This window comes from Gymnoscopelus braueri (assembly GCF_963280865.1).
Source record: "Gymnoscopelus braueri genome assembly, chromosome: 15".
NCBI lineage: Eukaryota > Metazoa > Chordata > Actinopteri > Myctophiformes > Myctophidae > Gymnoscopelus > Gymnoscopelus braueri.
The window spans coordinates 36,755,052-36,827,140 of NC_137620.1; the positions used below are offsets into that span (position 1 = coordinate 36,755,052).

At 42.7% G+C, this 72,089-nt stretch overlaps 3 protein-coding genes across 5 annotated transcripts in view; all 3 read left to right on the forward strand.

Annotated features, from left to right (window-relative positions):
* Positions 1 to 21,473, forward strand: part of LOC308102436 (serine/threonine-protein kinase DCLK2-like) — a 28,408-nt gene extending 6,935 nt beyond the window's left edge. Inside the window, exons 3-16 of the mRNA XM_080452149.1 lie at positions 1 to 300; positions 6,244 to 6,370; positions 6,578 to 6,691; positions 6,987 to 7,069; positions 8,659 to 8,728; positions 9,880 to 9,985; positions 10,112 to 10,169; positions 10,596 to 10,715; positions 12,267 to 12,413; positions 13,834 to 13,967; positions 16,028 to 16,105; positions 16,259 to 16,355; positions 17,342 to 17,422; positions 19,084 to 21,473. The exon at positions 1 to 300 is cut by the window's left edge and continues 113 nt beyond it. Coding sequence (XP_080308275.1) covers positions 1 to 300; positions 6,244 to 6,370; positions 6,578 to 6,691; positions 6,987 to 7,069; positions 8,659 to 8,728; positions 9,880 to 9,985; positions 10,112 to 10,169; positions 10,596 to 10,715; positions 12,267 to 12,413; positions 13,834 to 13,967; positions 16,028 to 16,105; positions 16,259 to 16,355; positions 17,342 to 17,422; positions 19,084 to 19,488 — 1,920 coding nt within the window. The 3' untranslated portion in view covers positions 19,489 to 21,473. The remainder of the gene's footprint in view (positions 301 to 6,243; positions 6,371 to 6,577; positions 6,692 to 6,986; positions 7,070 to 8,658; positions 8,729 to 9,879; positions 9,986 to 10,111; positions 10,170 to 10,595; positions 10,716 to 12,266; positions 12,414 to 13,833; positions 13,968 to 16,027; positions 16,106 to 16,258; positions 16,356 to 17,341; positions 17,423 to 19,083) is intronic.
* A 4,531-nt stretch (positions 21,474 to 26,004) lies between these two features.
* LOC308101783 (uncharacterized protein) lies at positions 26,005 to 52,064 on the forward strand. 3 transcript variants are annotated; one of them, XM_080451256.1, is made up of 18 exons: positions 26,005 to 26,277; positions 26,404 to 26,583; positions 32,713 to 32,749; positions 36,106 to 36,146; positions 37,950 to 38,001; positions 38,397 to 38,532; positions 38,915 to 39,068; positions 39,519 to 40,940; positions 42,745 to 42,816; positions 43,769 to 43,958; positions 44,653 to 45,058; positions 45,872 to 46,087; positions 47,775 to 47,833; positions 48,420 to 48,658; positions 48,987 to 49,018; positions 49,297 to 49,471; positions 50,428 to 50,522; positions 51,573 to 52,064. In XM_080451256.1, the coding sequence occupies exons 2-18, from the start codon at positions 26,496 to 26,498 to the stop codon at positions 51,678 to 51,680; spliced, it is 3,522 nt and encodes a 1,173-aa protein (XP_080307382.1). In that variant the 5' UTR covers positions 26,005 to 26,277; positions 26,404 to 26,495; the 3' UTR covers positions 51,681 to 52,064. The 3 variants fall into 3 exon arrangements, with proteins under 3 accessions (XP_080307382.1, XP_080307383.1, XP_080307384.1); XM_080451257.1 differs by having other exon boundaries at positions 26,408 to 26,583; XM_080451258.1 differs by having other exon boundaries at positions 26,005 to 26,583; positions 45,881 to 46,087.
* Positions 52,065 to 71,601: 19,537 nt separating this feature from the next.
* LOC308101500 (FHF complex subunit HOOK-interacting protein 1A-like) overlaps positions 71,602 to 72,089 on the forward strand; it is a gene marked incomplete at both ends in the record, with an annotated part of 18,458 nt that continues 17,970 nt past the window's right edge. The window contains one exon of the mRNA XM_080450919.1: positions 71,602 to 71,706. Coding sequence (XP_080307045.1) covers positions 71,602 to 71,706 — 105 coding nt within the window. The remainder of the gene's footprint in view (positions 71,707 to 72,089) is intronic.

Below are 72,089 nucleotides of genomic sequence, written 5' to 3' on the forward strand. Positions count from 1 at the left end.
ACCGGGACCAGTACCGCCGCCACGGCCGGCGCCGGCGCCGGCGTCACCGCCGCCGCCGCCGCCGCTCCCAGCGGCTCCGCGCACTCCAGGGAGCGCAGCGAGGCCAGGGAGAGCAAGGACTTCATCAAACCCAAGCTGGTGACGGTGATCCGCAGCGGCGTGAAGCCTCGCAAAGCCGTCAGGATCCTCCTCAACAGGAAGACGGCACACTCCTTCAACCAGGTCCTGGCTGACATCACACAGGCCATCAAGCTGGACAGCGGATCCGTCCGTCGACTGTACACGCTGGACGGAAAACAGGTCTCAAACCGGCTTATACATTAGTAGCTACTGTATACATAAACATCATTATCTAAAGGAAAACAGGTCTCACTCCGGCTTACACACTAGTAGCTACTGTATACATAAACATCATTATCTAAAGGAAAACAGGTCTCACACCGGCTTATACACTAGTAGCTACTGTATACATAAACATCATTATCTAAAGGAAAACAGGTCTCACACCGGCTTATACACTAGTAGCTACTGTATACATAAACATCATTATCTAAAGGAAAACCGGTCTCACACCGGCTTATACACTAGTAGCTACTGTATACATAAACATCATTTTCTAAAGGAAAACAGGTCTTACACCGGCTTATACACTAGTAGCTACTGTATACATAAACATCATTATCTAAAGGAAAACAGGTCTCACACCGGCTTATACACTAATAATAATAATAATGATAAGCGTTATTTGTATAGCACCTTTCTTGACATGAAATGCAGCTCAAAGTGCTTTATAGAGCAAGAATACAATTACAGAAAAGTACAACTAATTCAACGATAAAGCAAAAAAAGAAAAGCAAAAGCATAAAACAACATTAAAATAATATTTATTTTATCATCATTATTTAAAGAAAAACAGGTCTCACACCGGCTTATACACTAGTAGCTACTGTATACATAAACATCATTATCTAAAGGAAAACAGGTCTCACATTGGCTTATACACTAGTAGCCATACATAAACCTTATTTAGAGGTCCTCTGAGTGAAATGTTTTGGTTAAAAGAAAAGTTAAAATTCTATATTCCGGTGCGCTATGCGTTGTTTTTATTTTATTTATGACATTTCTTTTATTTCATTTTTAAATGTGATGAAGTTCTTAAGAAAAGAAATTGAAAAAAAAATTTTTTCCTGACAATTTGTGATTTATTTTTTAATTTACTCGCAACTCATAAAAATGGGTCCGCGACCCAAATATGGGTCCCGACCCACTGTTTGGGAAACACTGGAATAGATAACGCGGCATTCGCTGCTGCCCAAGGTCGGTTAGCAAGGACAACGAGGAATACCAGATTGCCAGGTGGTAATCACATACCCATATCCTTTATCAGACATGAGATTTAACCTCTCTGACCTCGTCCAGGGCAAATAGACGCTGGCTGTGTGATCAATATTCCATCTGAAAATATGGTGCTTATCGTTTAGTAACATGAAATGAAATCTAAACTTTTAAAACACACAGGAGGGTGTGTGTGTGTGTGTGTGTTCAGGAATGTTGATATTCTACAATGACAGGCATGCAGACAGAATGGCCTTTTTGTCTGTCTGTCTGTCTGTCTGTCTGTCTGTCTGTCTGTCTGTCTGTCTGTCTGTCTGTCTGTCTGTCTGTCTGTCTGTGTCTGTAGTATTGAGTACAGGGGTTGAATCTACAAACTCTGCCACCCACTCCACATACCTCCTCCTCTGCCTCTGCCTGTGTGTGTGTGTGTGTGTGTGTGTGTGTGTGTGTGTGTGTGTGTGTGTGTGTGTGTGTGTGTGTGTGTGTGTGTGTGTGTGTGTGTGTGTGTGTGTGTGTGTGTGTGTGTGTGTGTGTGTGTGCAAGCGTCCTCTCTCTGTCCTTTCAGTTTCTCACTTCAAGCAATGGGGCACCAGACAACCCCCCCCTCACACACACACACACACACACACACACACACACACACACACACACACACACACACACACACACACACACACACACACACTCAGCACTCTGGTTTCCATAGCAACCACTCCGGTTAACCCACAATCCCTCCCCATTCCCAACCTCCTTCATCTCACACACATGTACACAACACGCACACACACACACACAAACACAAACACACACACACACACACACACACACACACACACACACACACACACACACACACACACACACACACACACATGCTGTGCAGTTCCGGAGGCGTTGAGACATTGAGAAATGAGTGAATAGAGGGGGAATGGAGAGATTACAGGAAGAGAGGAGAGGAGGGTAAAAGAGAGGAGGAGAGAGGAGAAAGAATGGTAAAAGATAGGAGGAGAGAGGAGAGGAGAGGATGATAAAAGAGAGGAGGAGAGGAGATGAGAGAGGAGTGAAGGGTAAAAGAGAAGAGGAGAGAGGAGAGGAGAGGATGGTAAAAGATAGGAGGAGAGAGGAGAGGAGAGGATAGTAAAAGAGAGGAGGAGAGAGGGGGGTAAAAGAGAAGAGCAGAGGAGATGAGAGAGGAGTGGAGGGTAAAATGGAGGAGGATAAAAGAGGGGAGAGAAGAAGTGAGGAGGAGAAGGGGAGGTGTAGGTCATTGGTATGCTGCAGTGGTCCTCCTGCAGAGAGGAGAAAGTGAAACATTGAAATAAATAATGCTCATTACTGAACAGGAGAGGAGAGGAGGTACTGGAGGAGACGGGAGAGGAGTTACAGTAGAGAGACATACTGACTCAGTTTAGAGTAGAAACAGCTGATTGTTCTCTCTATTTCCTCTGTCTGTCTGTCTGTCTGTCTGTCTGTCTGTCTGTCTGTCTGTCTGTCTGTCTGTCTGTCTGTCTGTCTGTCTGTCTGTCTGTCTGTGAATCTGTTTTGATTCATGTGACCCCATTCCATTTCTGTCACTCCCTTCCTGTCTGATTTAAAATGATTTGACAAACAGAGTGAGAGAGAGAGAGAGAGAGAGAGAGTCAGAGACAGAGAGTAAAGGAGAGGAGGTAGAGAGACAGATAAACTGACAGAGAGAGGGAGAGAGCGAGATCCATGGAGAGGGGGATTGAGAGAGATCTGTGTTAGGTCATTGGGTTGTCTGCATAGCGCTACACATGCGTGGACACACGCACGCACGCACGCATGCACACGCAAACACACGCAAACACACACACGTACCCATTCACTCACAGTAAGGCTTAAGACCACACACCGTACAAGTGTCTTTTGTGTTTGTGAAGCATTATTGTGTGTGTGTGTGTGTGTGTGTGTGTGTGTGTGTGTGTGTGTGTGTGTGTGTGTGTGTGTGTGTGTGTGTGTGTGTGTGTGTGTGTGTGTGTGTGTGTGTGTGTGTGTGTGTGTGTGTGTGTGTGTGTGTGTGTGTGTTTTCTCATGGTTCTGTTGGTTCGATACAGAGGCGTTTGAATGCAGCAAAAAGTAGAAATGCCAGAGAAATGTATAAAAAACTAGTAACATCATGAACACATGAGATCTTTTGTTTTATGATGTTTTGTCATTTCTTTGAACAATACAGTAATAGAGCTATTACCTGACCCATGTTCTGGGGTTTCTTCTTAGCAGCATATAAAACAAAAACAGCTCTTAATTTATTTTAATTTTTAATGGGCTCGTGATGGAATAGAGTAAAGGGGCTTTACAAACATTAATCATGTTTGTAAAGCCTGCATCTAGCCTTACAGAATAGTGTGTCATATCTGGGGCAGTAACCACTGCTGTGGTGATTTATTTTGCCCTTCTTTAGATCAGGTGTGAATAGCTGCTGCTGCGGGGAAGCTTGTAGGCTGTGTTGTGTGTGTGTGTGTGTGTGTGTGTGTGTGTTTGTGTGTGTGTGTATTGCACACTGATGTAACACACTCTTGTGTAATAGGGTGGAAACCTTGTATGTCCAAAACCGTTCCTTTTTTATTATTGTTTTAAAAACACTCAAAAATAGTGAAAATAGCTGATCTACAAGCTCACAACGCATCGAGTGTGACTCTCTTGTCTGATGAAGGAGGGCATTAATTTACGGGGGAAAAAAACATATGAAATATGGAGAAAGAGGTTTCTGCCCGACAGCAACGAGATACGAGTGACATTTCATCCACCAACATCCTCCTCATAATTCACAGGGAAAGGCAGATCTAGTGTTCTTCTGTTTCTGCTCTCAGCCTTAGGCCTGTCACACAATTATTACATAATCGCCTAATCACAATTATTTGAGATAAAAGCAATTACTTATTGCATAATCGTCATAATCATCTCCATGTTGAAATATTTGCATATATTTTCATAAATAGTGGAAATAGCAGATCTACAAGCTCAAGATGTGACGCGTTTTGAGCTTGTAGAGCCGCTTTATGCACTATTAATGTTTTTTTGAAAGTATAAAGTTATTAAACACATACGTGGTTTGTTATATCTGCCCTGTGCAACTTTAGTTTACGAAGCCTGAAAGCCAAACGGAAAGGTGTTTTATTCATAATGTTCACATGTTCAACGACAGAAACACAACTAAGTCGTTAATCGCAATGATTTGAGCGACAATTAATCGTCAAGTAAAATGCCATAATGGCGACAGCCAGCTCAGCTCAGCGTGTCTCTCTGGGGCAGTGGTGGAAAAAGTACTCGAATGTTTTACTTAAGTAAAAGTATCAATACTGCAATGTAGAAGTACTCTGTTACAAGTAAAAGTCCAGAATTCAAAATTTACTTGAGTAAAAGTACAAAAGTATTGTTATCAAAATGTACTTAAAGTATCAAAAGTAAAAGTACAAATTGTTTTGAAAATAGACGATCTACAAGCTCACAACGTGTCGCATCGCGTCGCGTTGTGAGATCGGCTTGTCTCTATCGCGTTGTAGATCGGCTATTTTCAAATAGCGTGGGTATAGAATAGGGCTAAAGTGGTTAATGTATGTTTTATAATGTAATAATTTATATCTGCAAAGTAACTAGTAACTAAAGTTTTCAAATAATTGTAGCAGAGTAAAAGTACAATATTTGCCTCTGAGATGTAGTGGAGTAGAAGTAAAAGTATAGACAATTGGAAATACTCCAGTAAAGTAAAAGTACCTCAAAACTGTACTTAAGTACAGTACTTGAGTAAATGTACTTAGTTGCTTTACACCACTGCTCTGGGGTAGTGTATGTTTTTCTATGGGCAGGCAGCACTAGTCTGTTGGTGTTGTTTGGGCTGCATTGTTGAGCACAGTGCCACTGAGTGGCTCTCTTTCAATGGGTCTGGTTGAGTGCAGAGAAGTTGATCAAACAAAAAGAGAGAGAGAGAGAGAGAGAGAGAGAGAGAGTATCGTACACTGTTGGCAGAGCGTACCGAACCGAAAGCATCATACCAAACGGTTCAATATGAATAAGTGCATTGTTACACCCTTAGTGTGTGTTGTGTGTGTGTGTGTGTGTGTGTGTGTGTGTGTGTGTGTGTGTGTGTGTGTGTGTGTGTGTGTGTGTGTGTGTGTGTGTGTGTGTGTGTGTGTGTGTGTGTGTGTGTGTGTGTGTGTGTGTGTGTGTGTGTGTGTGTGTGTGTGTGTGTAGATACTGTCTGACATCAACGTTCTATGCTACAGACTCTCCTCTCTGTTCCCTGTCTCTCTCTCTCTTTTAATCCCTCTTTTTACACCCTACCTCATCCCTCTTTTCTTTTTTTTCAAAGATTGATTTTTATGCCTTTATTATTGATAGGACGGTAGGCTGACAGGAAATGGGGAGAGAGAGATGGGGAGTGACACGCAGCAAAGGCCGTCGGGATCGGGACTTGAACCTAGGCTACATTGTAGCCTAGGTTCAAGTCCCTGAGGCCCGGACCGCTGGCGTAGCGGTCCGGGCCTCATCCCTCTTTTCTTCTCCTCCATTTCCTTCATTCATGTATCATTCTTTTGTTCTTCATCTCCCATCCTTCTCTTTTTCTCTGTCATTTCTCTCTCTCTCTCTCTCTCTCTCTCTCTCTCTGTCATTATTTCTCTCTCAGTAAATCTGGGCCAGTTTGATGAATGACTTGCATTTCATCCTCAAGACATTCATTTCAGTGTGTGTGGTGTGTGCGTCTGGCTGCGGTGTTGTCAGCAAACTGGACAATATTCTGATATTGTAACACAGTGTAACACACGCTGTAATGTAAAACAACACATGTATGTTATTATAATTTTATAATCAATAATTAAGCCTCCTCAGGTTACAGTGGTTCTTTACAGTGCGTTAACGTGTATGTTTGTATGTGTGTTCATCTCCTAGATAACCTGTCTGCAGGATTTCTTCGGTGATGATGACGTGTTCATGGCGTGTGGACCCGAGAAGTTCCGTTATGCTCAGGATGACTTTAATCTCACACACAGCAGCAAGGCACCCGCCTTCGTTAACGGTATGTCACACCTGTGATTGGTGACTGCATTTAATGGCACTTCTAACAAGCACTGTGGGCTTTAAGACTCTTTCTCTTCTCTCTCTCTCTCTGCCTGTCTCTGTCTTCTCTCCCTGACTCTCACTCTCTCTCTCTCTCTCTCTCTCTCTCTCTCTCTCTCTCTCTCTCTCTCTCTCTCTCTCTCTCTCTCTCTCTCTCTCTCTCCAGAGGTGAAGTCCAAAGTGTCTCGCCCGTCAGCTCTCCAAAAGACTTCAACTCCCAGGATTCCTAGCACCAAGACTCCACCCAAAACGCCACCCAGAACCAAGTCACCTGGACCAGGTATGGACCAATCAGAATCCAGCATCTAAAGCGGTAGTAGCTAACCAAGACAAACAACACTAACAAAAAGTTGTTAGTTTATCATTTATAGAAGAATCATAGTTTTGATATGAAATCTAAACCTTAGACTTGATCTCTGACCTTTATTATTTATCCCTGTAGGACAGAACTGATGACTGAACACATTAATGTATATAAACAGGAAGTGAAACATTCATGTATGAACAGGAAGTGAAAGTAAATTGAAGAAAACTGTAATATGTAATATAGCATGGCTCCTCCCCCTGTATTTTAGCCAATGAGGGATCCCAGGCGACACAGAGGTCATCGCGGTCAAGCCCCTCCCCCACCAGTCCTGGAAGCCGACGCAGCCTCAAGGTGAGACAGACGGTTTCACAGGATAAGACAGACAGGTTAACAAGATGAGACAGACAGGTTAACAAGGGTGTGACCAGCCTGGTCTGGTCACACTCTGTGGGATCATGGCATTCCACTCCTCAACCATGAGTTGTCGCAAGTCAGCCAACATGGTTGTGTTGGTCACTCTAGCACATACATGGGCAACTGGAGGCCCGGGGGCCACATTCACTTAATCCGGCCCGCAGGTTAATATGGGAATACTGATATATTATTGATTTCAGCTGTTACAATTCCAAACATGCAAAACATGACCCGCTTTAATTACTTTGGTCTATATTAGTAGCTTAATGACTAGTATTAAAATTCTATTGTCTTTTTTATGTCCAATGTATTTGTATTTAAGTTCATGAAGTTAACATAAGTATTTTAAATGCATTTGAAATTAAATAAAAATGTTACTTTTCAGGATTCCAATTCAAAAATAACAAATAAAAAAATCAGGTTTCCAATTCAAGAGTAGCAAAAATAGCAGATCTACAAGCTCAAAACGCGTCGCAGTGCGACGCGTTTTGAGCTTGTAGATCTGCTATTTTTGCTACTTTTATGTGACATAGAATGGCGAAGTACGGCATTCATTTACGAAAAAAGTTAAAATACGGAGATAAGAGGTGTCTGCATGTGGCCCTCTGGAGTGAGTGTGGAAACATATAGTGGCCCTTTCCATCATCAAAGTTGCATCACCCCTGCTCTAGCACGAACAGCACGCCCAAGCTGATCCCACAAGAGTTCAATTGGGTTGAACACTTGTGGGATCAATTGGGTTCTCTCTGCTCCCAAAGTCTGGAGGTAGTCTCTGATCAACCCCGCTCTGTGTTCTTCCTTGTTACTGATAGACTTCAATCATCCAATCCACCAAAGGACACCAAAACAAGAGTGGATAGCAACAGCAGAATAAGCAGCTTGGGGGCAAATTCTGTTTCATGGGGCCACAGCCTACAGTATATTCTCAGCTGTGCTGTTTATCCCACATATTCCTTATAAATGGGGCACCAGGTAAAAGGGAAATAAACAGGTTTTACGTTTTGTTTTATGATTATATATATGTATATGTGTCTGTGAAACTGTGGAACTTTTTGAAATGCTCACTCAGAAACATTGTGGAACTGTGAGGAACAACACTGTACATTTGTTTTATTAGATTAGACTACCAAGACTGGCACTCTGCTCCTAATTAGCACATCACTCTATCTCTCCGTTTATTATCTTCCCTCTGCACTCCATCCTGACTCTCTCTCTCTCTCTCTCTCTCTCTCTCTCTCTCTCTCTCTCTCTCTCTCTCTCTCTCTCTCTCTCTCTCTCTCTCTCTCTCTCTCTCTCTCTCTCTCTCCCTCTCTCTCTCTCTCTCTCTCTATACTCTCATATTAACTTAAGCATGATATGTTGCTGCAACCAACTGAGAGTGATGTCAGTGAATTCACTGAGATAATATACATTAATATGTAGAGACCCCTCTCTCTCTCTCTCTCTCTCTCTCTCTCTCTCTCTCTCTCTCTCTCTCTCTCGCTCTCGCTCTCGCTCTCTCTCTCTCTCTCTCTCTCTCTCTCCAGATCTCAGCTCATCATGGCTCCTCTGATTTGAATGGATCTCTAAATCACACTGAAGACACCATCCCTGAAGGTACGCACACACGCACGCACACACGCACGCACACACGCACGCATATGCACACACACACACACACGTGTGTGTCTAAATTCAAACTGATCTGACATCAGAGTGCAATGTTAGCCTCATTAGGAGGTGAAATGAGAGGTCAACTTATTCGCTGACACCGAGGCTGTGCAAAACAATCCAAATGGCCGAGTATCAATACTGTATTGATTATACGGCCCCTCGTATTGAAATGTCGTTCAACTATTATCGTTCCCATAGCCTGCAGGGACAGTTCCCTCATGCCTTTCCACAGTCAGAGCGCTGAGGTCCAACATGACAAATCACAGCACTTGGAACACACTTTAGCGTCTAAAATAACACAATGCATTAAGGGTGAATTTCACTTACCTTTAGTTGCACGCTCCTACAGAAAATAGCTGATCTACAAGCTCACAACGCGTCGCAGCACGACTGCTATTTTCAGAGCACAACACCCGATCGCAACCAAACATAAAATTACTTGACTTTTAGTTCTACTGGATCTCTTCTCCACTAGTCCCTCCCTAACATTTTTGCCTAGTTTTTATTTGTTGACGAAATTGTCAATATATTTAGTCTCAGTTTTAGTCATAGCTTAATTTTTATCTAGTTTTTGTTTAGTTTTCGTCAGTGAAAAAAGGCAGTCGACAAACATTTTTCGTTATAGTTTTAGTCGACGAAATGAACACCTGAACAGACTTCATTCATGGTTCCTCACAAAACCTTTTCACTCGAATCGGGTCAACATCATGTTTTGGAAGAAGTTTGATTGTTTTTTAATCACATGAACCCTAGCATAATAGGCAAACATTCAGCAAACATAGGCGAACATTCAGCAAAAATAGCAGATGTACAAGCTCACAACCTGTTGCAACATGAGAGCTTATAGATCTGATACTTTTGCTGTTTGATGTACAATGACACAATATTTTTGTTGAGCAGCATTCATGGAAATGATTGTTCGCCACATCGCTGTACCATCCTTGATACAGTATTCATGACATCATTGTCCCATCCTTGGTACTGTATCTGTATTGTACACCGTGAACCATACAATGCCTGTCATACAACTGTTTATAACACTGTACTGTACTTTGTGTGTGTGCATCTGCGTGTGTGTGTGTGTGTCTCTCCAGTAAACGGTAACAGGTGTGTGTCGTCCTCAATGATCAATGACAAGTACAAGGTCGGCAAGGTCATCGGAGATGGAAACTTTGCTGTGGTCAAGGACTGTGTAGAGAGGTAGTTTTACCACACACACACACACACACACACACACACACACACATAATGCCTTGCATGTTTGCTTCAGTCACGCTATTTAACACACCTGAAGGTTTCATGTGTGTTAAATGTTTTGATTGACAGGTCGACAGGTCAGGAGTACGCTCTGAAGATCATAGACAAAGCTCGCTGCTGTGGAAAGGTACACAACTACGACTACTACTATCTCTACTACTCACAATATTACTGTCACACAGTGAATTTGGAAAACCAGGGAGTTGGTAAATTCCCTGCAGTTCCCTAGTTGTAGGGTTGTAGTTGTAGATTCAGGAATTTCCAAATGCTTTAAACTGCGAAATGCACTGTAACATTACTACCACTGTTACTACTACTACTACTGCTGCTGCAGCTACTGCTACTAATACTGCTACCTCTACTACTAACAATATGATGGCTACTTCTATCACTGTTGGGGTACACACTGTCCTCTGGCCTGTTGCAGAGTTTTAAGCTTTCAATTAATTGTAATCTATATTTGTGTGTGTGTGTGTGTGTGTGTGTGTGTGTGTGTGTGTGTGTGTGTGTGTGCGTGTGCGTGTGCGTGTGCGTGTGCGTGTGCGTGTGACAGGAGCATCTAATAGAGAACGAGGTAGCAGTGTTGCGGCGGGTCAGGCATCCCAGCATCATTCAGCTCATCGAGGTGGATGACACGCCCACTCAGCTGTTCCTGGTCATGGAGCTGGTCAAGGTACCATCATGTCTAGTTTAAACTCTTTTCTCCTGTTCAAGGTACCATCATGTCTGTAAAGTTCTTCAATAAATCCCACAATGGTTAAGTGATATTTCAACTCAGTAGACAGCTTTGTTAAACTTTCTCCACACACTTGTATATCACACTGACAACATAGCTGCATCCGGGGCTCTCTTCTGTGGTGCCTCTCGCCTGCCACCTCTGTGTACCAAATATGTTTCTAAGCGCCCCCTGCTGGATAAAACACGGTCAAGTCAGTGAAGCATAAGGAATATGACATGCAAGCTATGAACATTGCATTGTTTAAAGTCACTCATCGGGTTAAGGTACCATCATGTCTAGTCTAGTTCAGTAGTTCTTAAACTTTTTTAATTTCAAGGACTCACATAACCCTGAGAGTGTACAAATGGAAAACCAAACAGCTTTTGGTTCCATTTGTGCACTCTCCATTTGACCCTTACAGTCCTGTAAGGGTCCATTTGGAGTAGCTTATAATTGTACATTTTGTAGTATTTAACAAAAAGCAGTTGTTAAGAACATAAAAAATAAAAAAATCCAAACAAACAATAATTGCGTTTAGGTACAAGGTTATACAGTAAATGGTTGTTTTTACAACTTTACTAATTAGGTTAGAGATGGTTAAGTTTATGTAGTATGTTTAACAGAACGTTTTCATTCATCAGTGTGGATGCTCACATCATTCTCATAACAGTTCAGAATCCTTATTTATGTGATCGGCCCTTAAGACTGAAGAAATGTTTCCAATTGATTTTCTGTAATCCAGTAACGAGAATAATAATTGACCCGGCTTAAAGTCTATTGGAAGCCAGTAGCATGAGACATTTATTGGTGGTACTAGATCAGAATGAACATACTGTATTGCAGGGGTCTTCAACCTTTTCAGGCCAGGGACCCCCAAACTGATGGGGTGATGGAGCAGGGACCCCCTACCTCGTAGGGTAGGGGGTCACATATATCGTTCACATATATGATCACATATATCGTATATTTATGTATAAAATTGTGTTTTATATGTATAAACATGAACAAATGATTGCCTGGAGCCTGCTCCTACCCACAGGTTGTCCCAGTAGGTGTGCAAAAGACCTTGTCTTTCTCTACAAAATATGCATAAACATACCATGTTATTGTGCATTCAATACTAAGCTATTAAAATATGTCATGTTATGTTTAAAGACATATTGACATTTTTAAAGAAAAAAAAATATGAAAAGTTTTTATTTTTTATTTTAATTTATCAAACAACAATTTCGCGGACCCCCTGCAGTACCTCCGCGGACCCCCTAGGGGTCGCGGACCCCCTGTTGAAGACCTCTGCTGTATTGATTGATTTGAAAACGTTCAAAAACAGTATGTCAACTATATTGGAAAAGTGGTATTTGAAAGTTAATTTGAATATTTGATTGAACATGATGGAGGATACACAGAAAATGTAGAAATACCCTACATGAATATATAATATACTTTGAAATAACACTTTTACAGAAGTAATTTTATTTGACAAAGTCTCTCTCTCTCTCTCTCTAGGGTGGAGATTTGTTCGATGCCATCACCACGTCCACTAAGTACACAGAGCGAGATGCCAGTGCCATGGTGTACAACCTGGCAGGAGCCGTCAAGTACCTGCATCGCATGAAGATAGTACACAGAGACATCAAGCCAGAGAATCTACTGGTACAAACTACTAGTACAACTAATACTACTACACACACACACACAATATTGTATGTACTGTATAGTCACACATACACAGGATTGCATTGCTCATGGGACGGCCTTGCACGCCGTGCAGGAACCTACTTGACCAGGAGCATGCGCAGGCACACGCATAGATTTAAAACAACTTTAAATTCACACCTCAACAAGTTTACAAAGGCTCCCGACTCACACCAGGTGATTTAACACAGGAATGAGCCTAGAATCATATCAATTGTCCATTGTGTGACCTGTAGTGTAGGTGTTAAGCGACGTGCAACCACGTTCCAATTCAGCATTACAACACTGCACATACATACATTCTAGAGCAGTGGTTCTCAAGGTGTGGTTCTCATACACTCTCAGAGTTATGAGGGAACCTTGAAATTTAAAAAAGTTTGAGGACCATTGTTCTAGAGATGCGCTGATTGGCTTTCACATCCCCTGAACCTGCGTGCACACATAAATCATGCACCCATTTATTTATTTCTCAGATGTACAGATTTGCACCCGCATGGACATAACTTATTCATAATTTCGTACAGTGTATGGCTACAGTACTGCGAGAAGCCCAAATTAAATGGAATCATCAGTTTTTGCTGCATTACTGCTTTCCCGAAAATAGTCGTGAAACTAACCCACTCTTCATTTGCGAACGCATTGGACGCACCTGACAAACATACTCAAATCCCACAGAGACATGCTTTTTTTAAATTTATTTTTTAAAGCTCTGATGAAGCTTGGGATTTATCAGGAGGACAGCTGCTTTCTACTTCAAACAAATTCACTGTATGAACCTGTGTGTCAGCCGAACGGATGAGTAGAAGAGCACAGAACATTAATTAACATTAGATCATGTTCGATCCTGTCGGCAGGGTTGTAGAGTTAAATAATCGATGAAGTTACTCTGCTGTGCCTCCTGGGCATTACACACTGCCTTAATGAGCCTCTCCTGCTGTAGATGGACATGACAGCGGAGAAGCAAAAAAAGCTGGTGGACTTATGGACTTCACAGAATGAGAATAAGAGCCACCCAAATTAATATTTTCCTTATTAATTATTAATTATTTCACCAACCCACCACTGATTTAATCATAATGTAATGATTTATTACCGGAATCTGCCTGCTTCACAGAGAACTGCAGGGTCACCAGATATAACAGACCATAGCAGTCTGCACATCTCTAATGCTTACATACTGTTAGTCAAAACTAAGAACTTCCTCATAGCAAGTAGACACTCTCTCTGTCTCTCAGACATCAGCAGCAGTGTGTTTCGTGTGTTGTGTTGTGTTGTGTTGTGTTGTGTTGTGTTGTGTTGTGTTGTGTTGTGTTGTGTTGTGTTGTGTTGTGTTGTAGGTGTATGTTTATTACAGGTGTGTGTTGTATCGTGTTAACAGGTGTGCGAGTATCCAGATGGTACCAAGTCATTGAAGCTGGGAGACTTCGGTCTGGCCACCGTGGTTGAAGGTCCTCTCTACACCGTCTGTGGAACACCTACTTATGTAGCACCTGAGATCATAGCAGAGACTGGGTGAGTCTGTCGTGCGTGCGTGCGTGCGTGCGTGCGTGCGTGCGTGCGTGCGTGCGTGCGTGTGTGTGTGTGTGCGTGGAGAGAGAGGGAAAGGGAGAGGGAGAGAGACAGAGAAAAGGGCAGACAAAAGTATAGAAAGACAGAATGATAGAAAAGGGGAGAAACTGAAATTGGATAGACTGATATAGATGGACGCGTTTCTGCTAAGAGCCTTCATCATAGCGGCTCTTAGCCGAAACACGTAATCGTTCGTTTATTGGTGTGTGCCAATAAAAGAAGTGGAAATGTGAGTACTTTGTCCTCCATTGATTAGAAATTTAGTGTGTGCTACCTTTTTGGGGATTTTTTTGAATTCCTGTTTTTGTATACTGGATTTTGAGTCTAGCACTCCACTAAGAAATGATGCACAAGCTCTTTTTGTTCCATAGATAGACCTTTATTAGACAGACTTTATTAATCCTGTGAGGCAAATTCAGTCACCAGAGGTAGCACAGCAGTTAGAGTTACAGATATAGTGTAAGAAGAGTACTGTGAGAAAGTGGTTCTCAAACATTTTAATTTCAAGTACCCCCATAACTCTCAGAGCGTACAAATGGAACCAAATGGACCCGTACGGGGCCATTAGGTTCCATTTGTACGCTCTCAGAATTACAGACCCATAAGGGTCCATTTGGAACCCCCTCAAGGAACTGTGAGGGTCCCTGGACCCCACTTTGAGAAACACTGCTGTAAGATACAGCAAGGTTAGCGATACAAAGGGAACAATGCTAGCCTGTCAGGGTAAGAAATAACATCACAATATATATAGAGAAAGTAATGAGAGAGAGATAGTGAATAATGGAGACACAATGGTATGTCTCAATGGAGAGACTCTATGTATAGTAATGTTTAATACTTATCAATAGGAGATAGAAAGTGTGTAAAAAAAAGTGAGCCAACAGTTTGTGTGGAGTTACATTGCCCTCTACTGACAGCATTGGTATACTGCTGCTGTTGTATTTAGTTTGTGTATTATTATTATTGTTTGTCTTTTATAACTATTAGTAATGCTGCTACAATGTCTGAGGAGACAAAAAAAACACCAACTTTTACTCATATGTACCTACCTGTATACAAGCTGTAACAATAAAGAACATCTTGATCCTTGAATGCGCAATGACACTTTGGTAGAGGTTTGGGTTGTGTAGGTACCTTGCCATGACATAACTTGCTGACGGTACTCTCTGGTGGCAAGCTAGAAGACTTATCTAGGTGCTCTGTTAGGGTGGTTTTGAATGAGGGAATCACAAAGTTTGATGGCTGGTGGTAGTGCGTTCCACATTTTGGTCGCAGAATAGTACAATGCTATCAATCAGCATGTTTGTGCCGAATTTAGGTGGTACGAGATCAGTGGAGCTCCTTCTGGTGTTGCGCCGGTGGGCGTCTGTCACTCTAGTGAAGTTACTTCACGGCAAGGCAACTACTGTACACAACCCGAATCTCTACCAAAGTGTCATTGTGCTTCAAATGCTCAATCTTTACGTTATTATATTACAATAAATAACCAATAATTTGGAACAGCAGGCAATGACAAATCAGTATTTGTTCCGTTTTACAATTATTCTACTGGTACCAGTACAGTACACAGTAATGTTATGTGTCTCAGTATAGACCAATTATTTGTTTAACAATATTGAGACAGGTGATTGTTTCATGCAATCAATCTCAACATATTGTTTCGGGGTGCACTGGTTTCAGTTCATTCAACCTCCTATTGTGTGTTGGCTAGTGAGGCGCGTCCTAGCGAGACATGACAGAATGGGTTTCATTTGGTGCCGGCCTGCGCGCGCATACTGGTTCTTATCAGTGTGACGTTGTCTGTTAAGGGGTCTATTGTACTGTCTGGTACAAGTACAATCATCATTGTGAAACAGAAGCAGTACACACATGATGGAAGACTGGGGTGGGAGAATGCTAATGTCAAGGATATTAATCATAATACTGTGTGTGTGTGTGTGTGTGTGTGTGTGTGTGTGTGTGTGTGTGTGTGTGTGTGTGTGTGTGCGTGTGCGTGTGTACAGGTACGGTCTGAAGGTAGACATCTGGGCTGCAGGAATCATCACCTACATTCTGTTGTGTGGGTTCCCTCCATTCAGAAGGTCAGACATCACTCAATACTATGTTCTACACGGCTCTACAATGTTCTAAATCATTCTAGAATGTTGTAGAATGCTCTAAAAGCTTCTAGAATGTTCTAGAAGTTTGCATTTGACTACTGTAAGTAACTAACATGCATCCTCTAATGTCCTCAGTGAGAATAATGTCCAGGAGGAGTTGTTTGATCAGATCCTCAGAGGCAAGTTGGAGTTTCCTTCTCCAGACTGGGACACCGTCAGCCTGCCAGCCAAGGTACATAACTGACCTTTTGACCCTTTACCCTGCCCCAGTACACAAACTGACCTTTGAACCTTAACCCTGCCACAGTACACACCTGACCTCTGTCCCTGTGGATGGATCCAGTTGAGTTATTCGATTTAATCACAAGTTCTAATACTTTTCATTGGTCAAAGAGAGACGTAAAAGGGTGACCAATAGTACTGATGAAAAAGAAGAAAAAAGTGGAGGATATGAGGTTTACACCCGACAGCGAAGACAAAATGTATGGATTCGAACTTTATTGAGCTCTACTGAGACTTAGCTTCACAGGAATATGCTGGACTTGTTGTTTAAAACCAGTATGAGCGACAGGTGGTGGGGTTCCTGTGGGTTTGTAATAACCTCTAACATCAGATACCTCTACGACAGTGGTTTTCAACCGGTGGTCCGGGGACCACCAGTGGTCCTTGAGGGGGTTCCAGGTGGTCCCCAGCTAAATGATGGAGAGTTGGTAACCAAATGGACCCTTATAGATCTTTAACTCTTGAGAGCGTAAAATGAAACCAAATGGACCCTTTTGGGTCCATTTGGTTTCATTTTACGCTCTCAAGAGTTAAATTATTGTTAAACATCTGCATGACTTAATTAAAGAATTGTTATTTAGATCAACGTCTTGCCTGTTATCTCTCCTATTGTACCAACATCAATACAGCATGGAATTGTGGACAAAATCAAATCCAACGACAACAAAATATTCTAAGTTTTGGGTCTGAGAGGCTAAATCTCATCAAACGGTGGTCCGTGGCTCAAATGCCGAATAAATAATGCACCTTAATATGAAAAGGGTTGAAAACCGCTGACTCTAAGAGAAGCATCTGATGTCAGTCATGCAGCCATCTCTCCGACACACAGACCAACTTTAGGCATTACGTCACACTACTAGAGCAACTATTCTACTATCGGACTGTAAACCTGACCTCTGACCTACCATTACAACTAACCTCTGTACCGTTCCTCAGATGCTGATTGGTCAGATGCTGCAGGTGAACGTAGATGCTCGTTTCACTGCTGAGGAGGTCCTGTTACATGAATGGGTGACGGTGAGAATGCACGCACATTAAAGTATTTCCGTTTCTTGATACTTTATACAGGCAAATACTGTACTTTTTACCCCACTAGAGTTATTTGACAGATTTAGTTACTAGTTACTTACAGATTCTGATCATTAATAATGAATCAAATCATCATTAATGATCAATAATAAAGTCCAATAACATTATATAATGTGATTCTGAAATAGGACATTCTGCATAATGAGTACTTTTTCCACCACTGCTGAAATAGCATGTATTCAAAGGCCTTTTCACAATGCACATAAAGAACAGTCATGCGTTCCTTGTGAAGAGTGTTCTCGTCGGGTTAATTTGAGGAGAACATTCTCTGACGTTCATGAGACCAGAGAACACATCTTTTTAGTTAGAGACAGACTGTACTTGAGGTCATGTTATCACACACTGCAGCTCTCCGTTCTAATGAGCTGTGTGTGTTTCAGTCACAACAGCAGGAGCTCATATCTCCAAAAATGTTTGAGCAGATTTTCTAGCAGGCTCTGTGTTGATAAATCGAGTATTTTCACAACTAAATTCTCAGCTCAAAAAAAAGAAGAAGAAATTATAAAATCACATTCTGTGGAACAACAATAGCATTTAAAAAATGTGTTGTGAGTGTTCTCCTCCACCGTTGCCACTGGTTGGTGTGAAATGCATGATGGGATACTTGGCTGTCCCGGATCCACACACCTCTGATGCATCCCGGTTAAAGTGGGAAGATTCACAAGATCGCATCCAGGCAGTTGGACTGAACTTGGATGGATGAGAACTTGTCAATTGGGACCATACTTGGACTGTGTGTGATGATGACATTTCACAAGTTCATGAGAACACAAGTACAGACAAGTAGTTATTGATAAATGGCCAAAGTGAATGAAAGCATGTTGTTCTTGGTGAACACATTTTCAAGGTGATGATCGTTATTGTTATGTCTTGTGTCAGCCTGATCTCCAGAGATTACCGTAACATTGCACGGAACGAGTGCACTTCATTCCGTGGATAGTCGCCTCGGAACTCCCAAATTGCGTGCATATGTACGGCGAGTCCCACGGTGGGCGTAACCAGTCGCAACACGGAAAAACCCGGAAGCAGAGCAGTCCCCACAATAAAATTTACGATTCTGTGCCTATCGGTACATAACTCAAACGGCGCTGAGTAGGCACAGGCGAATGTCCCACCGTTCAGGACGGCAACTCGGTCGCCTTAGCTCCCTCGGTGGTCCTTCACGGGGTGACAATTCGCCTGTGACTGCGCGCCTCCGAAATGGTTTTGTCACAAGGCAGCGCCGTACCATATGCACGCAATTCGGGAGTTCCGAGGCGGCTATCCACGGAATGAAGTGCACTCGTTCCGTGCAATGTTACGGTAATCTCTGGAGATCGGGTTGCTTGTGTACGGGTACATACTGTAACTGTAATAAAAACAAATTGGCTCCTCTGACATTGCAGCAGCAGATGTCTATATACAGCAGCAGTACACAAATGTTTCCAGTAGATGGCAATGTCACTCCACACATAAACTGTTAGCTCACTGAGAGAAGACACTTTCTATAAAAGATAATCAGTGAAGAGCTTGAAGGTTCTGTGCGTGAACATAACAAACGTTACTTTGTGTAATCGTTATTAACGTTACGTTACTGTGTGTTGGTCCAGGACGAGAGCCCAGCGGAGAGCACCACTGTGACCAGTACAGATGACGAGCAGCCACCTGAACACCAGTCTCCCGGATTGACCACAGATGATGAACCCGAACACCACTATCCAGTACTGGTCACAGATGATGAACCTGAACGCCACTCTCCAGTTCTGGTTACAGACGACGAACAGCCACCTGAACACCGGTCTCCAGCACTGGTTAAAGATGAGGAACAACCTGAACACCGCTCTCCAGTACTATTCCCAGATGAAGAACATCCTGAACACCACTCTCCAGTACTATTCACAGATGAGGAACATCTTGAACGCCACTCTCCCGGACTGGTCGCTGAAGACGAACAGCCACCTGACTACCAGTCTCCAGTACTGCAAACCAAACCACTGCCCTCGCCACTGGTCTAACCCTGAACTCTGACCCCCCAATGCGTACCCTGACCTTGACCTTTGACCTTGGTCTAAGACAGTGGTTCTCAGACTTTTTAATTTCAATGACCCCTAGAACTCCCTTCTGTTCCGTTCGTACACTCTCACAGTTACAGTGACCTGTGAGGGTCCCCGGACCCCACTTTGAGAACCACTGGTCTAAGGTTATCTAAGCATTTCTTGGATGCCAGATCTAACCCTAACCCTGATAAATGCCCAAAAGGACTGGTTCCATTTCTCCGCTGGGGGCTCAAAAAGTTCCCTCATTGCTGGTCAAGGGCACATTGCATTTATTCTACTGGACCCTGTACAAGTCCGCTTGGATATGTTCCATTTGTCCTTCTAGGCCTTTCTATGACCTGTCCACCTTGTTTTATGGGCACATTTATTCCACTAAAAAAGAACCCTTGCATCTGGTTTAAGAGACATTCACTGGACACTTTGCAAGTTTCATTAAATGTGTTCTACTTCTACTACTCCTCCTCTTTAAAACACTTTCAAAAAGGACATGTCCCATTTTACCTTCTGGGCTCTTATGAAGTCCTCTTGACACTGAAGTGTGGATAACTGTTTCCTCGGACCGTGGGAACGACCAGCTTCCACTGGTCTAAGGACACGTACCATTTCATCGCAAATTCCCTACCCCTTACCTTCTAGGATATGTTACATTTATCCTGGGACACATTCCATTTCTCCTCCAAGTCCCTAAACTTGACCTTCATGGTAGCATCACACTGGACAGCAGGACACATCCTATTTCTGGAGACCATTTCCCATTTCCGTGCCTATTCAAGCTAGGGACAAATTCCACTAAGCGTCCTGAATCCTACCCTTAACTCCTACATCCTCTGCCTACCACGTTTAAAAAGCATACGTTCAATTTAAAAGCATTTCTTCCTTGACTATCTTATGTCACATAACGTTACACCGAGGACCCATTCTATTTAGTGTCCTCTTACCTTCAACAGCAAGTTGAAGTCCTCACTGAAGGACACAGTCAGTTCCTGGAATGTTCCAACTCCTACCCTGTACCCTCAAATCTATTTCCTTCCTTCCTAAGGGTGCATCTCTCAATAGAAATGAACTGAAGGACGCGTTGCATTCCAAACTCCTAGTTCTTTGCTTCTAGGGCGAATTCCAAACCACGTCCCAGGACCTTGCCCTCAAGTTTCTACCTTGACTGAGTGGATGGACATGTTCCAAACCAAACTGCTATGTCCTTGCCTCTCCCCCTATCTGCAGGTGAAGGGGGACACTCATATTGTAAATATTGTACATATTATGTCTGTCTGTGTCTGTCTGTGTGTTGTTGGGTGTCTGTGGTGAAATAGAGGAAACCGTAGTAAAAAACAAAACAATCAATGAAAAGAATGTCACAGAACAGACATGGCCCTTCAGTGACCTGCACAAGACTACACTGTCACATCCTGCGCGCTAAAGCCACAATAATGCATAAGATGTAAATTATATCTCACCACCTGGGATTTGAACCCGGGTCTCCTATGCAAGTGCTTAAATTTCTACTGCTGAGCTAAGCCTGAAAGCCTGTTTGAGCAGGTGAGATATTACACTTTGAACATAGTTCTTTTTACGCTGACATCAGCATCTGTTTACACTAGAATTTAGCAACAACACTGATATTCCTGTAATTGGTTTCTTTCTAGCATTAAATTCACAATTAATAGTGATTTTAAAAAAAGGATTTAAATGTGATTTTTATTCATTACAGATTAATCACAAATTAAAAAAATACATTTGTCAACAGCCTTTCTGCAAAAACACAAGTTTAACTGTGTTAATTGAATTGTTTCTCCTAGGTTAAAGCCACTAAACAATAAACATCTCCTACTGTACATCAGCGAAAACAGAGTAAAACAAAAACAGAACAGTTGTATATTGGTTGGTTTTAGGCAGGACACTGAAGTTCAAAACAAACAATATTGTTATAACAATATATAACTTCCTTATATGGCCATGTCTGTGATTTGTGACATCATGGGGACAACCATCAATCACTTAATTCATACCTCCATCATTTAGTCTGTTGTTATTACTGGTTCTTATTATTATATTCATTTTGATAATTATTCGTTCTACAGGCGGGACAGGTGTGCGTGTGTGTGTATGTGTGTGTGTGTGTGTGTGTGTGGGGGGGGGGGGGGGGTTGATGGTTTATTGTGAAACACTGGAGGGTATTTATGTGTGTGCGCACGTGTGAGTGTGTGAATCTTTTTTTAAACTTGAAAAGGAAAGTCAAAGTCCTGGGGACACATGCGTTGACCTGACCCAGTATTATGACCTTATCATGACCCACATGACCTTATAACCTTTCCATGGCCTTGTTTGACCTTTTTGACCAGAGCCATACATAGACGGACACAGCATGTACTGTACACCTACATGCAAGACACACACTTATGCATTTTGAAGGAACACACCGGTTAAATAGAAGGATGACTTCATCCAAGTTTAACCTGAATCCTATGGTTCTGTTGTGGACATGAAAACCTGACATATCACGTCCCAACGCCTTCTGTGTCTCGACTAAAACGCGTCATGGATGACACATTTTATGTAGGACATGTTCTTATGTATGTAGGTAGCCTCGCAGAGAGGTCAAGCACTTTTGATAGCATGTGTTCTCAAGACAGAGTGTGTTGGGAAGGGTTATGTCACATGTTCACTTCCTCACAACAGAACTAGAAGGATTCCGGTTCAAAATAGGCATTAGGCAACATTGGCCTTTAATTGGCTGTGTGCATAACTTTAGTCCTAGGTTTAACTATGCCACCTTCTGGAAACCTAGCACTACAGTTATACACAGAGCCTATTGGTCTGTTTAAATGGAGGTTGGATACAATCACACCAACGAGAAGAGGTTGACTGTCTCGTGGTCGAAACTCTCAGCACCCTTAAAACACCTCCATCTTTACTGCCATTTTAATCCTTTAAGTATATCTTAATCTGTACTCCCATCGCATGTTGTATCGCTTTTTAAACTACTGTAACGTGTCAAGAAGCCTGCCTGCTTCCCAGTGAACTGTGTCTGTGTATGGCTCTGTCTATGACCTGCTATGCCTGCTAATGAACCCAGTAGTCTTAATACTGTTGTCTTTGCTTTAAATACCAAACCAACAGCAGCCTTCTGTTGATGTTATGTTACCGTTACCGAGTGTGGTTCCATCCGTTTGTCTCACAACAACAAGCAGCAGTTACGTTAAAAATAACTCAAATTATTCCAGAGTTTTGAAACTGAGAAAATCCAAACTTTATCTCCAAAGCTATTGAGTCTGTTAGTAGCATTTATAGGGTTACATTTAGTTTGAAATGAAAACTACACCCGTTACTGCTGTTTGCGATCGTAGGACAGAATACATTGGTCAGTTATCTGTGAATTTGCTTCAGTTACTCTAAAGAGCACAGTCACAAATGCTCTTTAGAAGCGTCAGCATCCCGTTCACTTCCGGTCTATGGAAGCAAAGGGGTGGAGCTTCCTGTTGCAGCGTTTTTGACGCGTCGCTTTCATATGATCTGAAGCATGGAGTTCAACCTTGTTGAACTTTGACCAGGCGTTAACCAATAGGAAATAAGCGCCGTGGTTGAGCCCACTTGGCAGCCATTTGGCTTGTAGTTTTCTTTCAGTGAGCCAAAACTCCAACGTTAACTGGCACTGCCCACAACCCGCATGACAACATGGGAAAGTGATGGGTCCGACGTCTCTGTGTGTGTCGCATGTATTGACTCAAAAAATGTGAACGTATCCTAAATCTTTTAAAGGTTTGATGCCTCCTCTATTACTGACTCCACCCACATCCCTTGGCTCCACCCCTTTGCCAGTCTCCACCCACTTTTCTGTAACACATGCAGAAGTTTGATAATGCAGTTGGATGACTGGCTTGGTTGTGTGTGGGCGGTGGCGATGTCAGACCATTCTCTAATGACATCATCCTGTACACTACAGGACTTACACTGTGACCTCACTGTTTAATACGTTTGAACGACTGGAGGTTCCACTGTGAGACGGGCTTAGTTGATGAAAAAATAACTGAATTCATTTCAAAAGGTAATTGTACCCAGGATAAGTTAATACTAGTGTGTGTGCGTGTGTGTGCGTGTGTGCGTGTGCGTGTGCGTGTGCGTGTGCGTGTGCGTGTGCGTGTGCGTGTGCGTGTGCGTGTGCGTGTGCGTGTGTGTGTGTGTGTGTGCGTGTGTGTGTGTCAAGATCATTTTCCCATCACAACTCATTTTAGACAGTAGACAAAATAGGTTTATGAACCAAGCTGGGCTGTATTTCCTTGAAAGTATCTATTAAACTAACAGAACGTGAACAGAAGGAACACACAGAAGTCTATTTCTGCCAATTCAATTCCCCCCAAAATTTAAATAGACATTACACGTCATTTCATAATGATAAAAGTTTTTCTCTGAATTACATTTTGTGGGTCAACAAGATGGGTGTCACCATCATGTGCTGAAGCAGTTGTTTGGTGTCAAGAGTACATCCACACAGAACGCGAATATCATGCAGTGATTAATCGATGCAAATGTTTTTTGAATGATTCATCGACTACTGTGTAATGTGAACATTTGATGTGAAATATCACATGTTCTGATCATTTATTTGTCACGCCCCCAGTGTGTCAAGACCTTTACACTTAAAAAATGTGCTTTGGAGCTTTTGGTTGCACAGAAACCTGGCCATGTTTTCAACAGGAAGTAAAATATCACTATCAAATTACTCCTTGTCTCACCAAAATTATTGTTGCTACAGAAGTTAATAGTTTATCATTTAGAAATATTTATGGTAGATTTATGGTGAACATGAATCATAGAGTTCTGAGTGATTTCTTTCTTAGATACTTGTGAGGAAACAAGTCCAACAGAGAAGTGAAATAATGTAGTGAACACAGCAGACATGATGTAGACATCTATCTATATTGTCTCTGTCAGATGGAAACCTTTCATAAAGTGGTAAATTGTATCTGTGCTCCCGATGGATCCAATGTAGTTATACTTTTGTCACAAGCTCTTATTAACCATTTAACCAACTTTTTCATTGGTTAAATAGTTATTACAAAACCCACAGACAAACTTAAATATTTTCATCCTGGCCTCCCTATTTTGGGCATATGCCAAAAGTTTCTAAATTAACCTAAAAGACTACAAGTTTGACAAACGTGTCGACTCGCAAAGTGCAAGTGGTGCGAGCCAGTAGATCAGTTCTTTCTGCTACCTGTGCACGACAGTTGTGCACAGGTAGCAGACAGTAGGGCAGACGTGTACATGTAGGCTATGTAAAAACATTCAAAGTTGAAATATGAAGATGCAAGGTTTCTGTCCGACACCGATGATATGTTTGCAGATGTGATGCTAAAGAGGCTGTGTTGTGTACTTGTGTGTTGATATGAAACGTTTGATTGTTGGGAACAGGGACATTCATAGAAGTGATAAAAAAAGAAAAGAAAAGAACCTCCACCCTGGTTTGTAAAATGAGAAAAGAGCTGCATTCAAACTGAAAAATTAAAAACAAACTGAGTGAAATGTGACGAGTCAGCTGATTCATTCATTCTACTCAAACCCATCTCTCTAACTCCTGCATAGCCTGGATCAGCATGCAATTGACAGGCTGCTGTGTGTGTGTGTGTGTGTGTGTGTGTTGTGTGTGTGTGTGTGTGTGTGTGTGTGTGTGTGTGTGTGTGTGTGTGTGTGTGTGTGTGTGTGTGTGTGTGTGTGTGTGTGTGTGTGTGTGTGTGTGTGTGTGTGTGTGTGTGTGTGTGAGAGAGAGAGAGAGAGAGAGAAAGTGGTTAAGTTGTTTATCATGGGAATGTGTTAAGGGAGAGGGAAATTGTAATGTTTACTTTATGTGTTGTAGACTATAAAGAAAAAACATTTAGAATGTTCCAACAACAAGAAAGTTATTACTTTGTCTGCTGATCAGAAGCTCGATGCAATAGGCTATCAATCAATCATAATGTAACATTCTAAAATTGTATTATAGATCTGTGGGGTGGTGACAGACAGTAACACAACTCTGGCATTTATCCCAGGAGAAGAAGCCCAGGTTGTTATTAAGAGCTGTGTCCTAATTTTAGCTCTGCGTCTGCTGAATAATGGTTTTCAGTTACTCTCTCTGTGTGTGTGTGTGTGTGTGTGTGTGTGTGTGTGTGTGTGTGTGTGTGTGTGTGTGTGTGTGTGTGTGTGTGTGTGTGTGTGTGTGTGTGTGTGTGTGTGTGTGTGTGTGTGTGTGTGTCACTCACACAGAAACTCTTGAGCAACTGCTGCTGAACACTGAAGTCCTACCTACCTACACACACACACACACACACACACACACACACACACACACACACACACACACACACACACACACACACACCTGTTTACAGTATGAGTCATAGTGCCTCTCTCCCCCTTTCTCTCTCCCTTTCTTTCTGTCTCTCTCTCTCTTCCATTCACACTAAATTTACATTTATTAATTAAGTTATTTCGTTAGTTAGTTAGTTAGCTAGAAAGTTGTTATTATAAGTTTCCCTCCTTCCCTCTTGTCTCCTTCTCTCCTCCCCTCTCTTATTCCCTCCTCTGTGCTCCGCGGTGACGTCAGAGGGCAGCGTGCACAGTGCACCCGTTCCTGTCGGTACAAACAAACAAACACAAGAGAAACACTGAGGAGGAGAAAAGACAAGGAAAGAAAAGAGTTAACAGACTTTTAACTTTAATCTCCTGTCTTCAATCAAAACTCACCGAATGACTCTTTATCGACGGGACACGGTGGGTGTCGGGGTGTGAAATCTATCGGAATATCATGAGAATGTTGTTTTCGCCGCGGTGAGAGGAGGATCCGCGCAGTGCTGAGTGTTATTATTGTCACTTTTCTCAACTCCATTTTACCACCAGACAGACTGACTGACTGACTGAGGGATAAGGAAGGAACGGAGGACAGATAGAGAGAGAGGGAGAGAAAGACAATACACGGAAAGAAAGAAGAGATGGCCGAAGCGAGGAGGACAGAGGACGAGGAGGAGAACATGAGAGACCAAGTGGTCAGGAGACAACCCAGACCCAACTCCTCTGGAGGTGAAAAACTCTTTCTGATGAATAAATACATAGTAATAATCATGTGTTATTGTCAGGAAAGCTCATTTTCTACGTTTTAGGATATGATTTAAAGGGTAATGTGTGTGTATGTGAGCCTCTTCCTCAAAGTACTATACTAGATGTAAAAGGCCTATATATGTGCACCTGACGCTGTCTATTATTACAATTACAATTATGAATTAGCATAATTATTCACAGACTGCATTGTGAAATAATCAGTGGTTGTCACACTTTTTAATGAACTTGAGAGTGTGCAAATGGAACAAAATGGTCCATTTGGATGATGGATCCATTTGTGCACTCTTAAGACATTGGTTCTCAAAGTGCAGTCCGGGGACCCCCACGGGTCCTTGAGGGAGTTCCAGGGGGTCCCCGGCTAAATGATAGATAGTTGGGAACCAAATGGACCCTTATGGGTCTGTAACTCCGAGAGTGTACAAATGGAACCCATTTGTATACTCTGAGAGTTAAATTAACATGGATTTTACAATATAAATTGGGGTCCCTGAGATAGAAATGTCATGAAATGAGGGTCCGTAGCCTAATGCATGCCAAACTGGGGGTCCTTGAAATTAAAATGGTTGAGAATCACTCCTAGAGCCGTACAAATCTTATCTTATGGGGGACCCTGTCATATCTTTTCAAATGGGGGTTTGTGGGCTAATAAGTGTCAATTTGGGGGTCCTTGACATGAAAAAGTTTGAGTACCACTGCTCTAAGAGTTAATAGACCTGTAAGGGTCTATTTGGAACCTTAACCCTAACCCCACTTTGAGAACCACTGGCCTAAAGAATGATCTACCTAACAATGTCTATTAACTTATTGCAAATCAACTTAATATCTGTCTATTAGCTCAATGTCTGTGAACTCAATATCTGTCTATTACTGTTACTGTAGCTAAACCACAAATACTGTGTATTTCATTGACTGGAGTCCCCCAGGGCTCTGTACTAGACTCATTCCCTCTACACCAAATCTTATTCTCTTTGCCAAAAATAGCAAATCCACAAGCTCAACCAACACATCACGTTGCAAGCTGATCTCCAAAGAATAGGGTTCAAGAAGTGGTCGAGTTAATATCTAACTTAATGTCTACAACTTAATGTCTATTATACTTAGTTGACAGGTGTCCTCATAGGGCTCTACGCTAGGTCCTCCCCCCCCCCCCCCCCCCTACATCACATCTCTGTGCAGAAAATAGCTGATCTACAAGCTCACAACTCTTTGCGGTGTGATGTGAACTTGAACATCAGCTAGGATATGTTTTTAAGTGTTAAACACACACATTCTTCGAAAGACTTTTTTCTTTTCATCATCTGTTTTTGATTATATCAGCGAGGGAGGGTGTGTATGCACACTCACGTGTTTTGTCGTGTGCACCTGCTTGACCCCCCCAACACGCACGCACGCACGCACGTACGCACGCACAGACACACATAGATAGACACACATAGATAGACACACACAGATATACAGACAGACAGACAGACACACACATTCCAGGGTGACAGTAATGGTACATGGTAGTGCCAAGACTAAGACCCATTATTTTAATGTCACACACACACACACACACACGCACACGCACACACACACACACACACACACACACACACACACACACACACCATCTCTTGCTCTCTCTCTTTGTGTGTCTCAGTGTCTCTCTATTCTCCATTTGTTTTCCCTCTCTGTCTGTTTCTCTTTCATGCTGCCTCTCCCCTCCCTGTCAGTCCTTTGTACCATTATCTTTCCCTCTGTCTCACACTGCTCTATTCCCTTCGTCTGTCTGTGTGTGTGTGTGTGTGTGTGCGTGCGTGTGCGTGCGTGCGTGCGTGTGCGTGCGTGTGTATTGACTGTGTATAGATTTTGACAGCACATTGATTTTAGACCCATTAGTGGAGCTACAGCCTTCCTGTTCTTTTAATGTCAGCACCCCCTGAAAATGTTTGGTCCTTTCTTTTTCTAAAGCCCTCAGGGTCTGCGATATAGGTTAGGCTCACCAGTGTAACAAAACGTTAGTCTGGAGCCCTGCTATCAAACACCTTTGGAATGAATTGGACTAAGTGTCTGACCTAAATGCAAATGTCTTGTGTCTGAATAGAAGCACTGATACTGTGTGGACTTGCTCTTCACTTGGCTGCTACCACTTTTTTTTCACTTGTTGGAACATTGCTGCTGCAACGTGCTTCCAAATTAGCTACAAATACATAATGCTGGTTAGAAAATTGATAATTGTATGTAATAGTTGACATTCTAATAATATTAGTAATTAACCACTAAGCCCTACTACCACATATAGCTAAAATATCAGATCTACAAGCTCACAGAGTGTCACATCGTGACACACTGGTGGTGTTATTCACTTATAACATGCTCCTAATTGTGGCATGTCATAAGTGAACGTGTGGTTAAATATTATGTTCCATCACTTGGAAAGTGTTGGAAACGGGGAACAGACACGGCCATGTACTTTTGCTATTCAGTCCAGTGGATTTCATTTGAAGTAGTTGAAGCATTCTCAGAACCACATGGTCAACATGTCCCATGGACAGGTGTCATAGACAGGTCCCTGCAGAAATGACTGCTGCACAGACCTCTAGAGGATGTCGACCACCCACTTCAGACTGCTGGCAAATCCCATTTGTTTGTGAAATCTGATCTTTTAGGACTGACTGAGTGTCCACACTGTTATTTGCAAGTGATCAGATAAGATTTGTGTATTTCAGACATCGTCAACCAACTGCATTGGTGGCTGTTGTTTTTGAATACTTTATTAGTCAGAAATGTAAACGGCACAGTATACAGTCAGACATTTAGGCTACACCAAAAAGTCCTGGGGACTTGTTTCCATTGTGGTCCTATGTATTCAATTAATCAACATAGCATAAAGATAACAAAATAATACATATCATCAACAAATATAAAACACTATATGTATGTACAAAGGAGAAAAGGGAAAAATGTCGGCAGTGAATGTCACCTCCTTTCTATGGGAAAATGTTGTTTACCTCCCTTTATGGTCTCCTGATAGATGGATTTTCAGGCCTGTTTTGAAAGAAGCCAGTGATCCACATGTTTTAAGGGGTGGTGTCAGGGCATTCTACATTTTGGTGGCAGCAGGGGTGTAATGGTGATTCTTTTACTGGCGGAACGCTATTTTAATAACCTTGAGCGTATTTTATTTTACCTATAGCAGGAAACATGTTTGTATTGGAAGTTTTAGTCTTTGTAAATCTTCAAGGAATGCCTTGAATTATAGGAGCTGAATCTAAAAGTTTGCTTTGAACGAGTATCTTTCTCTTCTTCGATGGTGGCTGAGGCTTTGTTGCGTGCAGATAGGATACTGGCAGCAGCGGCTACTGAAGCCAAAATGCTGCTTACATGGAGTATGCAAGGAGTGAGGATCATACATTTGCACACTCTCTTGTAAACCTGTTATGCAAAGTAGCCATTTGGGAACTTGGCTCGTGAATCGAGGGTGACGTGTTCTAGCGTGCACGCGCGTGCGTTCACATCCGTACCTGCGGGTGAAAAAAAACCTGTGGGAACGCTTTGGTGTCCCGTGAAGCGACCAGTGCACCCCTGGGGGGCAGAGTAGTAGAATGAGAATTTTCCCATGTTTGTTCTCTATAGATGGGTGGTACCAGATCGTTGTCGCTCCCTCTAGTATTGTGGCTGTGGGTGTCACTCACTTTGGAGAAGTAGTTAGTCAGGTACAGTATGAGGGTATTGAGGTGATCACTGCCCCTTTGACTATCTTAAAAACCAATCCCATTTTTAATTGCTTAACCCTATCTTCTACCCTGAGCCATCCCAGACTAGCAAAATGTGTTGGAATTAGGTGGGTCATGGGCTTTAGGCCGAGAAGTAGTCGAGGTATAAATCAGGATTCAGTGTCTGAGTATCCAGACTGAGACACATATGCAGAAATCGGATTTGAATCACATTTCAATTCAAACCACCTACGAATGTTAGGGATTCCGCCAGACCAGTTTAGCCTAGAAGCACCACCGACACTGAATCTGAATTGGTCAGCATTTAGCACTGAGACTAAACTCAGAATAAACATTTAAAATAAGAGTGTAATAGACCTGTAATATGTTAGTTTTTTTAAAGAATGTTTAGTTTTCTCTGTTGCTACACAATTTAAAATATGTTTGAACCCATTGGTATATTGTATCTCTAGTATGGACATTTTGTCCATACTAGAGGTTTGTGCCTCAAGCAGCCCTCATATCTAGAGTTTGGTTCGGGTCACCTACTACTACAGTATGTCGCACTGCCGATCCATGATCCATGATCAGTGCATGTTGAAAATCAAATCTCCATATATGTGCATTTGGTTTATGTTGTGTCTGACATAAGTGCATGTTGATCTCCATATACTGTATACTCATTTGACTGCATTATGTGCATTTGACGGGTGGTCGACCAACCAACCAACTGACCCACCCATTAGGCAATTTTAATATAGAATTGTGCAGGCATGTGCACCCCCCCTCCAGTAGCACCTAGACAGGAAACGGGAAACCCAGAGTGTGGTTCGAATCTGATTCGCAAACATCTTTTTGCATGTGATTTATGCTGTTCAGACCTGACACATCTGATTCCAATCTCTGTTGGCAAAATGTTTTATTTGGACTGCCAGTCTGAACATAAATTGTACTAATGCTTCTCTACTGTAATTCAAACCTCTTGACCAACCAAACCCCCCTTTGTTCTCATGCCGACTGCTTGAAGGCATGTCCAAACATGTTCTCTTAACCTCTAACCTCTTAAACCCTCTAGTCTGTATACTTAGTGAAACTGACCTGTGTTGGCTCTGTTCTTGGTTCTGTTCTCGTTTCCTTCTACACCAAATCTCTTCACCAGAAATAGCCGATCGACAAGCGCGTTGTGATCTTGTAATGTAACTTTCCCCTCAAAATAGGGGCGCTGGAGTTCAAGTGGTCAAACACTCCACTGCTCTGATCTGACAACAGAACCCTCTATCTATCTGTATCTGTCCATCTTGTTCTGATCCTGTTCTGATAGCAGCAAAGTATAGATCAGAAGATCAGAAGGACTTTATTACCTTATAAATACTAAAAGAAGGGTGAGAATTTGCCAATTTAGGTTTTAGGGATCAAAAATGTCAATAAAATGTGTGTGTGTGTATGTGCTATGGCTAGTCTACATGCCATGCATGATCTGCATGCACGTTTGTATTTGTTTCTGTGTGTGGGGTAAAACTATAGTGTGTGTATATGTCATGTGGTACCTGTGTCTGTTCGTATATATATGTGTGCGTGTGCGACTGTGGGGAGGGGGAAGGTAAAACTTGAGTGTGTGTGTGTGATGCCAGCTGGAGAAACATCTGGATGTTGTAAAAAAAAACTGTTGATGACTGCAGCAGAACTCTACACCGACCAATCAGAAGGTCACTTCCTGGATGACCTCATCCCAAACGACCAATCGCAGCCAGGCAAAACGTAGGAGAGCTGTCTGTCCAGTTGGCGTTTGAGAGGAAAGGGAATGGAAATAGTTTGAAGCAGTTGAGGAAGGAGAGAGACAGGCAGAGAGAGAGAGAGGGGAAAAGAGAAAAAGTGACAGAGGAGAAGTCAAACGCTCATGTTGAATGTTGGGTGTGTGAAGTTTTGACTGGAGGTAAGAAGAACACACACACACACACACACACACACACACACACACACACACACACACACACACACACACACACACACACACACACACACAGAGACACAACTACTAACTCAGCACTCTGCTTAAAGCTACTCCTGTTCTTTGTTATGCTCTCTCTCTCTCTCTCTCTCTCTCTCTCTCTCTCTCTCTCTCTCTCGCTCTCTCTCTCGTTGTCTTTGTATGAAGATATGTGTGATGTACGATCTGATCTGGGATCATCAGATTTAACCACACAAATCCTGTAGACTTAGTTCAACTGGACCTGAGTTAACTTTTTCTTTTCTTCTGTCTACACCAAATCTCTTTGCCCTCCCAGAATATGCATGCTGGGGTTCAAGTGGTTAATGTGAAGTTTGATTTGTTGTGGAAAACATTCAGATGAGATTACTTATGGAGTCTGTCTGTCTGTCTGTCTGTCTGTAGGTCGTCCAGATAGACACAAACCGGAGCACCGACACAGGTAAGACACATTATACTCTTCCTCTCATTCTCTTCATCGCCCCCCCCTCCACCCTTTCTCCACACAGTCCCTCACCCCCTGCTGTTTGATTTGCCTCACCTGGCGAGGCTGTGCGGGCACCTTCTGTGGGTGGAGTTAGCCTGTGTGGTCATAGACCCATACTGGAAAGTGTGCTTTTGATTCGTGTGGTTTTAGTGACCAGGGAGGTGTGTTTGATTTGAGTCACCCCATCTACCAGTGTCTACTTTGGCAAGGGTGCGTTTGATTTGTTTCACCTGGTGAGGTCGATGGACATTCTGTAGGTGGAGCTATTAGTTTCTGTGGGCAAGTTACATGTTAGATCCACTGTGTTCATCCTTGATGAAGTGCCTTTGAAGTGCCTCTCTCTCTCTCTCTCTCAAAATGAAATTAAATTCAAAGGGGCTTTATTGGCATAACAAAGCATATGTTTACATTGCCAAAGCAATGTAATATCGGTCTCTCTCTCTCTCTCTCTCTGTATCTCTCTCTCTCAGTAAAGGTGTGGTACTATTTTTTGGTGGTGTCCCGGTGCAGTGCTGAGGTCCGCTCGTTGCCGGGACTTCTTCTTCCCTCACTGACACACTCCTGAAAGTATTCACAGTGCTGGCTGGTTGCCGTAGCAACACGCCAGAGAAGGAAAGAGTTTTGGAGACAGAGAGAGAGAGAGAGAAACAGACAGAGAAACGGACAGAGAGAGAGAGAGAGAAATAGGAGAGTCAAAGACACAAATGGAGACATGGAAGAGACACAGAAACCATAAACATGACTAATAAACCCACAGAGATTTAAAACGACTGGACTTTAACTGAGGAGTACTGTGTGTGTGTGTGTGTGTGTGTGTGTTGTATTACTATACTAGTGAGGTCCTAATAGACATTGTGAGGACCATTTTCTTGGTTCACTCCTCACAAGAAAACATTTGGTTTTATGGTAAAAAGATTCAGGATTAGACATTTAGATTTGTTGGTGTAAGGGTTGGGGTTAAGAGTTTTCCCTGTTTTATTCTTAGTTGTGCAGCGACATCACACACAAAAAATAGTCATCTACAAGCTGCCAACATTGTGAGCTTATAGATCCGCTATTTTCCGATTACTTTTCCGCAGTTTTCAATGCTGTCCTAATGTTGGTGTGTGTGTGTGTGTGTGTGTGTGTGTGTGTGTGTGTGTGTGTGTGTGTGTGTGTGTGTGTGTGTGTGTGTGTGTGTGTGTGTGTGTGTGTGTGTGTGTGTGTGTGTGTGTGTGTGTGTGTGTGTGTGTGTGTGTGTGTGTGTGTGTGTGTGTGTGTGAAGTGAGTCATGTTTGTCTGGTCATAGTTAGAACTTTGTAAGTGAAAACAGACAAACCGCTGTGCTCTTGAGCAACGTGAAACTAGAAAATCCTCTACTTGGGGTCCGTTGTTCTGATCAAAGCAGGGATGTGTTACTGTTTTAATACAATGGGTGGAGACGATGTCACACAGGCATGCACACACACAGCAGTTTTGCACACTTTTGGGGGACTTTGCATTGACTAACATCCATTCCAATTTCCATATTTCCCAAAGCTAGAGAGAAGAAAAAGATCGTTCTTTTTCCTCTCTGCTGTGTTGCCTGTGTGATTCCAGCACCGGTCGAAATGTATTCTTGGATGTGCGTGCACCTCTTGGACTGCATTTGAATATTTCCCAAACCTAACCATAAACAGTCAAATCTAATTAGCCATGGGGATACCGATGTTACACCCAATTTAACATGCCAAACCCAACCAACTGATTTTGTGTTTGTGTGTGTGTCTGTGTGACACACCGTGTTAAAGGGAAGTTCCATTGCTTTTGGCTGGAAGTGAGCGAGGTCGTTTCCTGTCTTATCTGCCCTCTAGCTATCTCCAGTTTCCTCGGACAGGACATGGAGCCCTGCTTTCTGTATGTGTGTTCAGTTTCAGACAGATGGAATGCGTTAAGCAGTCACTCCTCTCTGTTGTTTATGATGTTTAAAAACATCAGTTAGTCTTTGGTATTCTTTTAGGTATTTATGAAATGTTGTCCACAGTAGAAAAACTAATGTAATAACAACCCCCTTTGCCATGAGTTAGAGGCGGACCAATACATGATGATTTTCAAAAGTTTTTTTGTGAAAGTAGCTGCTCACCACCGCGGAGTCTAGGGGTTCGAATCCACCGCGCTGCATCCGGCTTGGCTGAGTGTCTATTCGAACACAATTGGTCCGTGTTCGAGGGAGGGGGGGGGAAAAGCCATTTGTATTAATTTCTTACGTACAAGTTAAATAAATAAAAATCGAATTGATTAGAATATGTTTCACTTCATGACACAAATATTGGTAACCAGTGGTCTAGAACTCTCCAAAATCGAGATCCGCATCGAACCCAAAAACCTGCCATTGGTCAGGTCAGGTTCTAGTGATGAGAACAAGGTCCATGTGAGGTCATCTCTGGGTTTTAACCACTTAAACCCCAGCAGCCGTATTGTGGGGAAAGCTTTCGTGGAAAATAGCAGATCGACAGAGCGACTCGTTGTGAGCTTGTCGATTGGCCATTTTCAGCGAAAGCTTTCCTCCAGGGCTGCTACGTGGAAAATGGCAGATCGACAAGCTCACAATACACTAGTATAGAGCCCTGAGGGACTCCACTCAACCATATGGGGTTTAATGACACTTCTCCATTGCTCCTAATAGTTAGGATGGGCTCAATACAGAGGACAAATTTCACATTATGTGCAAAATCTGGAAATGTACTGTGACAAATACCCCGACAACAACTAAAAAGTGGGCTGAATTATTATAATTCATTAGAGTATCTCAAACATGGACCATAATGCATGCGTTTCAACTTGAGAACTGAACAGGAAGGCGCAAAAAAAAAGAGGCCAGCGCTTTTTACACAGTTGACATGAGGTCATATGACCTCACGTCTCCTTGTTTCCTTTCCTCATCATGTGTCCTTAAGTCCTCTTACAATAGACTGACCGTATACAGTCAGTGTGTTCTACATAGAGTTTACGTGACTATGTGACTCAGATCGTGGGAAAGGTCACAGCGCCTTCAACCTGTCTCTGTGGATTAGATGAGGTCAGATGAACAACTGCATGATAAAGTTAACACATTGTCAGATAATCTAATTTAAAGCCATTCATCATACTTACAGTGTTGAATGTTTGAGACCTAAAAGTTCCAAGACAAATTACTATGTTTGAATAATATACTTTTATTCAAGTCTGTATTTGTCACTGTGATGACTGTGGCTTTCAACCGAACTGTGTCTGTATGGAAAAAGAGACGGAGAGAGAGGAGATGACGGAGGCAAAGAAGTCGTGACTAATCTTTTCCCCTTTTCCCTCTTCAGCCACGGTCCGCTGTCCTCCATCAGAGCTGTCATCAAAAGGAGTGAGTATTCATCCCTTGTGTTTTACACAACACCTTCTTCTGTCATAACATAATAAACTGTATGGTGTATTAGCGCCTTTTAAAACGGTTATATTACAAAGCGCTTCACACAACATCAAAGATCAAAACAAAAGAGCATAAAAAGATAAGAACACAATTACAGACTAAACTGGTAGTAAAAGCAGGTCTGTAAAACTGTGTTTTGACAAGTGATTTAAAACTGATTTAAAACACAACATTTAACTTGCTAGCCTGGTGTTGTCAGGCTGGCCCCTAGTGGCAAAGGCACGACTGCCTTTTGTCTTCAATTTAGATCAGATGGGATCTGCCTAAGGATCTAAGGCCACACTCCTGCTCATATGGGGTTATTGTTTAAAAAGTCTACTCTAGACCGAGTCTGAGTCGTGCCATAAAAGTAATAAATAAAATCTTGAAATCAATTGGTTTAATGTGCTCTGCTCTTTTGTTTTTGGTTAACAGTCTGGCTGCTGCATTCAGATCTAACTGGAGACGAGATAGGTTTTTCTTTTTGAAGCCTGAGTATACGTACGCATGTATGCAACCTTTATTTAAGAGTCACATTGAGGTTTGAAACCTCATTTACAAGTGAGAAGTTAAAAGAGTGATATGGAGTTGCAGTAAACCGGACGGGAGGAATAAATGCTAAATGAAGATGAATGTGCGGAAGACTTTTTCTAGATCAGCAGGAGTTGTAAATTATTTCTGTGGGATGGGGGATGGCTTATTTAAGCACTCACACCTGGCTTGAATCAAACTCATTGGACTCAGTGCTAGGTGTGACTGTGCACAGGATAACTCAGTCATCCCCGTAAACATTCAGAGAGAGACAGCCTCGGTCATGCCAGGTCTGGTATCTGCCTTTTTATCTCGTTTAGTTCCTTGTGACTATCTCTACTACATCTTATACCAAGGCATGGCAAGAAGACTGTGGTTACAGGGAAATAAAGAGAACTTTGACCTGAAGTCTCTCCTACAAGTGAGCCTGTACAAACTTAATTTTAGAGGCGTTACTTGCTGTTAAAAAGAAGACTGGACCACCTTATCTGTTGAAACTAAAAAAGCTGTAAAAAATCACACCTAAAATTATGTCTGTAGGCTTTACATTAGCAGCCAAGTCACCCAGATTATGTCATGTCATGTTCTCCTTAAACCATCAAGACACTACACTACGTTTAAAGGTAGCTCTCCACGAAACAGACTACAACAGATTACTACAGACTGGCAGTCGAATTAATACTTTTTTTTAATAGCTCTGGCAGATTCGTCTGGTTTTCAGGCTAACGGCTACTATGGCGCTTGCAAAAAAAATAGCCTATGTCTTGACGTCTTTTTCAACAACAAGCCCGCTGCTATCCGACGGTCTAAAGCCGACCAAGCATGCGACCCAACACGACACCGTACCCACCGCCCATTCAACAGCAGATTTTCGGCAACAGACGCTTTCCAACGCTTGCCGCCGCCGCCGGGTGCGGCGGAGAGCCACCTTAAAACAACAAAGTAGAGCCGAATATTTATTGATTGTTTTAGTGTCCTTTTCTGTTGGTCGGCACCTCAAAAGGACTGGTGTGCGTGGCACCCCTGTGAACCCCACTGCGCTTAACGCCACAGCTCTATAATGAACTGTTGCATCACAGTTCCAAACGTTGTATTTCTCATTAATGTTTTTTGTACAAAACACTTGATGACAAACTGCTTTTCTCTACGTAGATGAAGATGTTTTGCATGAATTCTGTCTCACCCGTCTGTCTTGTCTTTTTGTCTACCTGTCTTTCTGTCTGTTAGCTTCCACAAGGTCCAGCTCTCTCAGTGAGACGAGCAGAGAGAGAGACAGAAGGTAAGACCTGCTATGGAGGAACACAAGAGACAGAGACAGAGGGTGAAGCCCGATTTATACTTACTTGGTTGCACATCGTGTCTCGCACAGAAAATAGCAGATATACAAGTATACAACGCGTTGCACTGCGACTTGTTGTGAGCTCTTAGATCTGCTATTTTCCGTGACAGACATCAGCACGCAACTAAGGATATATCGGGCATAAGATCAGGCTATGCAGTCCTCATGTAAGGTAGTTGTTGAAACTATCATGTGACAGAGAAGCGGTTTGTTTTGTGCCACTTGCACTCCCAGATGGGTGGAGCTCTCTCTCTGTTCTCTCCTCTTATACTTTTCTCTATTTTTTTTATAACGATGATGTGCGCTGACTTCCTGTTTTCCCTGTGCGTTGGCAGGCGACCGGAGATCACCATCCTGTCAGCGGAGCCGCTGGCCTCCATTTCCGGATTCCCAGGAGCCTCTGGGGGCATCCCTCCTCCCCCTCCCCCCAGCGCACTCTGGGGCGCAACGATCCCTCCCTCGTCCTTACAGGTGTCTGTCTGTCTGTCTGTCTGTCTGTCTGTCTGTCTAATAATAATAGTAATAATTCATTTTATTTATAACGCACTTTTACATTTAAAACAAATCTCAAAGTGCTACAAGAGCAAAACATTTGCAAAAATTCCAATCACATGAGGGCATAAAGCCTAGGAGAAAAACAAGTGTAGAAAAAAGGCTTTATTAGCATTCCAGAGTGACCGAGCAGAATGCCCGGGCGCCCTGTCTGTCTGTCTGTAGACTTCTCCAAATGTAATTGACCACATTTGTTTATTTATTAGCTCACTGTTTACTCTCTCTGTCTCTCTCTCTATTTGTCTCTCTCTGTATGTCTGTCTCTCTGTCTCTCTCTCCGCGTCTCTCTCTTTCTCTCTAGCCTCCTCCGTCCTATGAGGAGGTGATCAGGGAGAAGTCACAGGAGCAGGTTCTCCTTCCTCCCCCCTCCTCTTCCTCACATTGCTCCGTCTCCAAGACAACCATCGCCACGCAGACGGACACAGGCTCCGCCCCTAAACTCCGCCCCGCCCCCCGTAAGACGCCGCTCTTTAGTTATTACCATCATTAATGTCTGGATGTTTTTAGAAACATCTTACAGTTTACATCGATTCACTTTATGGCTGCAACCATCCATTATTTTCTTAGTGATTATTCAGTCGATTAATCAAGTAATTGAGAGAGAAATATTTGTATATATCGCCGAATAGATTAACCACTTAAGCTCTCTTTCATATTTCATCGCACAATGATGTCATGGAAAAATAGCTGATTGCCTATTTTCACTTTTTTTTCAAATCTTTGGAAACTTTTAGCCTATGCCCAAAATAGCGATTGATTATTAATTGATTACTTAATAAAATGATCGATTAGCGTTTATTTTTTGTAATCAGTTAAATTGATTAGTTTGATTAACTGTCAATCAAGTCTGTTTACAACCTAATATTAATGTGTGTGTGCGTGTGCGTGTGTGTGTGTGTGTATAGCCAAACCAGTGAAACCCGCCCGCCCGTCCTTCCCCTGCGCTCCCGAACCGTCTCACGTTGATGACATCGCCACCTCCACAGGCCAATCATCGCTCATCTCGCTGTCCGAATTTCTGGGAGCAAACGCACACGCTGAGTCTGAACGCACTCTACACACACAACCCTCCTCATCACACACACACTCCGCCATAAACACACACTCCTCCTCAGACACACACTGCTCAACACACACACAGCCGTCCACAAACACCTCACCTCTGTCCTCGACCTCCAGCGCTCAGACCGACCAATGGGAGCCCTTCTCTGCCGCCGAGGTGGTCGCCGTGGCAACCCCTCCCACTGACCCCGCCGTCACCCCGCTGGAGCGGCCAAGGCCACGCCCCCGCTCTAAGGCCAGCCTGCGGCCAATCAGCAGGGAGGTCAAAGTTCAGACCCTGGTGAAACTCCGCGCGGACGGCCTGGCCACGCTCGCCGCCGCCCGCAAGGGAAGTGACCTCACCAAACAGGAAGTGAGTCAGGGGAAGTACCTGCAGGAGCTGTTGGACGCGTTCAGCTCAGACGACTGGGGCTTCCCCGATCACCGTAGCGACGGGAGCGGGCTCAGCCAATCGGACAGCGAAGAGGAGGAGGACGACGAGGAAATGGGAACTCTCAAAGCCAGGATCCTGGCCTTCGAACAACAACAGCAGTCAGCTGACGTTGGCTGTGGAGACGGTAACCACGGCGATCGTGGAGCTGCTAGCGAGGTTTTCGAGGAGGTCGCGGTGCCTAAGAGACCCGAACCGCGGCCCCGCCCGCGTCTCCAGGGGCAACTTCCGACCAAACCGGGCCCTCCCACCGTCGCCCCCAAACCCAGACCCTCCTGCAAAGGATTATGGGAAGAGGGAAGTTCGCCAGCATCAGGGTCAGACTCGGGTGTCACTGAGACCCCAAAAACGAGCGACGCCAGCACTTTAAATCTCAACTCAGCCCCCCAACTCTTGACTGACTCGGCTTGTTCTAGTCCCCCAAATCCAGACCCTGTTTTAGCATCTGAACCCCCTGAAACCAGTGAAAAACCCTCTGTACTTCCCCCAAAACCACCACCTCCCAGTGAAACCCTTCTCTCCAATGTCCCAGCCCCAGTCCCCGCCCCCAGACCCCCTCCACCTAAAGCCACCCCCTCCCCGAGCGACAGCAGCTCCAACCCCTCCACCCCGACCAGCCACAGACCCCCACCCAGACCGACTGTAGCCCCCAGGGCCAGTGTCGGCGCGTCTAACCGGGAAAAGAGCACTGTGGCTGGGCCTGTCTCTCCGGCTCTGCCCCCTAGACCCTCTGTGGAGGTTGGAGGTGATGCAGGTGATGGAGCAGAGACGCAGGCTGATGCACAGAGACCAGATTCAAACGCGGAGACGACGCACGCATCCAACATCCAAGCTGGTGAGCTGCAGTGTTCGGAATGATTTTGATGTTGAGCTCCATGTTAGGTAACCAGCTAATCAGTTGTAATTGTAAAGCTGTTACACAATGATGTTGCACACTGAAAATAGCTGATCTACAAGCTCACAACACGTTCCTGTTCCTGTCAGGATATAATAAATATAAAGCATCCAAATGCTCCATCCAAAGTGTTACATATAACTGTCGTCCAAAGTTTGTTCGGACGGGGTAGGCAATAACTGTAAAATGATATCATTCAGAACAGAACTTCGGCAGTGCCTCTCAGAACTTTGCCTGGCTGTTCTTGTGCCTCCGAGTTCTTGCGTCCCCTCTGACTAGCTAAAGAAACTTCGGACAGTGTGATTGGTCAGATGTTCAAGGTGGGCGTGATAACCTTATATTTAGTTTTGTTTCCTCATTCTGCCCAAGGCTTGATTCTACCAGCAGTGGAAGCAGCAATAAGTTTTGAAGAGACGTCGGCTGATGAGGTTAGGTAATAGGTAGTAGTCTCACAAGCCAACCTCCAGGAGGAACAAACACCTCTGTAATCCCATGTATAAACACAATACAACCCGTCGCCAAGTAATGACAAAACCTCAGTCACACATTTCCAACGGTGCGTCAGAGGGAAATCCACATATTATTAAAACCACCAGTTCCAGCAGTGGCTAGGGCGAGCTGCCGTGTTGCTAGGCAGATTCATTGAGCTATATGGGCAGATTACTGAGTGGGCGGGGTCTGGCATTCAGTCTCAGTACTGTCTGAGGCAGTATATAACACTCTCAGAACTTTCTTTGTTACGGGAAATTGAACAAAACAAGTTTTTGTTTGGTTGGACTCTCCGTAAAGTATGAAAGGTGTTTACTCGCTGGGTGTTATCAGTATTGATGTTGAGTTGCACACGTTCAGTACACTCTCCTATCATTCTACTTGAAATAAACTCTGTTCAGCCTCGGTTAAATCAATGTTTGAACAAGGTGTATTGTTGGTGAAGGAGGGCTTGAACCAACTGAAATACAGTGCTTGAACTAACATAAGAGAGGAAGTTTGACTTCTGTGATAAGATAAATCCAACAGCCCTTAACAGAAGCAGTTCATAGCATTGTTATTCTATTACAGAATAGCAACAAAATAAACTATTGGGACAGAACATACTGCTGGTTAAATTACTTTTGGTCATATGATAAACTATTACTCATTAATGAGTCGGATGATTCTCAATCTCAGTTTAATGAAAAACTAAGCTTTATGTAGATTTTTGGCAGTTTCTTGATACGGTGATTTGATTTTATATATATCTATACTGTAGATATAGATATATATATATATATATATATATATATATATATATATATATATATATATATATATATATATATATATATATATATATATATATATATATACATACATACATACATACATACATACATACATACATACATACATAGATATGAGTGTGTCACAGTACGATTGGAAAACTAGTCAGATTGAAAAAGGTGCACACCGACGGAGGCGCGCCGTATGAAGGTGACTTGGGACAGAATTATAAATCATCGTCCCCCCTAGTCTCGGTACCTCTGAGACGTCATTTCTTTTTTTGACGGGGTCCGCCCCGCCGTGGGGGAGAGTGGGAGGTGAACTCGAAGAAAATAAGCACTCGTTTTTCAATCTGGCTGGTTTTTCAATCATACTGTAAGATATATACACTGTTATTTATTTATTATTGACATTAACCCGTTCAGATGAGGAAGTTGTATTTATTGTTGCTGTTAAATCTGTATTTTTTGTTTGTTTGTTGTAGTGAAAACGGGAAGCGGTCGACCAGTACTTCCTGTCAAACCACCAACACTGACCTTGCCACGCAGAGCCAGTGGTGAGATAGAGATAGAGATAGAGAGGGAGAGAGTGTGTGTGTTTGTGTGTAACAGGACAATAGAGGACTTGAGGAGAGATCTGAGTGAGTGTGTGTGTGTGTGTGAAAGGCAGGGTTTATAGGGTTATGCAACCCCCCCATGTGAGAGAAACATGCCATGTTTGTGCAAGAACAACACAAACGGCACTGTTTCGTGTGTGTGTGTGTGTGCACGAGTGTCACAGACTGTATTTCTACATCATTCATGTAAGTGTGCTGTGTGACTATCTTTTGTTTGGGTCAGAAGAGATGCTATTTATTGTGTGTGTGTGTGTGTGTGTGTGTCAGAGTGATTTCATGTGTTTTTCTGTGTCTTGGCTGTGCATAATAACTATCCACATAACTGTGGTATGTGTGGGTGTTTGACATGCTGACACATGAAAACGCACACGCATGCACACACACAGAGCAGTGCACAAATACATGACGTTCTGTTATTGTGAATAAACAGGATGTTTGTTCAACATAGAGAACATTTACTTTAAGACAGGAGTGTACATCAACCAAACTAAAATATTATGGCAGACTACTCCCTTTCACTGAATTTAATTTGACACACACTTAATAAATCTGACGTTTATCCTACACAGCATTTCATCATAACATCACATACACTTTGATCCAAATTAATTCAAGAGCGACACATCTCTGACAGTCTACAAAATAACATGTTTAGATATTTTTTTATGCAAGCCGATGTAGATTTGCCTACGCCTTTGAACTTGCTCACATTGGGAAGTGTTATATCGAGTGTTGTCATTTCCCCCCGAAAATAGCAGATCTACAAGCTCACAACGTGCCGTGATGCGATGCATTGTTTGTGAGCTTGCAGGTTGACTATTTTCGCAATAGGGTTTCAGTGTTTTAATACCATTTTAAAATGTTTACTTGTGAAATGTTCCTACACCCACAGCTCCATCACTGGCCCCCAAGCCGTCTGGACCCCCACCAGACCCTGTTGCACCCAAGCCCCCACCCACCACCCAAACCGGACCACCCAAACCCCCAACGGGACCCACAAAACCACCTGCACCCACTGTAGCCCAGAGGAAGGCTCCTGCTGTGGCCCAGACCAAGGCTGCAGAGCCCTCTCTCCCTCCACGGTGAGCTGGGACAGACTGTTTATGTATCGTGAAGGAAAGACTAAGACTTAAAATCCCTTAAGGATGGCTAGCTCTTCTTCTATCTACCTTTATCTCCCTGTCTCTCCATCTGTCTTACGCTGGGCTCACACCGGACGCTGAAGAGTTGCAAATTGCAGCCAGTTTTCATTTCGGCGCCCATGTTAACCAGTTGTGCTGTTCATACCGCCTGCGTAGCGCCGCAGCCGCCTCCTGATGTTCAGCAATCATTTTGGCATCTGGTAGATTTTCTTCTATGCTTTTGCGTCCAGTGAGAACCCAACATCTGTGTTTATCTCCTTTCATCTCCCTGTCTCTCTTCCCCCCCCCCCCCCTTCCCTCTCGCTCTCTCTCTCTCTATGTAGGAATGGTATTGAAAATCAACTGAATGCCAATAGCACAACAGTTCCAGGATGTCTTTTTGAGTTTGAAGCATTATGCCCCATTTTATACAATTTGTATCATACACCATCACCTTATATATTTCACATTGCTGGTACTATATTGTTGATGTGGATATTATGTCTTGTTATCTGACTGTTTTCCTTGTTTCTTTCCTTCTCCAAAAATGTTGTGATCTTGTATGAGAGAATTTCACCCAATCTTTTACACCTGTAAACTTGTGAGGTGACAGTAAAGTTGAATCTCTCTTTCTCTCTCTTTTCTCCCACCCCAGACCAGCGGGGGCTAAGTTCCTCCCCCTTCGCCCTCCACCAATCAAAAACATTCCTGGCCGGCCGCCCCCTCCTACAGTCACTTCCACTTTGTCATCTACAACCAATCCGGTCCCGCCCTCCAAATTAAGCTCCACCCCTCCTCCCTCATCAGCTGAACAGCCGCCTCCTCCCATCAAGGATAGCCCTGCCCCTTCTCCCACACCGTCCAGTCAGACACCTCCTCCCTCCAAGGATAGCCCCGCCCCTTCTCCCACACCGTCCATTCAGACACCTCCTCCTTCCAAGAATAGCCCCACCCCTTCTCCCACACCGTCCAATCAGACGCAGGGTCAAAAGACGCTGAAAAGAGGCCCCCCTCTGCCCCCCAGACCCAAACCTGGACACGCCCTTTATAGTAGCTATGGGGTATGTATGTACGCACGTACACACGCATACACACGCATACACACGCCATACATATACACACACATGAGAAGTGATAGCCAAAAAATTTACTTGTACAAGAGTGTGTTTGTGTGTGTGTGCACGTGTGTGTGTAGATTGGGTATGAATGTTTCTATTTATTTATTATTGTTTATTGTGTAAACCATCTCCATGTTTTCCAAAATTGTGAAAATAGCAGATCTACAAGTGCATTGTAAGCTTGTAGATTTTCACTATATAAAAGATCCATATAAGGCTAATAAGCCTTATATGCCTTAATAATTGTAATTATTGATATATATTATTATTATAATTTCCCTCTAACTAAAATTTAAAACACCTTAAATATTGCAATTATTTTAGAAATAGTTCATATTTTACTCAATGGGACAACTGCCGTCACACGTTGATGCATTCCATAGGGCTGAACCACACATAACATTATCAACTTGTGACAGGCATTGTCCTGTCCCCCTTGAGTAAAAGATGAACTATTTCTAAAATAAATAAAATATTTAAGGTGTTTTTATTTTTAGTTATAGAGTGCAATTATAATGTATTAAGGCATATAAGGCTTATTAGCCAGGGATCATTTTACGTGTGTCTGTGGGTTTTATAAATATTGAACCAATGAAAAGTATTAACAAGAGTGGCTACATTATAACTACACTGGATCCATTGGAAAACGGGCTCTTTTTTTTTTCATTTCCTGAAAAGTAACTGTTTTCAACGTACAAGGTTTCCACCGACAGCGACAATATGTTTTGTATGAATAACTGATCATTCACGTTTCAGACTCCTCAGAAAGAGGAAGTCCTGGTCGTACTGGACGATCCAAGCCCCGCCCCGTCAGAGCCTATCTTGAGTGAGGGGAGCAGTCAGAACACGGTCACCCCTCTCATTGACCAATCACAGAGTCTCCTAGACCTGGAAATCCAACCAGAGCCTCTTCCCGATCAGAAGGACCAATCGAAAATGGCCCCTGAGAGCCTCAGCCTATCGGAGTCTCAGGTACCTTGTCATGTCATCATGAAATTAGAGTAACATACCATCTGTAATTATATGCCATAATAATATATACTCTGTAATTACTCTGTAAGTACTGTACATACTGTATCTGTCATACAGTACGATATGTACCCTAATGTACTCTTTAAATCCTGTACTTCGAGACTCTGTCTGAGAACGCAGCTGCTGCTGTGCACTCTTCCTCGCCACCTTTGTGTTCTGTGTTTTTGGATTGTTTTGCCAAAAGCTGTCGAAATACAGGATTTAAATGGTTGAATCAGAATTTATTGTCATTATACCATTATAACTAAATAAGTGCTGGACCACGTAAGCACAATTGTGTGCTCAACAACATTCAACAACAACATAAATACTGGAGTGTACTGTATGAAAATATAACATTTAAATGCACAATGCATAGTAGTGCTAATAATAATAAATATATCGGATGGGGATCAGTGCATCTTTGCATTGAATACAGACAGTGATGGCTCTGGGGAAGAAGCTATGTTTGAGTCGGTCTGTCCTTACTTTGATGCACTTGTAGCGCCTCCCAGAGGGCAACAGGTGGAACAGGTGATGGTTCTGTTGTGTACTATCCTTCACAATGTTCCTCGATTCACATCAGAATATCATACATTTTTATCACACCGTTTTTACTAAAGACATCCATAGGACGATGTGCACTCAAATATGTGATACAACGTTGGAAAATTGGTAGAAAACACCCCTATTCCACCAAGTCTCAATGTGGGGTGATGGATGAGTGTATGTGACTGCTGGAGACCAAACTAAATAAGTCGCTTAGAGGCGATGAGATGGGCCATTGTCTATTGTTTGACTCGCTCCGCATAACAAAAGGAACATTTGCTGGATCCAAAGAATGCATTTAGGGTTTTTTATTAAAGGAACATAAAGAACTTAGTTAAACTAAGCTCAAACTTTATGACAACATAATCACAGCGATCAAAACAATAAAGCAAAAAATACCGAGTCCCACACCCCCCCTCTCACTACTGTCTGTTTTCAGCAGGTGAACAGGTGGTTCTTTTGAGGTAACAATGTGTCCGCCCCTATGACCGTAACCTAATTATTCACGTACCCCAGTGATTGTGCATAAACAAACAACATAACCAAAACCTAATCATCATAATAACAATAAACCAATTCATAGCTCCTACAGATGAGATTACTGGTGAGGCTACTCAAACCACAGAATAGGGAAACATAAGTGATGGTTATTTTACCATTGCCATCACTCACATGAAGTATTGCAATTCACTTCAATTTTAGGTTCAATTAATCTGGTAATATGTTTGCTGTCATGGATAGTTGCTGGACTACTATTCCATTATCTCAAACCGCAATGTCAATATTTCTGCTGTAGCGAAGCTGTGATTTTTATATTCAGTGTCAGAGTGTCTGACAAGTGCTGATGTGGTGGATTGGATCCAATAGTTCATGGACATTCATTAAATTCGTTAAACTAAATAAGTAGCACTGTCATCCCAACACCAAATCAATTAAAAAATAACACGTTAATGGAGCTAAGATATTGGATTGGTAATACAATGTGTTTTAACTGTTCCTGTAATAATTGACCTGAACTATGTGTGTTAAATGCACATCCTCCAGGCAATCAGAAACAAGTATACATCCATAAATGGTACAATTCTACATTGTTTTTCAGTCTATCCTGCCCGAGCATCCTGCTGGACAAAAACAACAACCTGACACTACACCTGAGAGGTAACACACGCACACACACACACACACACACACACACACACACACACTCTCTTTCTTTAACCCATTAAGACCTGAGGCTGATTCTTAAAATAATGTCTTCTGAATCCTAACGGTTTTCTGAAAAACGTATGATGCTATATCAGTTCATTTTTTCATGTCAAGGACCCCCAAAGTTATATGTATTTGGCCACCGACCCCCATCTCAAAATATTTTTATCCAGGGACCCCCCAGAAGCAAAGAATTTAGTAAAAACGTTTGCTTTAAAATGTATAAATATTCAAAGATTTGCCCCAATTTTCATGTTTTTTCAAAAATAACAGATCAGCAAGCTCGTGACATGCTATGAGCTTGTATATCTGCTATTTTTGTATAGCCAAAGTACAAAATAATGGTTAATGTGGTTAAAATCTAAAATGACACTTTCCTGGTTTTAATGGTTTAATAATTTGTTTATGTAAAAGATACATATACAAGGACACAAATATGAACACTGTGCTGTAAAAAAGTACAGTCAGCAAATCCTGGTCAAATAGTCATATTTAGTATGATATTTATGGTGTGTGTGTTTATATCATGTTTGTGTAGTGGTCCCAGGTGTGTTGCAAAGTTCGACTACGAGGGCGAGGAAGATGACGAGCTCACCTTCTCTCAGGGTGATGTCATCACTCTCCTAGAGCTGATTGGTGAGGAGTGGGCGCGGGGCCAGATCCACGGGCGAATAGGAATCTTCCCTCTTAACTTCGCCGAGGTGGTAGAGCCCCTCCCACTGCAAACACCGTCGCCAGGGGAAACGACCAATGACACACCAACACAGGAAGAGGCTGGTGAGAATAGAGACCACACACATTGATTATTCATTGTCTAATTTCTATGCATTTTGATATAAGGAGAGTTTTATATGTGGACAGAACATTTAAATATTATTCAGCTACTTGGAGGTTGACTTAGCAAACAAGGCTGTCAGATATTCAAAGCAATGAATTGGCTATTAGCCCTACATTTACAACCTATTCATTAAAAAATAGGTTGTAAATGTAGTGATTTAATTACCAACCGTTTGACAGCCCTGAAGGTTTACTTTGTTTGTCAGTCTCTAAATGTTGTTTACTTTGTCTGTTTGTCACTAAATGTTGTTTACTCTGTCTGTAACAGGGCCAGCTGTATGTCAGAGCAAATCATCTGAGGTGAGGACAAATGTATAATCGAATGAACTCATTTAATTAAACCAGGAATCTTAATTTGGTTTCACGTTTCTCTCCCTCAGAGAGGAAGGTTTGGAATCAAGGAATATCCAGTTAGCTTGTGGAACTCTGCTATTATAGCCAGGAACCAAATGGACCTTTTACAGGCTGTAACCCTTGTTATAGGATATAGATAGCAAGAGATATCATGTTTAAGTTTAAGTTTGACGTGTGTGTGTGTGTCTGTAGGCTAACATGTTTATGTGTGTGTGTCCTTGCAGAAAGAGGAGTGGGCCGAAGCACTCTTTGACTTCCCAGGTCAGACTGCAGGTGACCTGTCATTCCACAAGGGGGCACTAATCAACGTCATTCAGCACCTTGACGCAGAGTGGAGGAGAGGCAGAGTGGATGGGAAGGAGGGACTGTATCCTGTGGCCTTTACTCAACCCTACACTGGTAATATATAACGTACTACTGTATACACAAACATTGGTATAATGGTTCTCAAAGTGGGGTCCGGGAACCCCAAGGGGTCTTTGAGGGGGTTCCAGGGCGTCCCCAGCAACATTAGTTAAAAGTTGCAGTTCACACATCCCAACTTGGTCAGACATATAAATGTTTGATCAATTATGGTCCCGTCAAGTATTTTTATCACCCAAAAAACATTATGAATTAGTTTTATAGCACCTTGAACTTGGCTCTGTCTGTGCCCTCATTAACAATTCCAGGATCAATTAATTATGCCATTATTATGCCACGCCTGCAGGAACAACCCCTCATGAATTGAGGTTCTAATAATGTAACATCACCCCTCTTTGTTATATTGTTTTTCATAGGATGTCAGTCAGACACCAACGCTCGTTTGGTTCACTCGACAACCTGCTGCGTCTGTGCAAGATTTTACAACAAATGCATGACTTCTTAAATTAAATGAAAACCACAGGCATGCATGAGTGACGACAGTGTGGCCTTGAAGCTTGTGAGCCCAAATGAGGCGCTTTGCCAGCGGTTGCCCACGCCGAGCAGCCAATGGCCTCGCAGCATCGAAAAGCGCGCTATTGTGGAAGTAATGGGTTATCACGGGAAGCAAAAGGAGCGCTCTCTTACATCTCTCTAAACATGAAGGACACTCTTGATGTATCCTCGCTGATTGTCGCTCCAAGTGGTTTGGGGAGCATCGTCTCTCTCGGCTCCTCCCAAAGCAAATTAACCTTTCGGGACGAGAACAATTTCCGGGTCACGCCGGAGGACAGAGTGCGGAGATGAGGCTGAAATTTTTGTGTTGGAATTTGGCTAAGGTGTCCAACTGCCATCCTAGGAAAAACTATATCGCCGGTGTCCGACTGCCATCCTAGGAAAAACTATATTTCCTCCTGTTCTGTCTAACCAACACTTCCTCATCCTGTTTCCAGCTCAGCCAATCGTGGGCCAGCAGTCGGAGGTTAAAGGCGTGGCCAAGGCCCTGTTTGACTTCACAGCAGAGAGCGACGATGAACTGACTCTGAAGGTGTGTGTGTGTGTGTGTGTGTGTGTGTGTGTGTGTGTGTGTGTGTGTGTGTGTGTGTGTGTGTGTGTGACTCAGTTCATAATGACTCAATATACTGTATCCTCAAATCACAACACAAGATTATGAAACTTCATATCGTTGCTGTTGGGTAGAAACCTTCTACCGTATTTCCTCTAATAGTGACCCGGGCTTGTATTTGTTTGAACTGTAGTGGGTACCAGGCTTTTATTGAAAAGAGGCATGTATAAGAGAAAGGCCTATATTTCTATTTTTCAAACAGATCAGAATGAATAAATCAATATTTTGTGTCCGTTACAGGTGGTCACTGGTCATTTTAACTTTTTCATTACTCACCGTTGGGTAGATTTCCTTCACTTAGTTTTGTATTATTTTCCTTGACTGTTTGATCACTCAGCTGTACCTAATTTATGCTCCGCCGTGCGAACATGTTGCGCGCTGAGAACGGCGGAGAACAGCAGACCTACAAGCTCACAACGGTCGGATCCGCGACGCGGGCTTGTATGTCAGCTGTTCTCGGCGCACAATACCATTGCGTGGTGGAGAATATATGTCTCGCTAGGAGCGTCTCACCAGCCAACACACAAGTGGAGGTTGAATGAACAGAAACCAGCGCTCCCCAAAAGAGGTTAGGGCCAAAAGTTGTACCTTATCTGTTGCTCTACCGTAAATAATGTAAACTGATGTTCACGTTTTATGGTTGTGTCTTAAAGGAGCAGTTCACCCCCCAAAAAATCGTATTTTCTATCAATTACACATCCCATAAAGCCTTGACTTCATGGAGATGTTTTTGTTTTTGTCGCATTCCTAAGCCAATAATTTGATGACCGGCAGACTCTCTAGTTGGAGACTCAATGGAGACTCTTTGAGTCCGCCGGTCATCAGCTATTTTTGAATAGCCAAAGTACAAGATAATGGTTTAAGTGATTACACAGATGCGTTCCCGGTTTTAATGGGTTAAACAATTCATAGATCTCATTCTGTCTCCACCCCACCTTCTCTCTCTCTCTCTCCCCCTCCCTCCCCCCTCAGGTGGGGGACATCCTGACAGAGGTGGAGCTCGTGGATGAGAAGTGGATCAAGGGAGCTGTAGGCGGAAGGCGTGGCATCGTCCCTAAGAACTACATTTCCCTACAATAAGGAAGTAGCCTGACAACTCTTGGACATCTAACCCCCCCCCCAAAACAACCCAAACTGAACCGGTACCGACCAAATATGGGCAGACAAGGATGTCACCACAGTAACCGGAGGACAGGGTGTAGTACATTGGTTCTCAACATCGGTTCAATTTTTAATATAATTTGTAATTATACTTAAGAGTATTTGGACCCCTGGTGGTCGCTGGACTTGGCGTTGAGAACCAGTGGTCTAGGGCTCACGATGGGGTGTCTTGTCTGTCTCGTGTCTGTCGCCATTTTGTGTGGTTTTAGTTTTGTCAAAGGCGATTGTTACTCGAAGAGAGAGAGAGAGACAGGAAATGGCTCCATTTATGAACAGGAAAGCCTGCCGTGAAGAAGAGGATTGTTAGCCCCTTTCGGGACCCTGTTTACCTTTTTTGTATTTGGGAAGGCGGTATCCAGGGTCCCTTGTTGGTTAGAACACGCTCTCTCGTACCGGCGGCTACCACTGTCTGGTCTCGGGCGTACAGCTCGTCGCTTAGAAGTTGCAGAGATTTCTCAAAGGTACCAACAAGAGCAATACTAACACGCGAGAACGCGGCATCAAAAAGCGGGGATCGGCGATGCCGTTTAACATTTTTAATAATTTAGTAAACCTTAAGCTCATTTCTCACACTCTGCTCCTGCAGCTCCACTTCCCATGTCCCGCCTCCCCGCGTTGTGATTGTCATGCAAGCGTGTAGGAGCTCGCCAATCAGAGGCAGTAACGTAGGACGCGCAGCTTGTCAGTCACCGCGGGGAGGCGGGACATGGGCAGTGGAGCAGAGTGTGAGAAATGAGCTTAAGGTTTACTAAATTATTAAAAATGTTAAACGGCATCGCCGATCCCCGCTTTTTGATGCCGCTTTCTCGCGTGTTAGTATTGCTCTTGTTGGTACCTTTGAGAAATCTCTGCAACTTCTAAGCGACGAGCTGTACGCCCGAGACCAGACAGTGGTAGCCGCCGGTACGAGAGAGCGTGTTCTAACCAACAAGGGACCCTGGTATACCGCCTTCCCAAATACAAAAAAGGTAAACAGGGTCCCGAAAGGGGCTAGAGGATTGTGTGCCTATAATGACATTCCCAAAATAGGGACAACAGGTTGAAAGTGTTTATTCTTTTTGTCGTTGTTTTTTTTGTGCCATGGATAGACAGTACAGTAACTATAGGCAGCCGGTTACTCTTACACATTGTTTGGCGCGTAAATTTACTCTGCCTTGGAGAAGTGACCAGATACAAGCACTCAAAGTTACCATGATGTAGCAATCACACGCCGAGATCATAACTTCAGCATGGTACAGGACGTAATATTCCATAAATCATATAAATATAATTTATGAATTATTACAATATATATATTGATATATACTGAAACTTACGTCACTGTAACAGTAACGTGAGTTCTTGTCAGACTTGCAATAAATATCCCAATAGTATTACTGTAAACAGAGAAAAATTAATGACACACGCCTTCTTAATAAAAATAGTCTCAGAAATTTATTAATGAAAATAAATGCACAAAAATGATCAGAAATGCCACTGCATTTCGTTGTACGTCATAACTAGGTGATCTTTCATTCAACGTTTAATGACAGGCTGGTGCTGTCCTCAAAGGTCATGACTTAGACCTATGTAGGTTTCCATCGTAGGCCATATTTTGAGGGAGGCCGGCCTGTAACGCCATGCTCTCCATCAATATATGCTAACTACTAGGGAACCAGTTAAATAACTTAGAACCAAAAGGAATGTATTAGTTCCCCCACTCAAATGAGGGCTTAAATGTTAGTAGATAAAGTAAAACATAGGATATCGTGTGTGGAAAGAAATGAACAGATACTTAAATGACCCAACGCTATCTGGACATGAGAAAAGGGGAAAAGAATGGATCATGGAGCCTTAGGGAGGAAGAGACCGAACCATACATACAGCATATCGTTAGATGTTGCCACAATTCACATGTTCAAGACTCATACGACCTGGTTGGGAGGCTTTTCACGACAGTCCTTTTTTTCAAAGTCCCGAGAGCGGTCAGAGTTCTTCCAGGGTACGGTGGGAGAGATAGAGTGCAAGGGGGCTGCGCCCCTCACCCCTTCTCCCACCCCCCCTTTGGTCCTTTGGGATCAGAGAAGAGAAGAGCTGGTGGTCTGGTGTTCTGGTGCAGGAAGAGAGTGAGTGCGGGTGTCTCTCTGTCTTTATAGTAAGGGGGCCGGTTCACCGACGGTGAGGGAGGCCCCCCCACCTTCTTCGGGAGGCGGCCTCCAGTTTTCAGTGTAGATCTCATGTTGACACACATCATTCAGTGAATGATATTGACTTATTGTTCGTTCCTTGATGACGCATCGTCACTGAGTCTTTTTGGGCTTCTTATTGTACGTGAAATCAAAAATGCAATTCAGGCATATCTTTCATCATATACATTTAGGTTAGGTTTGTTAGTAAATGACTCAAAACAGTGTGGGCTCTACTACCCATCCATAGGCGACACACACAACACATTCAATAGTTCCTTTCTTCACCCGACTGGGGCCAGGCCCGCAGGCATTCGATCCAAGGACATAATATTTGCAATACAATGTCTTTGTCCCATTGTCCCAGTGGGAATGAGAGGGAGAGAGAGCGGGGATGTGTGTGTGTGTGTGTGTGTGTGTGTGTGTGTGTGTGTGTGTGAGAGTGTGATGTCATCTCTCTCTTTCCTGAGTCCATTTCCTGCATGTCATAAATAACTTTGGGCTCCCCCCCCTTCACTTCCAGAGTGGAGGGAAGCTGGAGACAGAGAGAGAGTGGCTTGGTGTGTAATCGGAGCTCAGGCTGGCAAACTGCATTCCTTCTTCATCCTTATCTTTATGGCCCTGCAAGGGCCTCGCCTCAGAGTCCCAGGGGTCGCTGAGGTGACACGGTGGTCAGACGTCCACAGTTACTCTGGCCCTGTGAGCTTGTGGGGAGAAAACCTAATTTGTCTTTAATATCCAAAAATGCACGTATCCGCATAAGTCCAATTTTGGGGGACGGCCTTGCGTTCATATCACTACAGACCCCCCTGTTCATGGTTGATGGATCCTTGATGTCATCAAGGGTTCATCAGTCTATGAAGAAAAAGAAAACAGCAGGGCAAAAACCCAAAAATTGGACACGGCCCAGAGACTTTCCGGCCTCTGTGATCGGTAATCATCTTAACATGTCATTATGGCAACACTACTAAAGCCACACATTCGAGACATACACACCAAGGTTGAAAAGCGCAGAGGTGAAAAGAAAGAGGATGTTTAGACCATAGTATAGGGGTCTCTATACCCATTTCTGGTATACCTTTTTACTTTCTCTATTCAGAGTACAGGCTGCTTTGAGTGGTGAGCAGCTGGTTTAAGGGCCATGATAATAGGGGACACACACAAGGGGTAGCATGCAGTCAGAGTGGCTCTTTGTGAAAGTGAGCCTACTTCTATGAGTTTTTTCCTGAAGGAAAACAAAACAAAAAAAAAAAAAAAACACAAACAAAACGGCTCTTATCCCATTCCTAATATTGTGTGGGAGAGAGTTTTTGGTTTTTAATACCCTATTGGTATTTGTCTTGGATCTATGTAGAAAAACAGACAAGCAACAAAATAAAACAAAACAAAAGAAACCTTGAAAGTATTATTGAACTCATCAAATGAGTCCTAACACTTGACTTGTCATGCAAGGATGGTCTTCTCTGAATGTCTAAATGATGTTGTTAGTTTCCGATCCGATTAGTGTTCAGCAACCTTTAGTAGCTGTGACTTATATAGCACATTTTCACTTGTTTAGGGAGAGGTCGGAGATTTTGTTTGAGTGTGTTAACTGCAACCCTACCACAGTAAAGAACTACAAACATGGCGACCTCTACTTAGTTACCTAAAGTCAATATGTCTATTTGGGCACCATGCTGTCATGGCTTTTGAGCCTTGGTCCATTGTCAACTAGGTTTAGTTAGACCATAACTTACACGTGTTCTTGGGGTCACCCTGGGGTTACCTCAAGCTATCATTAGATAGGCTGACATGAGCACCTGGTGCCAGCATTCAGCACTGCTGTCCCTGAATTGTGTCAACAGACTTGGTCAACAGTTGGCAATCTTAGGGTGATATCATTGTTTATGACTGACCCCCCTTATGAGGAGTTGAGTAGTCAACAAGGCTTGTCGCAGTGATTGATCAGCGCCGCATTATAATGTCACACCTGAAATTGCCAAGTTTTGTATCACATAAGGGTTGGGGTCTGTGAAGTGGCTTAGCATAGCGAGCCACGAGGTAGACTATATGGGCGGGAAATCGAGTTCCAGCGGTCAGGGTGTCTGTGTAGACATGGTGGGCCCATTGAGGGCCCCAAGTGTAGTTAGTAAAAGCAAATGGCACGGGCTTCAGGAGCCACGTGTCAAATGTGCCTAATCTATCCGAGCTGCAACCATTCATTAAGCTTTTGACCCATAAGGAGAAGAGCTTTATTGACAGGAGCCACAAAAGAAATTATAGTAGCACTAATGCCTGGGTCCAATTTTAATTGGACATAGTAACACTTTGATTACACCTGGTACCTTTAGCATAGGTCGTCAGTATCATTGACAGCGCCTAGTCCTAGGAAAAACAGTTTGTAACAGTGTAAATAGTAGATTATAGGTACGTTTTTAGTTACCATTGATTATGAAAATAAATTCAATCCATTATAAAACTACATAGCCGAGAGTTTCTTACAACCGTCAAACTTAATGTGTCGTTTTAAAGGAGAAAGAAAAACTTTTCAACACCGCATGGGCCTGAAGTTGAATCAAGCAGTTAACTATTAACGCCTATGGGTTTTGGGTGACTACTATATTGGTTTGTATGGGGCGGTTTCATACACGTTCGAAGTGTGCTTTCTCATACCACGCGTGCAAACCATATGCCCGCCCTACAATTACAAGATATAGCAGACCACATAAGTTATTGATTTTTAGGCAGTGCCCAAAAATATATCACACAATTCCAACACTTATAAGTTCCGTCCGGGGACCTATAGACTTGCATAAACCAAAAGGTAATAGGAATTGTTTAAACGACCCCGATGATCATGGTTAGTTCAGCCGCAGTGGTTTACATGAGTTTAAAGAATACGCCTATCATTAAATGACCCAGAGGTGTGTCTTGGTTAGATAGCCATCATGGGGCGGTAGGCTTACGTCACTCCTGTGTGAAAATATAGTACAAGCGTCAACCTCATGTCTGTTGCTATGACTACTAGTCATGCGTCATGGGCAGGACTGGTTTCTGGGAGGGTGCATTGCGCGCCTCACACAGAAACACGGCCCCTACGTCTCATGACATGACATTTTGAAATAGACAAAAATTGTTTAGCACAGGTTGCTTGTAATGCACACAAGATTAAGGGTCCCCCCTACAGCATTTGGCTAGGGTAGGACACAAAACTAGAAGGAGTGGTACATGCAGCAAAAACTGGTGAAGTACTAGTGGAATCGTACTTAGTAGGCCGTGTGAAGATGAGACAAGGTTTCCCTGATAATTATTTTGAGGTGTTTAGCTTTGTTCGAGACCTAAAAATTTAAGAGGGATTATTAGTCCCAGGTTCCTTAGTTTAGTTTATTTTTTTTTATTTTTTTAAATAAACGTTTATTTGGTTCGAATAGTAAAGTATCTTTGATTAAGGGGAAAGTCTTAGAAGGTTCCCTTGGGTTTTCCCAAAAATAACCGAGATTAAAAGAGAGGAAACAACATTTTTCTTTACAATTTGGAAAAACTAATCAGAGAGAAGTGAGAAAAAGTATGAAAAAAAAAATTTCAATTTGAAAAATTAATTTTTTTTTTTTTTTTTTTTTTTTTTTTTTTAAACTTTAACTAAATTCAATCTCTAAAAATTAATCCAAAAAAAAAATTGTTTTAAATTTTTTTTTTTTAAATAATTTTATCCATTTATAGAAATTCCAGAATAAACGTGAACAATCTGCAGAGTATCTTTAGAAACCGGAACATTGAAAAATTTCCGGGAATTATAGCCGAAAATACTCTGCAATCCTCAGACTTATTGTGTTTCTTCTTACAAAGGAACAAAAATTAATAATCTGTTTCCAATTCTGAACTAAGATTAACTTTCCGAATTAAGCGGTTAACTTATTAACCCTTTACTTTAAAACGAGCTCAAACAAACATTAGCTAAACACCTTTAAGTACAATCCTGGATCTTAGTTTGTCTTCACACAACGTCACGTCACCACCACAGATCTTTATCTCAAGTGAATGTCTCACTTGAGCTCAACTGTAGTGGGGGAAGGAGTTCTTAGCTCCACAAAGCCGTTGCACGTGCTGTGACGTTATAAACGGGAGGGGCGTGTTGACGTAATTCAAAATGGCGCTAACTGAAATGTCACGGAAGGACCAGACCGCAGTCGCCAGGCTGTACATGCCTGCTGGGTTTGTGTTGAAAACACGGCTTTCCTTCCGGACAGCAATTTTGCACTCAAAGTTAGATTACGGGTCAGTTTGAAGAGGACAGCATTTGGCTAGGGTAGGACGCGCATTGGTTTTCCATGCGGTCTGTCTATCAAACCGTGACGCGACCTTGATTGTGGGGAATCTGACTATACTGCTGTGTAGGGAGGTGCTAAGATACGGTTAGCGCTAACCATATGAGACCTCATACACTCACAAAGTATAGTAGGTCACCGTTATGTAATTTGTAAATTTTGTTGTGATTTTTGGCGGAGACAAAACCCATGTCTATATATATAGCTTCCACAACTGTATCACCATCATCTGTCCGGGGGAAACTAGCAGATCAAAACTGCTCGTCCCCCCTATAGGAAAGCACAGAGGAGACACATGTAGCGTTGGGGCCAGGGTCTGTAGACGCTTTGAAGACATTTGTTTCACTTAAGAGCATGCAACCTTGCAGCTACTCTTTAGTTACTCACAGAGTATCATTCTTGACTGATACACAAACACAGGTAAACTACGTCCCTTGAACTATGGCTGCTTATAAAAATCGCCATACCAACTGTTCTGGCTGTTACAGAGTATAGGGCATGACTCTATTTCTCTTGTGACAGGAGGGGACTTCTTATAGCTCCAGTTGTACAGGTCTGTTGAAGCAACCTGATCTCTACACCTTTTTGAAACGGTGGAGTCATGGCTCTCAACTCAACTCAATACAGCCCACCTAGTCTTTTCTCAGTGCATTAATCACCTCGTGCTGGACAAATGTCTTTGTTTGGGCACTCTCCTTTTTTTTTTTCGGAGTGGTCACAACAAACAAAATTGATGCCTCAATATATACTGCATGGGCCGGCAATGTAAACACTGTATCACTGAGAGGATACTCTAGTGTATACGGAATTCTATTGAATGATCGTGATACTGTTATTGGATTTTTAACGCTTGAGCGCTTGGTGAGTATGACTAGATTGCAAAAATTGCGTACGAGTGGCATACAATCAAATACTTTTAGTTAATTTCAGTATGCAGTAGCAGTGTGCAGTGACATCGTTTTCTCATTTAACTGGGAGTAAACAGGATTGAAGTGAAATGCAATTTCAGTCCAATCTTCCCAGAGAAATCGGAGGCCCGGATTAACCGGAACAAATAGCATGGAACTACTCTCATACACACTTAGGACTATGGGCCTAGTTCCGAATGGTAGTATAAAAGAAACTGGGTTTCTTAGGGAAAAAGGCAAAATGTTCGAGCTTACTCAAAACAAGCACTATTTTGATCAGGATTTTGCCAAACTTTGACCTATACCATTGTTTTGTCCTTAATTTGAATTGAGGCGGAAACATTAAACCAATTATACTTAGGCTCCCATCAAATCATGGTGAAATTAGCAGTGGTCACCTACATTCCTTTCTTTAAAGTCCCTTTTGAACTTGCAAGGCCTCACAGCATGGCACTGGAGGTAAAATAATAGGTGCTGTAATTTCTCAAACCGGGTTACATCCGGTACTTATAGTTATTCTGTCTCTTCTTCGTAATATACCTACATATGGGATAACATATGCCAGTATACCACTTTGAAGATAAGAAAACTGGGCTTACATATGTACCTTCTAGTCATCCTGTCTCCTCTTCGTAATACCCTTACATATGTTATCCCATATGCAAGTACATTACGCTGAAGACAAGAACACTGGGGCCACACACGTAACCTTTAGTTTTAATCGTCTGGTAACAGACTCTCATCATTTAATAGCCTAAGATTGTTTCCTAAATAGACGAACATAACTTTGAAATCATCAGGATAAAAATTTGAGGACTTAAAGTACATTAAAATTTGAATCCTTATTCGAAAAGTTAAAAATGTTAACAGCAATTTAGCATGTAATTGTTTAAAATCTTCAAATCACCATAAAATGATGACTTCACGTTGAAATCCAATTCGATTCAGTCAGAGTTTTGTCATAATTAAACCATCGTATGTAGTTGTTCTCTTAACAATCAACAAATCATGGCTTTGGATCGACAGAATAAGAATCATGAATTCAAAATCAAATTAAGTGAACTCATAGGTAAAATTTGGAATAATCAAACAATCACACCAAGTCTTTGCATGTCGTTCATTTCAGAATTTTGGCTCATTTGAAAGCCAGGTAGCCACAGTAGGCTAGTATAAATCAAAGTTTGCGGCGGAGATTAATTGAGATAAATTGGGAACTTGAATAGAATTTATTCAATAAAAGTTCCTATGCTTGTCTTAATTTTAGGAGTAAGTCAACAACATTTAAATTGATCGGTACACCTCTCAGTCCTAGTACTCTACAAACAAGTATCACAGTATCACAATATTCAACAGACATGTTTATGTTGAGCCCAAGCAGGGAGGAGGAGGAGGGGTGATTTCTTGTCATTCTGTCCACGCCTGGATAAACATTTGGGTTGGAAGCTACAAAGCTGAGTGGCAGGGCCCTCACATGAAGGTTGTAAAACTTCCCCCCCAATCCATGTTGGATTCAGTTAGAAAAACACCAGAGCAAGACATTTGGAGTGTGACAACAAACACCCACTACCTCCAAAAATAGTAGCCTAATGCTACCCAAATGCACTTTGCTGGAAATGCATTGTGCGCTCTCTCTAGTCTCACAGAGCCCTATGGTTTTCAGCTGTCTGGTTTAATCAGAACCAGGCTACTGTCCTTTTTCTCAGAGAGAGAGGATACACCCCCACCTCCAGTAATCAAGTCACTCAGGGAAACAAAGACCCATAAACTTAGTTTCCTGGTTCAGTGGTCAGAACAGAATTTCCATTCCGCTCTGTGCCACTGGGGTTTGAAATTGGGAATCTGAGGATAGGAATAAAATAAAACCATTCCAAATCAAAAGTTTCAACCTGTTATTTTTTCAAACACGGTCTGTAAGCTTTTAATGGGATTCTGTGAGGAGGAAGCGTCACAGTTGCTATCCTTTCAGTAATCCCCTCCTTTTAAGACAGTTAAAACTATCTAAAAGGTTTCCTAGAGACCATAACAGCTTTACTAAAGTTATAAATCTCAGTCCAGTTTAGACATAATTTACACTTGGTTTTGCATAGATTTTTGTTATCTGATAACTATCTTTCTCTTTTTATTCATAAAAAGGCCATTGTAAATTAGTCAGGATTTAAAAGGGAAAGGCTCTTTCTAAGTAGCTAGTTTAAAAAGAATATTTTTCAACCTTTTGAGTGCCGGACTCACATTAAAACATTTCTTAATTTGTTTCCCGGGGGGGAGACAAAAACTCTTTTTACTGTGTCTCCTTCGTTCTGCCGAACGCTTTTGAAACAGTTTAAAAAGGGCGGATCAACTTGCATTCAGCGGTTATCAGCAGCAACCCCTTTTATGCTGTTTTAACTCAATATTTCCAACAACTGCTTAAGAACAGTTCTTAGAAATCTTGAGGCTCTTACTTCTGCTACACGTACTCACACACTTATGGGCAACAAAAATGCTACTGTCTATTCAACTCAGCTGTCGTCCGTCCACTGGGGACAGCAGACAGAATTGTTTCAGCACAGATATCCACAGTTATGATCAACTTAATTCACTAAACTTGATTACGAGAGGAAAAAAAAAGAAAGCAACAACAAGAATTGGCCTATTATTATTATTATTTTTACCCGAAAAATTTTTTTTTTCTTTTTATCAAAAATATGATTTTTGATATCTCGGTGTTTACAGTACGTACAGTATTGGGATAAGAGTCTGCCGAACGCGGGGCACCACCTGTAGCAATCACACGCCGAGATCATAACTTCAGCATGGTACAGGACGTAATATTCCATAAATCATATAAATATAATTTATGAATTATTACAATATATATATTGATATATACTGAAACTTACGTCACTGTAACAGTAACGTGAGTTCTTGTCAGACTTGCAATAAATATCCCAATAGTATTACTGTAAACAGAGAAAAATTAATGACACACGCCTTCTTAATAAAAATAGTCTCAGAAATTTATTAATGAAAATAAATGCACAAAAATGATCAGAAATGCCACTGCATTTCGTTGTACGTCATAACTAGGTGATCTTTCATTCAACGTTTAATGACAGGCTGGTGCTGTCCTCAAAGGTCATGACTTAGACCTATGTAGGTTTCCATCGTAGGCCATATTTTGAGGGAGGCCGGCCTGTAACGCCATGCTCTCCATCAATATATGCTAACTACTAGGGAACCAGTTAAATAACTTAGAACCAAAAGGAATGTATTAGTTCCCCCACTCAAATGAGGGCTTAAATGTTAGTAGATAAAGTAAAACATAGGATATCGTGTGTGGAAAGAAATGAACAGATACTTAAATGACCCAACGCTATCTGGACATGAGAAAAGGGGAAAAGAATGGATCATGGAGCCTTAGGGAGGAAGAGACCGAACCATACATACAGCATATCGTTAGATGTTGCCACAATTCACATGTTCAAGACTCATACGACCTGGTTGGGAGGCTTTTCACGACAGTCCTTTTTTTCAAAGTCCCGAGAGCGGTCAGAGTTCTTCCAGGGTACGGTGGGAGAGATAGAGTGCAAGGGGGCTGCGCCCCTCACCCCTTCTCCCACCCCCCCTTTGGTCCTTTGGGATCAGAGAAGAGAAGAGCTGGTGGTCTGGTGTTCTGGTGCAGGAAGAGAGTGAGTGCGGGTGTCTCTCTGTCTTTATAGTAAGGGGGCCGGTTCACCGACGGTGAGGGAGGCCCCCCCACCTTCTTCGGGAGGCGGCCTCCAGTTTTCAGTGTAGATCTCATGTTGACACACATCATTCAGTGAATGATATTGACTTATTGTTCGTTCCTTGATGACGCATCGTCACTGAGTCTTTTTGGGCTTCTTATTGTACGTGAAATCAAAAATGCAATTCAGGCATATCTTTCATCATATACATTTAGGTTAGGTTTGTTAGTAAATGACTCAAAACAGTGTGGGCTCTACTACCCATCCATAGGCGACACACACAACACATTCAATAGTTCCTTTCTTCACCCGACTGGGGCCAGGCCCGCAGGCATTCGATCCAAGGACATAATATTTGCAATACAATGTCTTTGTCCCATTGTCCCAGTGGGAATGAGAGGGAGAGAGAGCGGGGATGTGTGTGTGTGTGTGTGTGTGTGTGTGTGTGTGTGTGTGTGAGAGTGTGATGTCATCTCTCTCTTTCCTGAGTCCATTTCCTGCATGTCATAAATAACTTTGGGCTCCCCCCCCTTCACTTCCAGAGTGGAGGGAAGCTGGAGACAGAGAGAGAGTGGCTTGGTGTGTAATCGGAGCTCAGGCTGGCAAACTGCATTCCTTCTTCATCCTTATCTTTATGGCCCTGCAAGGGCCTCGCCTCAGAGTCCCAGGGGTCGCTGAGGTGACACGGTGGTCAGACGTCCACAGTTACTCTGGCCCTGTGAGCTTGTGGGGAGAAAACCTAATTTGTCTTTAATATCCAAAAATGCACGTATCCGCATAAGTCCAATTTTGGGGGACGGCCTTGCGTTCATATCACTACAATGACGACACAACACGTTAATAAGTGTTTTGATCTAAAGTGGTCCTTCATATTAGGACGGATATGATTAGTTTTCAAAGCAATGGCCGTAGGTTTGTCAGCAGCCGTTCTCGCCGCTGTTGTAGCCCCTCCGTTGAATATAGATTTCCCCAGATGTATCAGTAGGCAGAGATCTCTGATCATGTGGTTACACCAGATTAATTCAGGAAAAGAAAACTAAGTACTGTACCATGTCACTGAGCCTGGGCACAGTTCAGAGTATTCGATAGCAATTGAGTGTTTTAATGATCCAGGGTCATTGAAACACAACAAACAGTACCTGGGTTTTTTGACGGACAACTATGGACCAATGAGACGATGCACAGCCCCACTAGCTGTTGTCACGGCGACCGGGAACGCTGAATATTCGCTGCCTTGACAACATGGGGAAATTGAACTTTTCCTACATTTCCTCTGTGAACACTTTTTTCCTTATCTTGACAACCCGAGAGCACAACACCAGCATTACCATGGCAACATTGAACCCTGCTGCTGGTTGTTGCTGTGGAACTGGATACAGAGAATCCATCCGCCTTGCTGTCGAACCCGAGGGTGGTGAGAACACCTGGAACCTCTGTCACCTTGACAACAAACGGGACAATATTCTCCACTGTTGCCTTGACCAAGTGATTCTCAACCTTTTTCATTTTAAGGACCCCCAGTAAAGTTTGATATATGCTTGGCGTCACGGACCCTATTTGATAAGATCTTTTAAATCTCTGGGACGCCGATCTACACTGTAAAATGCTCAGTGTTTATTTAACTCTGAGAGTGTACAAATGGAACCAAATGGACCCTTACAGGTCCATTTGGTTCCATTTGTACACTCTCACAGAGTTACAGAACCGAAATGGTCCATTTGGGCGCCTGGTGGTCCTCAGAGCGGACGTTGAGAACCAGTGGCCTTGACCACAACAGAACGCTAATGCTTCGCTATGACGAACGAGAACACCGGTGTTTCCTTGTTAACAGAAGTCGTTACAGTATATTAACGTTGCAACGGCAACGTGATTATTTTTAACTCTATGTTATGTTTCCTGTTGTCATACCGTTGTCAGGACGTCAGTATTCCTTTAGAAACTATCCACAAGTTTCCTAGTGCATGGTGGGCATCACTTCCTGTCGATTTGATCGCTGAAACTGATCAAATCGACAGGAAGTGATGCCCACCACCATGCCCTAGGAAGCTTGTGGATACACAACAATAATGAAATATCTTCTAGAATGTTGACCATTTGATAAAATGTTTCCATTATTTCATAGTTTCTTTTTTTCTCTAGTGTTTTAATTATTGCTCTACTGTACAGCGCCTGTAACATGGATAAGATTTGACATTTGGGATTTTGAACCAACGCTGTGGTTAGCGTGTGCAGGTTAGGACGCTAATCCACCAAGACACTGTTATGTACGAGATAACATTTATTTAACCAATATACCGTCCACACGTACCAATCATAATAATAAACTGTTGTTTTACTGCACAGTCTTATACTTTGTCGTATACTGTACTGTGCTGAAAATAGCAGATCTCGCAAGGCAACACGTTGTGAGCTTGGAGATCTGCTATTTAGTTAGTTAGACCAACTGCAGACCCTGACTTCTAAAGGGGGGACTCCAGTTGTTGTTTTCATTATTTGTACTCTACATTCCGCTCTGTTGCAGGACACTAAAAGGCTCAGTTATTCTTCATCACACGACCTTTTCGCTCGAGAAAAAAACACCACTTTTCGGATGACAAAGTGTCATTTTTGTCAAGCAACACTTGTTGAAGAGGTCGCCTGATGGAGTACGAATGAGCCTTAATGCTCAGCCAAACCTAAAACATTTTGGTTTTACACTACAGTACATCTTAAACACTACATTTTAAGTGTCTAGTACATTCATGATTGAGTCTACAGTATTAACTGAAACTCTCAAAGTGCTTTTGTATTTATTAAAGGTAAGACATAGGATTTTCTCTTGAATCTGTTGAAACACATAATTACCCAATGTATTTTTTATCCAATCCAGCAGCATTCAAAAAGAGAAAACATCTGGGTTTAGACTGTTAATACAGCTCTTTTTCAGAGAAACGCCTGCTTGTGTCTTTAACATGCTTTTGTTTGTCTGATCATGTACCTAATTAACATGTTTTAATGTATCACCAAACATTCCAAATGTTTAATCCCAATAAAACGAGTATGAGACATTTTAATCATTGTGCTGCTTGCTTTTGTTCTGTGTTACATCGTCAATTGAGACCCGTAGTAGTGAGGTGCAGGCCAACGAAAGCAAACAAAAATCTAAAATAAAATAAAAACTTTATAACTGCCCAAAAGGCACCGACCTTCTCGGGAACGATGCAAGGTGGTTCTGCATGCCCTACCCGGTTATGCAATACCCGTTGTAGCCGTTGTACCAATTGTCAGTGTACCCATTGTACCCATCTGTCCCTTTTATGCCCACATTGGAGATCCCTGTATCTGTATTGTAATCTGCTATTTTCAACATGTTCCCCCCCAGAATAGGTACGCTAGTGTTGAAGTGATTAATGTAAAAGAACATATATCAGTACCTATCACACAAAGATTTGGCAGCCCGCCTGTTGTAACTCTGAGGTCCCCCTAAGGTTCCTGTTACCCCTGTTGAAGACCCATGGTATAGTTTGAGTTGAGTTAGAGATAATGTCCAGACCTGACTTGGCATTCATTACCGCAGGTTTACTCTACAATTATTTATTACTTTTCCTGAATAATGACCATTGTGAAGGATCTCCAGTGCATCTAGGAATGGACATTACTCAGATTTTTAGGTGCATGTTTATCAACAACTGAGAGAAAAATGTCTTCATGAAAGAATCCATGGCTAGTTCAATGTCATTCTCAGAAATGTAGTGAATGTAGATGTAGTGGCTGTTATTATTACTGCACAATACACATTCATGATGCCTGGGAGGTTAACCCTGCTGAGTTTACTCTAGCACCTAATTTACTGGTACTTTATTACTGTATTTTTCACTTTAAAGCTTGTTGTGTTTGTTTGTGTGTCCTCTTTCTATTATTAATAATAACTGATGCAGTTTTAGTTCTGCGCCACAAGAGGGCGGCCTGCACCTCTCTACTGCAGACAGGTGTGTTTATTTAACCATGACTGTGAAGTCAAATGACAGTCATTTTTAGTTGTTATATTAGTTGTTATATTTCCATGCTCGTGTCAGCAAAGAGAAATAATAATAAAAACAATATTTAGCTTGTTTGACATGATATATAGTAGCCTACCGTAGGCTATTTAACTTAAGCTACATTCGTCATTTGCAGTGTGATTTACATATAGGCTACATTTATGGTTTATATACAATTTAGGATTATTCGCCAGGCCAATATTTCGACCAAAACCAAATCTTTTCCCACAGTTGTTTCTGGGTCACGAGCGGATTCTGACGGATTACATGTCCTGTCACTTAATGACTGAGGGATGGATGATGTTGTTGGTGTGTGTGTGTGTGTGTGTGTGTGTGTGTGTGTGTGTGTGTGTGTGTGAGAGGAGGTAACAGTTTCTCTGTAGTTACCACAGAGTTGCTTTACAGTAAATTCCATGAGAAATGGGAGGAGTCTCTCTCTCTCTCTCTCTCTCTCTGCTGGGTGCGTTTGGCAGCGTGTGTGGGCGTGGTCGGACGGCTACCTTGCCAGTGACGTCACGGTGAGTGACAGCCAAGCAGCTTAAATCAGCTTCACCGCAAACACAGAGTGTGCGGCAGAGCAGGTGTAACACATTCTATTTACTACGAGAAATAAACACAACTCTGTTGACTTAAGTTGACGTACAGAGAGAAAGAGAGAAGGGGGAGAGAAAGTGAGAGACAGAGAGAGTGAGAGGGAGGGAGGGAGAGGGAGAGAGAGAGACAGACAGAGAAACAGAGAGAGAGACATTCCGTTGGATTGGTTAACAGTGCTCCATCGCGGTGGCTGGGTCGAGGTAAGAAACTTTTTACTTTTATACTCTATTGCTGAGTAGAACACAATGGCCATACTGTCTACAACTACTTGAGAGAGAGATAGAGAGAGAGAGAGAGTGTGTGTGTGTGTGTGTGTGTGTGTGTGTGTGTGTGTGTGTGTGTGTGTGTGTGTGTGTGTGTGCGCGTGTGTGCGTGCGTGCGTGCGTCTTCTGCTGTCTTCTAAGTTCTAACTAACCTCCTGTAGACAGAGACATACAGTAGACAGACTACCATAAACCCTGGCCCTGAAACATGACTGTCATACCAGCGTCATGTGAACCATGGCTACCATAAACCCCCTCTCTCTCTCTCTCTCTCTCTCTCTCTCTCTCTCTCTCTCTCTCTCTCTCTCTCTCTCTCTCTCTCTCTCTCTCTCTCTCTCTCTGATAGATAGGATAGAAAATCATCATCAGTACTAGAAGTCCTGGTAGGATAGAAAACAAGTGTTAGATGGCCACAAATTACAATAAACATAATTATAGCCTACTGTATATAATGTGGTGGTGGGTCCTGGGCCAAAAGCCTCTACAGGTGGATGACAGCATGAAAAGGTTTGTGAACCCCTAGTGCATCCAGAGGACTAGTAGACAGTGCTGTGTGTGTGTGTGTGTGTGTGTGTGTGTGTGTGTGTGTGTGTGTTTTTGTGTGCGTGTGCGCGCGTCTAGGTATATTTCCATGATATTTGAACCATCAGAAGAAATCAAATATGTCCTGTATGGTATCAAGGACACACAGAGACATGGGCATAAAGCAGATCTGAGTGGAATGAGGAGAATTCAGCAGAGACAGACAGTCTAGTATCCTGATAATGTACAGCAGACAAGACAAGGTTACTGGTGTGATAGAGGTGTGTTATGGGGTGATAGAGGAGAGTTGTATTATGGGGTGTAATGGTGTGATAGGTGTATTTTTCGGCTTTTTTCGGCTAATTCCCATCAGGGGTCGCCACAGCGGATCATCTGTTTCCATCTGCTTATGTTCTCGGCATCTTCCTCTGTCATTCCAGCCACCATGCATGACATGTCCTCTCTCACTGCATCCATAAACCTCCTCTTTGGCCCTCCTCTTCTCCTTTTGCCTGGCAGCTCCATCTTCAGCATCCTTCTCCCAATGTACCGCTCATCTCTCCTCTGCTCATGTCCAAACCATCTCAGATCTCAGCCTCGCCGCTCTAGTTTTATTCCCAAACCTTCTAACCTGGGTTGATCCTCCAATGTAGTAGTTTCTGATCTTGTCCCTCCTTGTCACTCCTAATGAGAATCATAGCATCCTCAATTCTGCCACCTCCAGCTCCGCCTCCTGTCTTTTCGTCAGTGCCACCGCTTCCAAGCCGTACAGCATGGCTGATCTCACTACCGTCCTCTCTCTCACTCTTGACGGTACCATTCTGTCACAAATCACTCCTGACACTTTCCTCCATCTGTTCCACCCTGCTGCCTGCACTCTTTCACCTCTCTTCCACACTCCCCATTACTTTGCATAGTTGACCCCGGCTATTTCAACTCCTTCACCTTCGCCCCCTCTACTCTTTGCATCCTCACTGTTCTACCGTCCTCCTTCTCATTCTCTCACACACAATTCAATTCAATTCAATTCAATTCAAAGGGCTTTATTGGCATGAGAAAACATACGTTTACATTGCCAAAGCAGAAAGCACAATACAACAATACAGCAATACAATCAAAACACAAAATATGTACATTTGAAAGTCAGAATCTTCAATAGATCAATTTATATTGACACACACACACACACACACACACACACACACACACACACACACACACACACACACACACACACACACACACACACACACACACACATTCTGTCTTACTCCTGCTGACTTTCATTCCTCTTCTCTCCAGTGTGATAGAGGTGTGTTATGTGTTATAGTGTGATAGAGATGTGTTTATGGTTTGATACAGGTGTGTTATAGTGTAATACAGGTATGTTAAAGAGATAGTTCAGCCCCAAAATGACTTTTTTTTCTATTGATTTGTCACGCCATGGAGACTTAAATTCATGGATATGTTTTTTGTTTTTGTCGCATTCCTAAGCCAATAATTTGATGAACGACAGCGGTTCCGGTAGGAGACACAAAGAGTCTCCTTTGTTTCTCCTACCGGAACCGCTGCCTACTGGTCCACTGGCTTAGGAATGCGACAAAAACAAAAAAGAATCCATGAATTCAAGTCTCCATGGGGTGACTACTCGATTGAAAAAAATATTTTTGTTTGGGTGAACTATCCCTTTAAGGTGTGAGACAGTGAATACAAACAAACAAATGCTGGTCTGTTTATAACAACTGACTTCAGGCCAGAATTTTACGACGACTCTGACAAGATAAATGGTAAATAAGTGTTGTTTTTTACAGTAAATAGGACCTTTCTTCAAAGTGCATTACTGTATATTCACAAACAGACAGCGGAGGAAACCATGCAATGCATCAACCTGCTCATAAGGAGCAGTTAGGGGTTTGTTTTCTTGCTCAAGGACACTTATGCTAAGTGAACCATGTAAAGTACTTCACAGGTTCTGGATGTGTTTCCAAACACCACGGCTCGGTTTCAGATAAGGGTCTCAGAACCTAATGTGGACCCTATTCAGGAGGTGGTACTAACGTAAGTTCTGGGAACCTGATCTGTAAAAGCTGATCTACAAGCGCGCGGTGAGATTGTAGATCAGCTATTTTCTATTTTGTTCTCCCTGGTTGTGGTCATAATGGAAACGTAAACGGAAAACTCTCACAGAACTTCACAAGTTCTGGACAGTTCCACGTTATGGAAAGTTCTGGTTTAACCCTTTGTAGTCGAAATGAACCATTAGACACGGACGAGCCGGGGATCGAACCCGGGAACATTCTGATTCCCCAGCGGCCGCTCTACCTCCTGATCCACTGCCACCAGATAACAGCAGCTGACATTATGATGATTAACACACACACACACACACACACACACACACACACACACACACACACACACACACACACACACACACACACACACACACACACACACACACACACACACACACACACACAGATTATAGGCCCAGATGGTAGAGTGCGGATTTGGTAGAGTGTGTGTGTGTGTGTGTGTTTGCTGGCGGATAACACACACTGAATTTTACTCACACATACACACAAAGTAGTGTTTAGATTTTAATCTGATAAATTGTTATCTCTTCCTCTTCATTCCCTCCTTTTCACTTCATCATCCTCCTCTCTCTTTCTCTCTCTGTCTCTGTCTCTGTCTCTGTCTGTCTCTGTATCTGTCTCTCCCTGTCTCTCTCTCTCTGTCTCTCCCTGTCTCCCTGTCTGTCTCTCCCTGTCTCTCTCTCTCTGTCTCTCCCTGTCTCCCTGTCTGTCTCTCCCTGTCTCTCTCTCTCTGTCTCTCCCTGTCTCCCTGTCTCCCTGTCTCTCTCTGTCTCTCTCTGTCTCTCTCTCTGTCTCTCTCAGGTCTGATGTCGTCATGACAACACCCTGGCTCAGAGGCACTCCTGGTATCCCTGGAATGTTCCCTAGTCGCCGTGACGACCCCTCCTTCCTCTTCCCTTATTTGTTTCATCAGGAAGTCTGACATCCTGGTGGTTACTAGAGGTGTGTGTGTGTGTGTGTGTGTGTGTGTGTGTGTGTGTGTGTGTGTGTGTGTGTGTGTGTGTGTGTGTGTGTGTGTGTGTGTGTGTGTGTGTGTGTGTGTGTGTGTGTGTGTGTGTGTGTGTGTGTGTGTGTGAGAGAGAGAGACAGAGACCAAAATATCACCACAAATGTGTGTATATGTGTTATAATAATATATATATTTTTTTTTCATGTAATTTCTTAATAAAAGTTTTGGTGTCTGTTTGAAGTGACTGTGTTGTGTGTCCATCTCTTCCTGTTCAGACATGGTGTAGTCTAGAAGACCTCGCCAGCCTATCACCATGATGGCATCGGCGGTTGCCACGGGCAACCGGAGGAAGTCCTTAACACTGAGAGGGGTCGACCCTGAGACCTGCATGATAGTCTTCAAAAACCACTGGACACAGGTATGTGTCTCTCTGTCTGTCTGTCTCTCTCTCTGTCTCTCATCCTGTCTTTATAACTGCAATGCATCTTTTAGATCACCTTATATCCTCTGTCTGCTCCTGCCATACTCTTAACAAATACACAACATAGGTCACATACAGTACGACTGCATAAAGCAGTGGTTCTCAACCTTTTCAGGCCGCAACCACCCAAAATAATCCTATTTGAACTGGGGACCCCCCACCCTGGACAAGCACTTGGAATTATAGGAGTTGGGGCATAACATTTTGTTTGACTCTGTTCCACAGATAAATCTACAAGCTCACGAGGCGTTGTGAGCTTGTAGATCTGCTATTTTCACAATTTCTGCCTCTTATATCATTGACAATTTGTTCAATGTTTG

Coding starts and splice junctions, on each gene's coding strand:
- LOC308101783 (XM_080451256.1), top strand. CDS start 26,496: ATGGCCGAAGCGAGGAGGACAGAGGACGAGGAGGAGAACATGAGAGAC. Junction 38,002..38,396: donor AGCAGAGAGAGAGACAGAAG/GTAAGACCTGCT, acceptor GTGCGTTGGCAG/GCGACCGGAGATCACCATCC. Junction 42,817..43,768: donor CTTGCCACGCAGAGCCAGTG/GTGAGATAGAGA, acceptor CTACACCCACAG/CTCCATCACTGGCCCCCAAG.